This window comes from Oncorhynchus mykiss, chromosome 9, assembly GCF_057628025.1.
Source record: "Oncorhynchus mykiss isolate SJ-2025 chromosome 9, ASM5762802v1, whole genome shotgun sequence".
Lineage (NCBI taxonomy): Eukaryota > Metazoa > Chordata > Actinopteri > Salmoniformes > Salmonidae > Oncorhynchus > Oncorhynchus mykiss.
The window spans coordinates 38,017,256-38,089,344 of record NC_143030.1 but is presented as its reverse complement, the minus strand read 5'-3'; the positions used below and the strand labels follow the sequence as shown (position 1 = coordinate 38,089,344).

General features: G+C 39.4%; 1 protein-coding gene across 1 annotated transcript; it reads left to right on the top strand.

The window, feature by feature from the left end:
- The first annotated feature begins 45,285 nt into the window (after positions 1-45,285).
- On the top strand, positions 45,286-58,959 carry LOC110531941 (uncharacterized). The gene is given in 16 exon segments (XM_021615463.3): positions 45,286-46,119; positions 48,610-48,716; positions 48,857-49,011; positions 49,210-49,321; positions 51,357-51,435; positions 51,630-51,718; positions 52,113-52,195; positions 52,299-52,508; positions 54,394-54,524; positions 54,684-54,780; positions 54,906-55,019; positions 55,336-55,452; positions 55,545-55,623; positions 55,726-55,847; positions 55,985-56,005; positions 56,007-58,959. Coding segments are annotated over 16 exon segments (2,058 nt in total). The 5' UTR covers positions 45,286-45,985; the 3' UTR covers positions 56,415-58,959.
- Positions 58,960-72,089: the final 13,130 nt, after the last annotated feature.

Genomic DNA, 72,089 nt, shown 5'->3' with positions numbered 1-72,089 from the left:
GATGATAGGGACACTGGACAATTTTCAGCAAGTTGCAGCAATTGAACTACAGAAATAACCAATTTTCCATAAACAAAGTCTAAAATCATGTTTGATGCAATCTGGATACAATGTTTTAAACATAACAGTTCAAACTAGATGATAGAGACACTGTGGACAATTTTCAGCAAGTTGCAGCAATTGAACTACAGAAATAACCACTTTTCCATAAACAAGGTCTAAAATCATGTTTGATGCACTCTGGATACAATGTTTTAAACATAACTGTTCAAACTAGATGATAGGGACACTATGGCCAATTTTCAGCAAGTTGCAGCAATTGAACTAAATAAATAACCACTTTTCCATAAACAAGGTCTAAAATCATGTTTGATGCACTCTGGATACAATGTTTTAAACATAACTGTTCAAACTAGATGATAGGGACACTGTGGACAATTTTCAGCAAGTTGCAGCAATTGAACTACAGAAATAACCACTTTTCCATAAACAAGGTCTAAAATCATGTTTGATGCACTCTGGATACAATGTTTTAAACATAACTGTTCAAACTAGATGATAGGGACACTGGACAATTTTCAGCAAGTTGCAGCAATTGAACTACAGAAATAACCACTTTTCCATAAACAAGGTCTAAATCATGTTTGGTTGCACTTTGGAAGTAATTTTTTTACAGAACTGTTCAAACTAGATGATAGGGACACTGGACAATTTTCAGCAAGTTGCAGCAATTGAACTACAGAAATAACCAATTTTCCATAAACAAAGTCTAAAATCATGTTTGATGCAATCTGGATACAATGTTTTAAACATAACAGTTCAAACTAGATGATAGAGACACTGTGGACAATTTTCAGCAAGTTGCAGCAATTGAACTACAGAAATAACCACTTTTCCATAAACAAGGTCTAAAATCATGTTTGATGCACTCTGGATACAATGTTTTAAACATAACTGTTCAAACTAGATGATAGGGACACTATGGCCAATTTTCAGCAAGTTGCAGCAATTGAACTACATAAATAACCACTTTTCCATAAACAAGGTCTAAAATCATGTTTGATGCACTCTGGATACAATGTTTTAAACATAACTGTTCAAACTAGATGATAGGGACACTATGGACAATTTTCAGCAAGTTGCAGCAATTGAACTACAGAAATAACCACTTTTCCATAAACAAGGTCTAAATCATGTTTGGTTGCACTTTGGAAGTACATTTTTTACAGAACTGTTCAAACTAGATGATAGGGACACTATGGACAATTTTCAGCAAGTTGCAGCAATTGAACTACAGAAATAACTACTTTCCATAAACAAGCTCTAAAATCATGTTTGATGAACTCTGGATACAATGTTTAAAACATAACTGGATACAATGTTTAAAACATAACTGTTCAAACTAGATGATAGGGACAATTTTCAGCAAGTTGCAGCAATTGAACTACAGAAATAACCACTTTTACATAAACAAGGTCTAAATCATGTTTGGTTGCACTTTGGAAGTACATTTTTTACAGAACTGTTCAAACTAGATGATAGGGACACTGGACAATTTTCAGCAAGTTGCAGCAATTGAACTACAGAAATAACCACTTTTCCATAAACAAGGTCTAAATCATGTTTGGTTGCACTTTGGAAGTACATTTTTTACAGAACTGTTCAAACTAGATGATAGGGACACTGTGGACAATTTTCAGCAAGTTGCAGCAATTGAATTACAGATATAACCACTTTTCCATAAACAAGGTCTACAATCATGTTTGATGCACTCTGGATACAAAGTTTTAAACATAACTGTTCAAACTAGATGATTGGGACACTGTGGACAATTTTCAGCAAGTTGCAGCAATTGAACTACAGAAATAACCACTTCTCCATAAACAAGGTCTAAAATCATGTTTGATGCACTCTGGATACAATGTTTTAAACATAACTGTTCAAACTAGATGATAGGGAAACTATGGCCAATTTTCAGCAAGTTGCAGCAATTGAACTACAGAAATAACCACTTTTCCATAAACAAGGTCTAAATCATGTTTGGTTGCACTTTGGAAGTACATTTTTTACAGAACTGTTCAAACTAGATGATAGGGACACTGGACAATTTTCAGCAAGTTGCAGCAATTGAACTACAGAAATAACCAATTTTCAATAAACAAAGTCTAAAATCATGTTTGATGCAATCTGGATACAATGTCTTAAACATAACAGTTCAAACTAGATGATAGAGACACTGTGGACAATTTTCAGCAAGTTGCAGCAATTGAACTACAGAAATAACCACTTCTCCATAAACAAGGTCTAAAATCATGTTTGATGCACTCTGGATACAATGTTTTAAACATAACTGTTCAAACTAGATGATAGGGAAACTATGGCCAATTTTCAGCAAGTTGCAGCAATTGAACTACAGAAATAACCACTTTTCCATAAACAAGGTCTAAAATCATGTTTGATGCACTCTGGATACAATGTTTTAAACATAACTGTTCAAACTAGATGATAGGGACATTGGACCATTTTCAGCAAGTTGCAGCAATTGAACTACAGAAATAACCACTTTTCAATAAACAAGCTCTAACATCATGTTTGATGAACTCTGGATACAATGTTTTAAACATAACTGTTCAAACTAGATGATAGGGACAATTTTCAGCAAGTAGCAGCAATTGAACTACAGAAATAACCACTTTCCATAAATAAGGTCTAAATCATGTTTGGTTGCACTTTGGAAGTACATTTTTTACAGAACTGTTCAAACTAGATGATAGGGACACTGTGGACAATTTTCAGCAAGTTGCAGCAATTGAACTACAGAAATAACCACTTTTCCATAAACAAGGTCTAAAATCATGTTTGATGCACTCTGGATACAATGTTTTAAACATAACTGTTCAAACTAGATGATAGGGACACTATGGACAATTTTCAGCAAGTTGCAGCAATTGAACTACAGAAATAACCACTTTTCCATAAACAAGGTCTAAATCATGTTTGGTTGCACTTTGGAAGTACATTTTTTACAGAACTGTTCAAACTAGATGATAGGGACACTATGGACAATTTTCAGCAAGTTGCAGCAATTGAACTACAGAAATAACTACTTTCCATAAACAAGCTCTAAAATCATGTTTGATGAACTCTGGATACAATGTTTAAAACATAACTGGATACAATGTTTAAAACATAACTGTTCAAACTAGATGATAGGGACAATTTTCAGCAAGTTGCAGCAATTGAACTACAGAAATAACCACTTTTCCATAAACAAGGTCTAAAATCATGTTTGATGCACTCTGGATACAATGTTTTAAACATAACTGTTCAAACTAGATGATAGGGACATTGGACCATTTTCAGCAAGTTGCAGCAATTGAACTACAGAAATAACCACTTTTCAATAAACAAGCTCTAACATCATGTTTGATGAACTCTGGATACAATGTTTTAAACATAACTGTTCAAACTAGATGATAGGGACAATTTTCAGCAAGTAGCAGCAATTGAACTACAGAAATAACCACTTTCCATAAATAAGGTCTAAATCATGTTTGGTTGCACTTTGGAAGTACATTTTTTACAGAACTGTTCAAACTAGATGATAGGGACACTGTGGACAATTTTCAGCAAGTTGCAGCAATTGAACTACAGAAATAACCACTTTTCCATAAACAAAGTCTAAAATCATGTTTGATGCACTCTGGATACAAAGTTTTAAACATAACTGTTCAAACTAGATGATAGGGACACTGTGGACAATTTTCAGCAAGTTGCAGCAATTGAACTACAGAAATAACCACTTTTCCATAAACAAGGTCTAAAATCATGTTTGATGCACTCTGGATACAATGTTTTAAACATAACTGTTCAAACTAGATGATAGGGACACTGGACAATTTTCAGCAAGTTGCAGCAATTGAACTACAGAAATAACCACTTTTCCATAAACAAGGTCTAAATCATGTTTGGTTGCACTTTGGAAGTAAATTTTTTACAGAACTGTTCAAACTAGATGATAGGGACACTGGACAATTTTCAGCAAGTTGCAGCAATTGAACTACAGAAATAACCAATTTTCCATAAACAAAGTCTAAAATCATGTTTGATGCACTCTGGATACAATGTTTTAAACATAACTGTTCAATCTAGATGATAGGGACACTATGGCCAATTTTCAGCAAGTTGCAGCAATTGAACTACATAAATAACCACTTTTCCATAAACAAGGTCTAAAATCATGTTTGATGCACTCTGGATACAATGTTTTAAACATAACTGTTCAAACTAGATGATAGGGACACTATGGACAATTTTCAGCAAGTTGCAGCAATTGAACTACAGAAATAACCACTTTTCCATAAACAAGGTCTAAATCATGTTTGGTTGCACTTTGGAAGTACATTTTTCACAGAACTGTTCAAACTAGATGATAGGGACACTATGGACAATTTTCAGCAAGTTGCAGCAATTGAACTACAGAAATAACTACTTTCCATAAACAAGCTCTAAAATCATGTTTGATGAACTCTGGATACAATGTTTAAAACATAACTGGATACAATGTTTAAAACATAACTGTTCAAACTAGATGATAGGGACAATTTTCAGCAAGTTGCAGCAATTGAACTACAGAAATAACCACTTTTACATAAACAAGGTCTAAATCATGTTTGGTTGCACTTTGGAAGTACATTTTTTACAGAACTGTTCAAACTAGATGATAGGGACACAGGACAATTTTCAGCAAGTTGCAGCAATTGAACTACAGAAATAACCACTTTTCCATAAACAAGGTCTAAATCATGTTTGGTTGCACTTTGGAAGTACATTTTTTACAGAACTGTTCAAACTAGATGATAGGGACACTGTGGACAATTTTCAGCAAGTTGCAGCAATTGAATTACAGATATAACCACTTTTCCATAAACAAGGTCTACAATCATGTTTGATGCAATCTGGATACAATGTCTTAAACATAACAGTTCAAACTAGATGATAGAGACACTGTGGACAATTTTCAGCAAGTTGCAGCAATTGAACTACAGAAATAACCACTTCTCCATAAACAAGGTCTAAAATCATGTTTGATGCACTCTGGATACAATGTTTTAAACATAACTGTTCAAACTAGATGATAGGGACATTGGACCATTTTCAGCAAGTTGCAGCAATTGAACTACAGAAATAACCACTTTTCAATAAACAAGCTCTAACATCATGTTTGATGAACTCTGGATACAATGTTTTAAACATAACTGTTCAAACTAGATGATAGGGACACTTTTCAGCAAGTAGCAGCAATTGAACTACAGAAATAACCACTTTCCATAAATAAGGTCTAAATCATGTTTGGTTGCACTTTGGAAGTACATTTTTTACAGAACTGTTCAAACTAGATGATAGGGACACTGTGGACAATTTTCAGCAAGTTGCAGCAATTGAACTACAGAAATAACCACTTTTCCATAAACAAAGTCTAAAATCATGTTTGATGCACTCTGGATACAAAGTTTTAAACATAACTGTTCAAACTAGATGATAGGGACACTGTGGACAATTTTCAGCAAGTTGCAGCAATTGAACTACAGAAATAACCACTTTTCCATAAACAAGGTCTAAAATCATGTTTGATGCACTCTGGATACAATGTTTTAAACATAACTGTTCAAACTAGATGATAGGGACACTATGGACAATTTTCAGCAAGTTGCAGCAATTGAACTACAGAAATAACCACTTTTCCATAAACAAGGTCTAAATCATGTTTGGTTGCACTTTGGAAGTACATTTTTTACAGAACTGTTCAAACTAGATGATAGGGACACTATGGACAATTTTCAGCAAGTTGCAGCAATTGAACTACAGAAATAACTACTTTCCATAAACAAGCTCTAAAATCATTTTTGATGAACTCTGGATACAATGTTTAAAACATAACTGGATACAATGTTTAAAACATAACTGTTCAAACTAGATGATAGGGACAATTTTCAGCAAGTTGCAGCAATTGAACTACAGAAATAACCACTTTTCCATAAACAAGGTCTAAAATCATGTTTGATGCACTCTGGATACAATGTTTTAAACATAACTGTTCAAACTAGATGATAGGGACATTGGACCATTTTCAGCAAGTTGCAGCAATTGAACTACAGAAATAACCACTTTTCAATAAACAAGCTCTAACATCATGTTTGATGAACTCTGGATACAATGTTTTAAACATAACTGTTCAAACTAGATGATAGGGACAATTTTCAGCAAGTAGCAGCAATTGAACTACAGAAATAACCACTTTCCATAAATAAGGTCTAAATCATGTTTGGTTGCACTTTGGAAGTACATTTTTTACAGAACTGTTCAAACTAGATGATAGGGACACTGGACAATTTTCAGCAAGTAGCAGCAATTGAACTACAGAAATAACTACTTTCCATAAACAAGCTCTAAAATCATGTTTGATGAACTCTGGATACAATGTTTAAAACATAACTGGATACAATGTTTAAAACATAACTGTTCAAACTAGATGATAGGGACAATTTTCAGCAAGTTGCAGCAATTGAACTACAGAAATAACCACTTTTACATAAACAAGGTCTAAATCATGTTTGGTTGCACTTTGGAAGTACATTTTTTACAGAACTGTTCAAACTAGATGATAGGGACACTGGACAATTTTCAGCAAGTTGCAGCAATTGAACTACAGAAATAACCACTTTTCCATAAACAAGGTCTAAATCATGTTTGGTTGCACTTTGGAAGTACATTTTTTACAGAACTGTTCAAACTAGATGATAGGGACACTGTGGACAATTTTCAGCAAGTTGCAGCAATTGAATTACAGATATAACCACTTTTCCATAAACAAGGTCTACAATCATGTTTGATGCACTCTGGATACAAAGTTTTAAACATAACTGTTCAAACTAGATGATTGGGACACTGTGGACAATTTTCAGCAATTTGCAGCAATTGAACTACAGAAATAACCACTTTTCCATAAACAAGGTCTAAATCATGTTTGGTTGCACTTTGGAAGTACATTTTTTACAGAACTGTTCAAACTAGATGATAGGGACACTGGACAATTTTCAGCAAGTTGCAGCAATTGAACTACAGAAATAACCAATTTTCAATAAACAAAGTCTAAAATCATGTTTGATGCAATCTGGATACAATGTCTTAAACATAACAGTTCAAACTAGATGATAGAGACACTGTGGACAATTTTCAGCAAGTTGCAGCAATTGAACTACAGAAATAACCACTTCTCCATAAACAAGGTCTAAAATCATGTTTGATGCACTCTGGATACAATGTTTTAAACATAACTGTTCAAACTAGATGATAGGGAAACTATGGCCAATTTTCAGCAAGTTGCAGCAATTGAACTACAGAAATAACCACTTTTCCATAAACAAGGTCTAAAATCATGTTTGATGCACTCTGGATACAATGTTTTAAACATAACTGTTCAAACTAGATGATAGGGACATTGGACCATTTTCAGCAAGTTGCAGCAATTGAACTACAGAAATAACCACTTTTCAATAAACAAGCTCTAACATCATGTTTGATGAACTCTGGATACAATGTTTTAAACATAACTGTTCAAACTAGATGATAGGGACAATTTTCAGCAAGTAGCAGCAATTGAACTACAGAAATAACCACTTTCCATAAATAAGGTCTAAATCATGTTTGGTTGCACTTTGGAAGTACATTTTTTACAGAACTGTTCAAACTAGATGATAGGGACACTGTGGACAATTTTCAGCAAGTTGCAGCAATTGAACTACAGAAATAACCACTTTTCCATAAACAAAGTCTAAAATCATGTTTGATGCACTCTGGATACAAAGTTTTAAACATAACTGTTCAAACTAGATGATAGGGACACTGTGGACAATTTTCAGCAAGTTGCAGCAATTGAACTACAGAAATAACCACTTTTCCATAAACAAGGTCTAAAATCATGTTTGATGCACTCTGGATACAATGTTTTAAACATAACTGTTCAAACTAGATGATAGGGACACTGGACAATTTTCAGCAAGTTGCAGCAATTGAACTACAGAAATAACCACTTTTCCATAAACAAGGTCTAAATCATGTTTGGTTGCACTTTGGAAGTAAATTTTTTACAGAACTGTTCAAACTAGATGATAGGGACACTGGACAATTTTCAGCAAGTTGCAGCAATTGAACTACAGAAATAACCAATTTTCCATAAACAAAGTCTAAAATCATGTTTGATGCAATCTGGATACAATGTTTTAAACATAACAGTTCAAACTAGATGATAGAGACACTGTGGACAATTTTCAGCAAGTTGCAGCAATTGAACTACAGAAATAACAACTTTTCCATAAACAAGGTCTAAAATCATGTTTGATGCACTCTGGATACAATGTTTTAAACATAACTGTTCAAACTAGATGATAGGGACACTATGGACAATTTTCAGCAAGTTGCAGCAATTGAACTACATAAATAACCACTTTTCCATAAACAAGGTCTAAAATCATGTTTGATGCACTCTGGATACAATGTTTTAAACATAACTGTTCAAACTAGATGATAGGGACACTATGGACAATTTTCAGCAAGTTGCAGCAATTGAACTACAGAAATAACCACTTTTCCATAAACAAGGTCTAAATCATGTTTGGTTGCACTTTGGAAGTACATTTTTTACAGAACTGTTCAAACTAGATGATAGGGACACTATGTACAATTTTCAGCAAGTTGCAGCAATTGAACTACAGAAATAACTACTTTCCATAAACAAGCTCTAAAATCATGTTTGATGAACTCTGGATACAATGTTTAAAACATAACTGGATACAATGTTTAAAACATAACTGTTCAAACTAGATGATAGGGACAATTTTCAGCAAGTTGCAGCAATTGAACTACAGAAATAACCACTTTTCCATAAACAAGGTCTAAAATCATGTTTGATTCACTCTGGATACAATGTTTTAAACATAACTGTTCAAACTAGATGATAGGGACATTGGACCATTTTCAGCAAGTTGCAGCAATTGAACTACAGAAATAACCACTTTTCAATAAACAAGCTCTAGCATCATGTTTGATGAACTCTGAATACAATGTTTTAAACATAACTGTTCAAACTAGATGATAGGGACAATTTTCAGCAAGTAGCAGCAATTGAACTACAGAAATAACCACTTTCCATAAATAAGGTCTAAATCATGTTTGGTTGCACTTTGGAAGTACATTTTTTACTGAACTGTTCAAACTAGATGATAGGGACACTGTGGACAATTTTCAGCAAGTTGCAGCAATTGAACTACAGAAATAACCACTTTTCCATAAACAAAGTCTAAAATCATGTTTGATGCACTCTGGATACAAAGTTTTAAACATAACTGTTCAAACTAGATGATAGGGACACTGTGGACAATTTTCAGCAAGTTGCAGCAATTGAACTACAGAAATAACCACTTTTCCATAAACAAGGTCTAAAATCATGTTTGATGCACTCTGGATACAATGTTTTAAACATAACTGTTCAAACTAGATGATAGGGACACTGGACAATTTTCAGCAAGTTGCAGCAATTGAACTACAGAAATAACCACTTTTCCATAAACAAGGTCTAAATCATGTTTGGTTGCACTTTGGAAGTACATTTTTAACAGAACTGTTCAAACTAGATGATAGGGACACTGGACAATTTTCAGCAAGTTGCAGCAATTGAACTACAGAAATAACCAATTTTCCATAAACAAGGTCTAAAATCATGTTTGATGCACTCTGGATACAATGTTTTAAACATAACTGTTCAAACTAGATGATAGGGACATTGGACCATTTTCAGCAAGTTGCAGCAATTGAACTACAGAAATAACCACTTTTCAATAAACAAGCTCTAACATCATGTTTGATGAACTCTGGATACAATGTTTTAAACATAACTGTTCAAACTAGATGATAGGGACAATTTTCAGCAAGTAGCAGCAATTGAACTACAGAAATAACCACTTTCCATAAATAAGGTCTAAATCATGTTTGGTTGCACTTTGGAAGTACATTTTTTACAGAACTGTTCAAACTAGATGATAGGGACACTGTGGACAATTTTCAGCAAGTTGCAGCAATTGAACTACAGAAATAACCACTTTTCCATAAACAAAGTCTAAAATCATGTTTGATGCACTCTGGATACAAAGTTTTAAACATAACTGTTCAAACTAGATGATAGGGACACTGTGGACAATTTTCAGCAAGTTGCAGCAATTGAACTACAGAAATAACCACTTTTCCATGAACAAGGTCTAAAATCATGTTTGATGCACTCTGGATACAATGTTTTAAACATAACTGTTCAAACTAGATGATAGGGACACTGGACAATTTTCAGCAAGTTGCAGCAATTGAACTACAGAAATAACCACTTTTCCATAAACAAGGTCTAAATCATGTTTGGTTGCACTTTGGAAGTAAATTTTTTACAGAACTGTTCAAACTAGATGATAGGGACACTGGACAATTTTCAGCAAGTTGCAGCAATTGAACTACAGAAATAACCAATTTTCCATAAACAAAGTCTAAAATCATGTTTGATGCAATCTGGATACAATGTTTTAAACATAACAGTTCAAACTAGATGATAGAGACACTGTGGACAATTTTCAGCAAGTTGCAGCAATTGAACTACAGAAATAACCACTTTTCCATAAACAAGGTCTAAAATCATGTTTGATGCACTCTGGATACAATGTTTTAAACATAACTGTTCAAACTAGATGATAGGGACACTATGGACAATTTTCAGCAAGTTGCAGCAATTGAACTACATAAATAACCACTTTTCCATAAACAAGGTCTAAAATCATGTTTGATGCACTCTGGATACAATGTTTTAAACATAACTGTTCAAACTAGATGATAGGGACACTATGGACAATTTTCAGCAAGTTGCAGCAATTGAACTACAGAAATAACCACTTTTCCATAAACAAGGTCTAAATCATGTTTGGTTGCACTTTGGAAGTACATTTTTTACAGAACTGTTCAAACTAGATGATAGGGACACTATGGACAATTTTCAGCAAGTTGCAGCAATTGAACTACAGAAATAACTACTTTCCATAAACAAGCTCTAAAATCATGTTTGATGAACTCTGGATACAATGTTTAAAACATAACTGGATACAATGTTTAAAACATAACTGTTCAAACTAGATGATAGGGACAATTTTCAGCAAGTTGCAGCAATTGAACTACAGAAATAACCACTTTTCCATAAACAAGGTCTAAAATCATGTTTGATGCACTCTGGATACAATGTTTTAAACATAACTGTTCAAACTAGATGATAGGGACATTGGACCATTTTCAGCAAGTTGCAGCAATTGAACTACAGAAATAACCACTTTTCAATAAACAAGCTCTAACATCATGTTTGATGAACTCTGGATACAATGTTTTAAACATAACTGTTCAAACTAGATGATAGGGACAATTTTCAGCAAGTAGCAGCAATTGAACTACAGAAATAACCACTTTCCATAAATAAGGTCTAAATCATGTTTGGTTGCACTTTGGAAGTACATTTTTTACAGAACTGTTCAAACTAGATGATAGGGACACTGTGGACAATTTTCAGCAAGTTGCAGCAATTGAACTACAGAAATAACCACTTTTCCATAAACAAAGTCTAAAATCATGTTTGATGCACTCTGGATACAAAGTTTTAAACATAACTGTTCAAACTAGATGATAGGGACACTGTGGACAATTTTCAGCAAGTTGCAGCAATTGAACTACAGAAATAACCACTTTTCAATAAACAAGCTCTAACATCATGTTTGATGAACTCTGGATACAATGTTTTAAACATAACTGTTCAAACTAGATGATAGGGACAATTTTCAGCAAGTAGCAGCAATTGAACTACAGAAATAACCACTTTTCCATAAACAAGGTCTAAATCATGTTTGGTTGCACTTTGGAAGTAAATTTTTTACAGAACTGTTCAAACTAGATGATAGGGACACTGGACAATATTCAACAAGTTGCAGCAATTGAACTACAGAAATAACCACTTTTCCATAAACAAGGTCTAAAATCATGTTTGATGCACTCTGGATACAATGTTTTAAACATAACTGTTCAAACTAGATGATAGGGACACTGGACAATTTTCAGCAAGTTGCAGCAATTGAACTACAGAAATAACCACTTTTCCATAAACAAGGTCTAAATCATGTTTGGTTGCACTTGGGAAGTACATTTTTAACAGAACTGTTCAAACTAGATGATAGGGACACTGGACAATTTTCAGCAAGTTGCAGCAATTGAACTACAGAAATAACCAATTTTCCATAAACAAGGTCTAAAATCATGTTTGATGCACTCTGGATACAATGTTTTAAACATAACTGTTCAAACTAGATGATAGGGACATTGGACCATTTTCAGCAAGTTGCAGCAATTGAACTACAGAAATAACCACTTTTCAATAAACAAGCTCTAACATCATGTTTGATGAACTCTGGATACAATGTTTTAAACATAACTGTTCAAACTAGATGATAGGGACAATTTTCAGCAAGTAGCAGCAATTGAACTACAGAAATAACCACTTTCCATAAATAAGGTCTAAATCATGTTTGGTTGCACTTTGGAAGTACATTTTTTACAGAACTGTTCAAACTAGATGATAGGGACACTGTGGACAATTTTCAGCAAGTTGCAGCAATTGAACTACAGAAATAACCACTTTTCCATAAACAAAGTCTAAAATCATGTTTGATGCACTCTGGATACAAAGTTTTAAACATAACTGTTCAAACTAGATGATAGGGACACTGTGGACAATTTTCAGCAAGTTGCAGCAATTGAACTACAGAAATAACCACTTTTCAATAAACAAGCTCTAACATCATGTTTGATGAACTCTGGATACAATGTTTTAAACATAACTGTTCAAACTAGATGATAGGGACAATTTTCAGCAAGTAGCAGCAATTGAACTACAGAAATAACCACTTTTCCATAAACAAGGTCTAAATCATGTTTGGTTGCACTTTGGAAGTACATTTTTTACAGAACTGTTCAAACTAGATGATAGGGACACTGGACAATATTCAACAAGTTGCAGCAATTGAACTACAGAAATAACCACTTTTCCATAAACAAGGTCTAAAATCATGTTTGATGCACTCTGGATACAATGTTTTAAACATAACTGTTCAAACTAGATGATAGGGACACTGGACAATTTTCAGCAAGTTGCAGCAATTGAACTACAGAAATAACCACTTTTCCATAAACAAGGTCTAAATCATGTTTGGTTGCACTTGGGAAGTACATTTTTAACAGAACTGTTCAAACTAGATGATAGGGACACTGGACAATTTTCAGCAAGTTGCAGCAATTGAACTACAGAAATAACCAATTTTCCATAAACAAGGTCTAAAATCATGTTTGATGCACTCTGGATACAATGTTTTAAACATAACTGTTCAAACTAGATGATAGGGACATTGGACCATTTTCAGCAAGTTGCAGCAATTGAACTACAGAAATAACCACTTTTCAATAAACAAGCTCTAACATCATGTTTGATGAACTCTGGATACAATGTTTTAAACATAACTGTTCAAACTAGATGATAGGGACAATTTTCAGCAAGTAGCAGCAATTGAACTACAGAAATAACCACTTTCCATAAATAAGGTCTAAATCATGTTTGGTTGCACTTTGGAAGTACATTTTTTACAGAACTGTTCAAACTAGATGATAGGGACACTGTGGACAATTTTCAGCAAGTTGCAGCAATTGAACTACAGAAATAACCACTTTTCCATAAACAAAGTCTAAAATCATGTTTGATGCACTCTGGATACAAAGTTTTAAACATAACTGTTCAAACTAGATGATAGGGACACTGTGGACAATTTTCAGCAAGTTGCAGCAATTGAACTACAGAAATAACCACTTTTCCATAAACAAGGTCTAAAATCATGTTTGATGCACTCTGGATACAATGTTTTAAACATAACTGTTCAAACTAGATGATAGGGACACTGGACAATTTTCAGCAAGTTGCAGCAATTGAACTACAGAAATAACCACTTTTCCATAAACAAGGTCTAAATCATGTTTGGTTGCACTTTGGAAGTAAATTTTTTACAGAACTGTTCAAACTAGATGATAGGGACACTGGACAATTTTCAGCAAGTTGCAGCAATTGAACTACAGAAATAACCAATTTTCCATAAACAAAGTCTAAAATCATGTTTGATGCAATCTGGATACAATGTTTTAAACATAACAGTTCAAACTAGATGATAGAGACACTGTGGACAATTTTCAGCAAGTTGCAACAATTGAACTACAGAAATAACCACTTTTCCATAAACAAGGTCTAAAATCATGTTTGATGCACTCTGGATACAATGTTTTAAACATAACTGTTCAAACTAGATGATAGGGACACTATGGACAATTTTCAGCAAGTTGCAGCAATTGAACTACATAAATAACCACTTTTCCATAAACAAGGTCTAAAATCATGTTTGATGCACTCTGGATACAATGTTTTAAACATAACTGTTCAAACTAGATGATAGGGACACTGGACAATTTTCAGCAAGTTGCAGCAATTGAACTACAGAAATAACCACTTTTCCATAAACAAGGTCTAAATCATGTTTGGTTGCACTTTGGAAGTACATTTTTTACAGAACTGTTCAAACTAGATGATAGGGACACTATGGACAATTTTCAGCAAGTTGCAGCAATTGAACTACAGAAATAACTACTTTCCATAAACAAGCTCTAAAATCATGTTTGATGAACTCTGGATACAATGTTTAAAACATAACTGGATACAATGTTTAAAACATAACTGTTCAAACTAGATGATAGGGACAATTTTCAGCAAGTTGCAGCAATTGAACTACAGAAATAACCACTTTTCCATAAACAAGGTCTAAAATCATGTTTGATGCACTCTGGATACAATGTTTTAAACATAACTGTTCAAACTAGATGATAGGGACATTGGACCATTTTCAGCAAGTTGCAGCAATTGAACTACAGAAATAACCACTTTTCAATAAACAAGCTCTAACATCATGTTTGATGAACTCTGGATACAATGTTTTAAACATAACTGTTCAAACTAGATGATAGGGACAATTTTCAGCAAGTAGCAGCAATTGAACTACAGAAATAACCACTTTCCATAAATAAGGTCTAAATCATGTTTGGTTGCACTTTGGAAGTACATTTTTTACAGAACTGTTCAAACTAGATGATAGGGACACTGTGGACAATTTTCAGCAAGTTGCAGCAATTGAACTACAGAAATAACCACTTTTCCATAAACAAAGTCTAAAATCATGTTTGATGCACTCTGGATACAAAGTTTTAAACATAACTGTTCAAACTAGATGATAGGGACACTGTGGACAATTTTCAGCAAGTTGCAGCAATTGAACTACAGAAATAACCACTTTTCCATAAACAAGGTCTAAAATCATGTTTGATGCACTCTGGATACAATGTTTTAAACATAACTGTTCAAACTAGATGATAGGGACACTGGACAATTTTCAGCAAGTTGCAGCAATTGAACTACAGAAATAACCACTTTTCCATAAACAAGGTCTAAATCATGTTTGGTTGCACTTTGGAAGTACATTTTTTACAGAACTGTTCAAACTAGATGATAGGGACACTGGACAATTTTCAGCAAGTTGCAGCAATTGAACTACAGAAATAACCAATTTTCCATAAACATAGTCTAAAATCATGTTTGATGCAATCTGGATACAATGTTTTAAACATAACAGTTCAAACTAGATGATAGAGACACTGTGGACAATTTTCAGCAAGTTGCAGCAATTGAACTACAGAAATAACCACTTTTCCATAAACAAGGTCGAAAATCATGTTTGATGCACTCTGGATACAATGTTTTAAACATAACTGTTCAAACTAGATGATAGGGACACTATGGCCAATTTTCAGCAAGTTGCAGCAATTGAACTACAGAAATAACCACTTTTCCATAAACAAGGTCTAAAATCATGTTTGATGCACTCTGGATACAATGTTTTAAACATAACTGTTCAAACTAGATGATAGGGACACTATGGACAATTTTCAGCAAGTTGCAGCAATTGAACTACAGAAATAACCACTTTTCCATAAACAAGGTCTAAATCATGTTTGGTTGCACTTTGGAAGTACATTTTTTACAGAACTGTTCAAACTAGATGATAGGGACACTATGGACAATTTTCAGCAAGTTGCAGCAATTGAACTACAGAAATAACTACTTTCCATAAACAAGCTCTAAAATCATGTTTGATGAACTCTGGATACAATGTTTAAAACATAACTGGATACAATGTTTAAAACATAACTGTTCAAACTAGATGATAGGGACAATTTTCAGCAAGTTGCAGCAATTGAACTACAGAAATAACCACTTTTACATAAACAAGGTCTAAATCATGTTTGGTTGCACTTTGGAAGTACATTTTTTACAGAACTGTTCAAACTAGATGATAGGGACACTGTGGACAATTTTCAGCAAGTTGCAGCAATTGAACTACAGAAATAACCACTTTTCCATGAACAAGGTCTACAATCATGTTTGATGCACTCTGGATACAAAGTTTTAAACATAACTGTTCAAACTAGATGATAGGGACACTGTGGACAATTTTCAGCAATTTGCAGCAATTGAACTACAGAAATAACCACTTTTCCATAAACAAGATCTAAAATCATGTTTGAAGCACTCTGGATACAATGTTTTAAACATAACTGTTCAAACTAGATGATAGGGACACTGGACAATTTTCAGCAAGTTGCAGCAATTGAACTACAGAAATAACCACTTTTCCATAAACAAGGTCTAAATCATGTTTGGTTGCACTTTGGAAGTACATTTTTTAGAGAACTGTTCAAACTAGATGATAGGGACACTGGACAATTTTCAGCAAGTTGCAGCAATTGAACTACAGAAATAACCAATTTTCCATAAACAAAGTCTAAAATCATGTTTGATGCAATCTGGATACAATGTTTTAAACATAACTGTTCAAACTAGATGATAGGGAAACTATGGCCAATTTTCAGCAAGTTGCAGCAATTGAACTACAGAAATAACCACTTTTCCATAAACAAGGTCTAAAATCATGTTTGATGAACTCTGGATACAATGTTTTAAACATAACTGTTCAAACTAGATGATAGGGACAATTTTCAGCAAGTAGCAGCAATTGAACTACAGAAATAACCACTTTCCATAAATAAGGTCTAAATCATGTTTGGTTGCACTTTGGAAGTACATTTTTTACAGAACTGTTCAAACTAGATGATAGGGACACTATGGACAATTTTCAGCAAGTTAAAGCAATTGAACTACAGATATAACCACTTTTACATAAACAAGCTCTAAAATCATGTTTGATGAACTCTGGATACAATGTTTTAAACATAACTGTTCAAACTAGATGATAGGGACAATTTTCAGCAAGTTGCAGCAATTGAACTACAGAAATAACCACTTTTCCATAAACAAGGTCTAAATCATGTTTGGTTGCACTTTGGAATTACATTTTTTACAGAACTGTTCAAACTAGATGATAGGGACACTGGACAATTTTCAGCAAGTTGCAGCAATTGAACTACAGAAATAACCACTTTTCCATAAACAAGGTCTAAATCATGTTTGGTTGCACTTTGGAATTACATTTTTTACAGAACTGTTCAAACTAGATGATAGGGACACTGTGGACAATTTTCAGCAAGTTGCAGCAATTGAACTACAGAAATAACCACTTTTCCATAAACAAGGTCTACAATCATGTTTGATGCACTCTGGATACAAAGTTTTAAACATAACTGTTCAAACTAGATGATAGGGACACTGTGGACAATTTTCAGCAAGTTAAAGCAATTGAACTACAGATATAACCACTTTTACATAAACAAGCTCTAAAATCATGTTTGATGAACTCTGGATACAATGTTTTAAACATAACTGTTCAAACTAGATGATAGGGACAATTTTCAGCAAGTTGCAGCAATTGAACTACAGAAATAACCACTTTTCCATAAACAAGGTCTAAATCATGTTTGGTTGCACTTTGGAATTACATTTTTTACAGAACTGTTCAAACTAGATGATAGGGACACTGGACAATTTTCAGCAAGTTGCAGCAATTGAACTACAGAAATAACCACTTTTCCATAAACAAGGTCTAAATCATGTTTGGTTGCACTTTGGAATTACATTTTTTACAGAACTGTTCAAACTAGATGATAGGGACACTGTGGACAATTTTCAGCAAGTTGCAGCAATTGAACTACAGAAATAACCACTTTTCCATAAACAAGGTCTACAATCATGTTTGATGCACTCTGGATACAAAGTTTTAAACATAACTGTTCAAACTAGATGATAGGGACACTGTGGACAATTTTCAGCAATTTGCAGCAATTGAACTACAGAAATAACCACTTTTCCATAAACAAGGTCTAAAATCATGTTTGAAGCACTCTGGATACAATGTTTTAAACATAACTGTTCAAACTAGATGATAGGGACACTGGACAATTTTCAGCAAGTTGCAGCAATTGAACTACAGAAATAACCACTTTTCCATAAACAAGGTCTAAATCATGTTTGGTTGCACTTTGGAAGTAAATTTTTTACAGAACTGTTCAAACTAGATGATAGGGACACTATGGACAATTTTCAGCAAGTTAAAGCAATTGAACTACAGATATAACCACTTTTACATAAACAAGCTCTAAAATCATGTTTGATGAACTCTGGATACAATGTTTTAAACATAACTGTTCAAACTAGATGATAGGGACAATTTTCAGCAAGTTGCAGCAATTGAACTACAGAAATAACCACTTTTCCATAAACAAGGTCTAAATCATGTTTGGTTGCACTTTGGAATTACATTTTTTACAGAACTGTTCAAACTAGATGATAGGGACACTGGACAATTTTCAGCAAGTTGCAGCAATTGAACTACAGAAATAACCACTTTTCCATAAACAAGGTCTAAATCATGTTTGGTTGCACTTTGGAAGTACATTTTTTACAGAACTGTTCAAACTAGATGATAGGGACACTGTGGACAATTTTCAGCAAGTTGCAGCAATTGAACTACAGAAATAACCACTTTTCCATAAACAAGGTCTACAATCATGTTTGATGCACTCTGGATACAAAGTTTTAAACATAACTGTTCAAACTAGATGATAGGGACACTGTGGACAATTTTCAGCAATTTGCAGCAATTGAACTACAGAAATAACCACTTTTCCATAAACAAGGTCTAAAATCATGTTTGAAGCACTCTGGATACAATGTTTTAAACATAACTGTTCAAACTAGATGATAGGGACACTGGACAATTTTCAGCAAGTTGCAGCAATTGAACTACAGAAATAACCACTTTTCCATAAACAAGGTCTAAATCATGTTTGGTTGCACTTTGGAAGTAAATTTTTTACAGAACTGTTCAAACTAGATGATAGGGACACTGGACAATTTTCAGCAAGTTGCAGCAATTGAACTACAGAAATAACCAATTTTCCATAAACAAAGTCTAAAATCATGTTTGATGCAATCTGGAAACAATGTCTTAAACATAACAGTTCAAACTAGATGATAGAGACACTGTGGACAATTTTCAGCAAGTTGCAGCAATTGAACTACAGAAATAACCACTTCTCCATAAACAAGGTCTAAAATCATGTTTGATGCACTCTGGATACAATGTTTTAAACATAACTGTTCAAACTAGATGATAGGGAAACTATGGCCAATTTTCAGCAAGTTGCAGCAATTGAACTACAGAAATAACCACTTTTCAATAAACAAGCTCTAACATCATGTTTGATGAACTCTGGATACAATGTTTTAAACATAACTGTTCAAACTAGATGATAGGGACAATTTTCAGCAAGTAGCAGCAATTGAACTACAGAAATAACCACTTTCCATAAATAAGGTCTAAATCATGTTTGGTTGCACTTTGGAAGTACATTTTTTACAGAACTGTTCAAACTAGATGATAGGGACACTATGGACAATTTTCAGCAAGTTAAAGCAATTGAACTACAGAAATAACCACTTTTCCATAAACAAGCTCTAAAATCATGTTTGATGCAACTCTGGATACAATGTTTAAAACATAACTGTTCAAACTAGATGATAGGGACAATTTTCAGCAAGTTGCAGCAATTGAACTACAGAAATAACCACTTTTACATAAACAAGGTCTAAATCATGTTTGGTTGCACTTTGGAAGTACATTTTTTACAGAACTGTTCAAACTAGATGATAGGGACACTGGACAATTTTCAGCAAGTTGCAGCAATTGAACTACAGAAATAACCACTTTTCCATAAACAAGGTCTAAATCATGTTTGGTTGCACTTTGGAAGTACATTTTTTACAGAACTGTTCAAACTAGATGATAGGGACACTGTGGACAATTTTCAGCAAGTTGCAGCAATTGAACTACAGAAATAACCACTTTTCCATAAACAAGGTCTACAATAATTTTTGATGCACTCTGGATACAAAGTTTTAAACATAACTGTTCAAACTAGATGATAGGGACACTGTGGACAATTTTCAGCAATTTGCAGCAATTGAACTACAGAAATAACCACTTTTCCATAAACAAGGTCTAAAATCATGTTTGAAGCACTCTGGATACAATGTTTTAAACATAACTGTTCAAACTAGATGAAAGGGACACTGGACAATTTTCAGCAAGTTGCAGCAATTGAACTACAGAAATAACCACTTTTCCATAAACAAGGTCTAAATCATGTTTGGTTGCACTTTGGAAGTACATTTTTTACAGAACTGTTCAAACTAGATGATAGGGACACTGGACAATTTTCAGCAAGTTGCAGCAATTGAACTACAGAAATAACCAATTTTCCATAAACAAAGTCTAAAATCATGTTTGATGCAATCTGGATACAATGTCTTAAACATAACAGTTCAAACTAGATGATAGAGACACTGTGGACAATTTTCAGCAAGTTGCAGCAATTGAACTACAGAAATAACCACTTCTCCATAAACAAGGTCTACAATCATGTTTGATGCACTCTGGATACAAAGTTTTAAACATAACTGTTCAAACTAGATGATAGGGACACTGTGGACAATTTTCAGCAATTTGCAGCAATTGAACTACAGAAATAACCACTTTTCCATAAACAAGGTCTAAAATCATGTTTGAAGCACTCTGGATACAATGTTTTAAACATAACTGTTCAAACTAGATGATAGGGACACTGGACAATTTTCAGCAAGTTGCAGCAATTGAACTACAGAAATAACCACTTTTCCATAAACAAGGTCTAAATCATGTTTGGTTGCACTTTGGAAGTAAATTTTTTACAGAACTGTTCAAACTAGATGATAGGGACACTGTGGACAATTTTCAGCAAGTTGCAGCAATTGAACTACAGAAATAACCACTTTTCCATAAACAAGGTCTACAATAATTTTTGATGCACTCTGGATACAAAGTTTTAAACATAACTGTTCAAACTAGATGATAGGGACACTGTGGACAATTTTCAGCAATTTGCAGCAATTGAACTACAGAAATAACCACTTTTCCATAAACAAGGTCTAAAATCATGTTTGAAGCACTCTGGATACAATGTTTTAAACATAACTGTTCAAACTAGATGAAAGGGACACTGGACAATTTTCAGCAAGTTGCAGCAATTGAACTACAGAAATAACCACTTTTCCATAAACAAGGTCTAAATCATGTTTGGTTGCACTTTGGAAGTACATTTTTTACAGAACTGTTCAAACTAGATGATAGGGACACTGGACAATTTTCAGCAAGTTGCAGCAATTGAACTACAGAAATAACCAATTTTCCATAAACAAAGTCTAAAATCATGTTTGATGCAATCTGGATACAATGTCTTAAACATAACAGTTCAAACTAGATGATAGAGACACTGTGGACAATTTTCAGCAAGTTGCAGCAATTGAACTACAGAAATAACCACTTCTCCATAAACAAGGTCTAAAATCATGTTTGATGCACTCTGGATACAATGTTTTAAACATAACTGTTCAAACTAGATGATAGGGAAACTATGGCCAATTTTCAGCAAGTTGCAGCAATTGAACTACAGAAATAACCACTTTTCCATAAACAAGGTCTAAAATCATGTTTGATGCACTCTGGATACAATGTTTTAAACATAACTGTTCAAACTAGATGATAGGGACATTGGACCATTTTCAGCAAGTTGCAGCAATTGAACTACAGAAATAACCACTTTTCAATAAACAAGCTCTAACATCATGTTTGATGAACTCTGGATACAATGTTTTAAACATAACTGTTCAAACTAGATGATAGGGACAATTTTCAGCAAGTTGCAGCAATTGAACTACAGAAATAACCACTTTTCCATAAACAAGGTCTAAATCATGTTTGGTTGCACTTTGGAATTACATTTTTTACAGAACTGTTCAAACTAGATGATAGGGACACTATGGACAATTTTCAGCAAGTTGCAGCAATTGAACTACAGAAATAACCACTTTTCCATAAACAAGCTCAGAAATCATGTTTGATGCAACTCTGGATACAATGTTTAAAACATAACTGTTCAAACTAGATGATAGGGACAATTTTCAGCAAGTTGCAGCAATTGAACTACAGAAGTAACCACTTTTCCATAAACAAGGTCTAAAATCATGTTTGAAGCACTCTGGATACAATGTTTTAAACATAACTGTTCAAACTAGATGATAGGGACACTGGACAATTTTCAGCAAGTTGCAGCAATTGAACTACAGAAATAACCACTTTTCCATAAACAAGGTCTAAATTATGTTTGGTTGCACTTTGGAAGTAAATTTTTTACAGAACTGTTCAAACTAGATGATAGGGACACTGGACAATTTTCAGCAAGTTGCAGCAATTGAACTACAGAAATAACCAATTTCCCATAAACAAAGTCTAAAATCATGTTTGATGCAATCTGGATACAATGTCTTAAACATAACAGTTCAAACTAGATGATAGAGACACTGTGGACAATTTTCAGCAAGTTGCAGCAATTGAACTACAGAAATAACCACTTCTCCATAAACAAGGTCAAAAATCATGTTTGATGCACTCTGGATACAATGTTTTAAACATAACTGTTCAAACTAGATGATAGGGAAACTATGGCCAATTGTCAGCAAGTTGCAGCAATTGAACTACAGAAATAACCACTTTTCCATAAACAAGGTCTAAAATCATGTTTGATGCACTCTGGATACAATGTTTTAAACATAACTGTTCAAACTAGATGATAGGGACATTGGACCATTTTCAGCAAGTTGCAGCAATTGAACTACAGAAATAACCACTTTTCAATAAACAAGCTCTAACATCATGTTTGATGAACTCTGGATACAATGTTTTAAACATAACTGTTCAAACTAGATGATAGGGACAATTTTCAGCAAGTAGCAGCAATTGAACTACAGAAATAACCACTTTCCATAAATAAGGTCTAAATCATGTTTGGTTGCACTTTGGAAGTACATTTTTTAAGGAACTGTTCAAACTAGATGATAGGGACACTATGGACAATTTTCAGCAAGTTAAAGCAATTGAACTACAGATACAACCACTTTTACATAAACAAGCTCTAAAATCATGTTTGATGAACTCTGGATACAATGTTTTAAACATAACTGTTCAAACTAGATGATAGGGACAATTTTCAGCAAGTTGCAGCAATTGAACTACAGAAATAACCACTTTTCCATAAACAAGGTCTAAATCATGTTTGGTTGCACTTTGGAATTACATTTTTTACAGAACTGTTCAAACTAGATGATAGGGACACTATGGACAATTTTCAGCAAGTTGCAGCAATTGAACTACAGAAATAACCACTTTTCCATAAACAAGCTCTAAAATCATGTTTGATGCAACTCTGGATACAATGTTTAAAACATAACTGTTCAAACTAGATGATAGGGACAATTTTCAGCAAGTTGCAGCAATTGAACTACAGAAGTAACCACTTTTCCATAAACAAGGTCTAAATCATGTTTGGTTGCACTTTGGAAGTACATTTTTTACAGAACTGTTCAAACTAGATGATAGGGACACTATGGACAATTTTCAGCAAGTTAAAGCAATTGAACTACAGATATAACCACTTTTACATAAACAAGCTCTAAAATCATGTTTGATGAACTCTGGATACAATGTTTTAAACATAACTGTTCAAACTAGATGATAGGGACAATTTTCAACAAGTTGCAGCAATTGAACTACAGAAATAACCACTTTTCCATAAACAAGGTCTAAATCATGTTTGGTTGCACTTTGGAATTACATTTTTTACAGAACTGTTCAAACTAGATGATAGGGACACTATGGACAATTTTCAGCAAGTTGCAGCAATTGAACTACAGAAATAACCACTTTTCCATAAACAAGCTCTAAAATCATGTTTGATGCAACTCTGGATACAATGTTTAAAACATAACTGTTCAAACTAGATGATAGGGACAATTTTCAGCAAGTTGCAGCAATTGAACTACAGAAGTAACCACTTTTCCATAAACAAGGTCTAAATCATGTTTGGTTGCACTTTGGAAGTACATTTTTTACAGCACTGTTCAAACTAGATGATAGGAACACTGGACAATTTTCAGCAAGTTGCAGCAATTGAACTACAGAAATAATCACTTTTCCATAAACAAGTTCTAAAATCATGTTTGATGCACTCTGGATACAATGTTTTAAACATAACTGTTCAAACTAGATGATAGGGACACTGGACAATTTTCAGCAAGTTGCAGCAATTGAACTACAGAAATAACCACTTTTCCATACCTTAAGGGAACATTTTGACATTTCGTGTATGGTTAGTGAGAAAGTCCATAGGGCCGGACCTACCGGGAAGTCATCGAATGAACTTTGTCGGACATTCGGTTTCCGTTTCATAAAATAAACAAGTTTAGGACCATTTTTCCGCTATCCCGGAAATTCCCACAAGAGGGCATAAGGAATCATATGGCAATTTGACTAAACATCACGAATCACGACGGGGCCTTATCTCGAAAACTGAAAATATTTCGAAGCCGAAACTTGGTGAGCGTAGGTTTGGCATAATGGGCAGTTGGCCCCGAACAAGATGGCGTCTAGGCCTCAACGGTTTTTGAGTTATGGCCATTTTTCTGGGATTAAAGGTCCAAAATGGAAATAGAGAAATTATTTTTCCACTTCAGGTCAAAGTCAAGGAGCCTCCGGTGTCAATAGAAAAAGAACCAGAAATGTATCTATCGTCATTTAAGAGAAACGGAACAATGACAAATTGGTGATGTTCACAAATAGGCAGGTTTTTTTTCAACAGTTACAGATCCAGTTGCAGGGTGTTCACACAAATCTTTTTAAAGTGTGCTGCGGAGCTCTGCGAGATTTCTGTGATTTTCTATGATTTTCTGAAATAACACACACATACTAAACCCTCCGTAAATAACTCAGTTCTTAACGTAAAGATTTAAAACTCAGGATTATGTAAAGGCATACCCCAATCAGGATATGAGTTTATTTATAGCTTCCTGTGCCAACCGCAAGTGCCTTAAATGGTGTCATAGTGGCTGTTTCTAAGGGTTAAAAAGGTCAGATCTTTTCAAAACTTCATATGTGTGATTAGGCAACCCCCATAAACTGTAAGTCAGTCATTTCTCCCAACAGATGTCAAAGAAAAGCTCTCACACACACACACACACACACAGCAAGGATGGAGTGACAAAGTGCGGTGCTTAAAGACACAGAGAGCAGGCAATGGCATTACCATAATCCCTAACGAGATATCCCGCTTGACCGTAGCTCGCTCGGTCTAGGCGCAGCGACCATTAGAAGAGTAGGCCCAAAATGAAGCCTGCCCCACAACGTCATTTGATTTTAGGTGACAGTGAGAGAACCGTTAGGGTGAGAAGAAAAATTCCACCACAGGAATGTTCCTAAGGTCCTCCCGATCTGTGCAAACCTTGACCGTGTGGCATTAACCCTTAACAGTAAAACAGTGTTTTTTGATCTCACAGATTACAATGACATCTCTCCCCGTAGGAATACATTGCCTGCTCCCCTAAATTCAACCTGAAGCCTATGTGGGTTATGAATGCCGTATGAACCTGTCTTCGGTGACAGTCCATCAGACCACGATGAGGTCTACCTGTGTCAATTCTAAGCTTCCTGAAGCAACTGGAAGTGGTTAAAATCACCCTAAAAGTTTATACCCATACCCTGCCTGCAGTTTGATAGACATAGTGCATTCAACCCTGTGTAGATCAGTCAATTCTTAACTTAAAGACTTAAAACTCAGGATTCTGTAAGAGGCTACCTCAGTCAAGACATGTGTTTACCTATAGCTTCCTGTGCCAACCGGAAGTGCCTTTAATTGGGTCTGTTTCGAAGGGTTAAAAAAGTCACATCTCTCCAAAACTTCATATGTGTGACTAGGTAACCCTTCTGAACTGTAAATCAGTAATTTCTCCCAACAGATGTCAAAGAAAAGCTCCCTCACACACACACACACAGGAAGGATGGAGTGACAAAGTGCGGTGCTTAAAGACACAGAGAGCAGGCAATGGCATTACCATAATCCCTAGGCCGTGCCGAGTTCAACGAGATATCCCGCTTGACCGTAGCTCGCTCGGTCTAAACGCAGCGACCGTTAGAATAGTAGGCCCAAAATGAAGCCTGCCCCACAACGTCATTTGATTTTGGGTGAACGTGAGAGAACCGTTAGGGTGAGAAGCACAATTCAACCACAGGAATGTTCCTAAGGTCCTCCCGATCAGTGCAAGCCTAACCTTGACCGTGTGGCATTAACCCTTAATAGTTAAAAGAAGGTGTTTACATCAAACAGTTTGCATTGACTTCTCTCCCCATAGGAATACATTGTCTGCACTCCTAAATTCAACCTGAAGCCTATATGGGTTATGAATGCCGTATGAACCTGTCTTCGGTACCAGTCCATCAGGCCACTATGAGGTCTACCTGTGTTGATTCTAAGCTTCCTGGACCAACCGGAAGTGGTTAAAATCACCCTAAAAGTGTATATCCATACCCTGCCTGCAGTTTGATAGACATAGTGCATTCAACCCTGTCTAAATCAGTCAATTCTTAACGTAAAGACTTAAAACTCAGGATTCTGTAAAAGCATACCCCAATGAGGATATGTGTTGACTTATAGCTTCCTGTGCCAACCGGAAGTGCCATAATTGGTGTCTAGACCTCCGGTCGATAGTGCGTGGTGAGTTAGGTGGCTCTAGATGGTTCTCGGACTGAGAAACAGCCTCCTACATTTGCAATGACTTCAATTAATTTTGACCATTACGAAAATGACGACATTTAGAAAAGTCTCAGAGACGCAACGCTAGGTGCATTGAAACCGGCTCGGCCCATAGAGACGGACCCCAACGTTTCTGTCCGATAGCTCATTCAAGGACCCCGTAGCAAGGCATGGAAAAATGTGGATTTTCAGCACCAATTAGGGTTTTGCTCGGGCACCGAAGGACCTATCGAGCCGAAACTCGGGATTCGGGGTCGCCTCACATAGGCCTGGACCCGCAGCTAGAACGTAACTATGTGTTTTACATTTTTATTATGTTTTAAACTGAAGGCGCTGTGAATTATGGGCCTGCTCTGACATATGTGATAGTTGGCTTCTAAATGAGTAGGAAAAAGTGGGTTTGATGGACACTGACTTGCTAGTTGACTTTTGTACATTTGCAATGTGTTTAAACGGAGAGGGACCATCACCAAAATGGCATTCTGAAATCAACACAAAAAATGGCATCACCATAGTCTCCAGACTGTGCCGAGTTCAACGAGATATCCCGCTTGACCGTAGCTCGCTCGGTCTAAGCGCAGCGACCATTAGAAAAGTAGGCCCAAAATGAAGCCTGCCCCACAACGTCATTTGATTTTGGGTGACAGTGAGAGAACCGTTAGGGTGAGAAGAAAAATTCCACCACAGGAATGTTCCTAAGGTCCTCCCGATCTGTGCAAACCTTGACCGTGTGGCATTAACCCTTAACCATTTTCTGATCTCCCCATCCCGGATCCGGGATCGTGAATACAGACTCAAGCTCATTACCATAACGCAACGTTAACTATTCATGAAAATCCCAAATGAAATTAAATAAATATGCCATCTCTCAAGCTTAGCCTTTTGTAAACAACACTGTCATCTCAGATTTTCAAAATATGCTTCTCAACCATAGGAAAACAATCATTTGTGTAAAAGTAGCTAGCTAGCGTAGCATTTAGCGTTAGCATCCAGCAAGCAACATTTCAACAAAAACATAAAAGCCTTCAAATAAAATCATTTACCTTTGAAGAACTTCGGATGTTTTCAATGAGGAGACTCTCAGTTAGATAGCAAATGCTCAGTTTTTCCAAAAAGATTCTTTGTGTATTAGAAATAGCTCCGTTTTGTACATCACATTTGGCTAACAAAAAAAACAGAAAATTCAGTCCTCAAAACGCGAACTTTTTTCCAAATTAACTCCATAATATCGACTGAAAACATGGCAAACGTTGTTTAGAATCAATCCTCAAGGTGTTTTCAAATCAAATCAAATCAAATCCAATTTTATTTGTCACATACACATGGTTAGCAGATGTTAATGCGAGTGTAGCGAAATGCTTGTGCTTCTAGTTCCGACAATGCAGTAATAACCAACAAGTAATCTAGTAACTAACAATTCCAAAACTACTGTCTTGTACACAGTGTAAGGGGATAAAGAATATGTACATAAGGATATATGAATGAGTGATGGTACAGAGCAGCATAGGCAAGATACAGTAGATGGTATCGAGTACAGTATGTACAAATGAGATGAGTATGTAAACAAAGTGGCATAGTTTAAAGTGGCTAGTGATACATGTATTACATAAGGATACAGTCGATGATATAGAGTACAGTATATACGTATGCATATGAGATGAATAATGTAGGGTAAGTAACATTATATAAGGTAGCATTGTTTAAAGTGGCTAGTGATATATTTACATCATTTCCCATCAATTCCCATTATTAAAGTGGCTGGAGTTGAGTCAGTGTCGGTGTGTTGGCAGCAGCCACTCAGTGTTAGTGGTGGCTGTTTAACAGTCTGATGGCCTTGAGATAGAAGCTGTTTTTCAGTCTCTCGGTCCCAGCTTTGATGCACCTGTACTGACCTCGCCTTCTGGATGATAGCGGGGTGAACAGGCAGTGGCTCGGGTGGTTGATGTCCTTGATGATCTTTATGGCCTTCCTGTGACATCGGGTGGTGTAGATGTCCTGGAGGGCAGGTAGTTTGCCCCCGGTGATGCGTTGTGCAGACCTCACTACCCTCTGGGGAGCCTTACGGTTGAGGGCGGTACAGTTGCCATACCAGGCGGTGATTACAGCCCGCCAGGATGCTCTCGATTGTGCATCTGTAGAAGTTTGTGAGTGCTTTTGGTGACAAGCCAAATTTCTTCAGCCTCCTGAGGTTGAAGAGGCGCTGCTGCGCCTTCTTCACGATGCTGTCTGTGTGAGTGGACCAATTCAGTTTGTCTGTGATGTGTATGCCGAGGAACTTAAAACTTGCTACCCTCTCCACTACTGTTCCATCGATGTGGATAGGGGGGTGTTCCCTCTGCTGTTTCCTGAAGTCCACAATCATCTCCTTAGTTTTGTTGACGTTGAGTGTGAGGTTATTTTCCTGACACCACACTCCGAGGGCCCTCACCTCCTCCCTGTAGGCCGTCTCGTCGTTGTTGGTAATCAAGCCTACCACTGTTGTGTCGTCCGCAAACTTGATGATTGAGTTGGAGGCGTGCGTGGCCACGCAGTCGTGGGTGAACAGGGAGTACAGGAGAGGGCTCAGAACGCACCCTTGTGGGGCCCCAGTGTTGAGGATCAGCGGGGAGGAGATGTTGTTGCCTACCCTCACCACCTGGGGGCGGCCCGTCAGGAAGTCCAGTACCCAGTTGCACAGGGCGGGGTCGAGACCCAGGGTCTCGAGCTTGATGACGAGCTTGGAGGGTACTATGGTGTTGAATGCCGAGCTGTAGTCGATGAACAGCATTCTCACATAGGTATTCCTCTTGTCCAGATGGGTTAGGGCAGTGTGCAGTGTGGTTGAGATTGCATCGTCTGTGGACCTATTTGGGCGGTAAGCAAATTGGAGTGGGTCTAGGGTGTCAGGTAGGGTGGAGGTGATATGGTCCTTGACTAGTCTCTCAAAGCACTTCATGATGACGGATGTGAGTGCTACGGGGCGGTAGTCGTTTAGCTCAGTTACCTTAGCTTTCTTGGGAACAGGAACAATGGTGGCCCCCTTAAAGCATGTGGGAACAGCAGACTGGTATAGGGATTGATTGAATATGTCCGTAAACACACCGGCCAGCTGGTCTGCGCATGCTCTGAGGGCGCGGCTTGTATCCAGAGTGCATCAAACATGATTTTAGACCTTGTTTATGGAAAAGTGGTTATTTCTGTAGATCAATTGCTGCAACTTGCTGAAAATTGTCCCTATCATCTAGTTTGAACAGTTATGTTTAAAACATTGTATCCAGAGTGCATCAAACATGATGTTAGACCTTGTTTATGGAAAGGTGGTTATATCTGTAGTTTAATTGCTGCAACTTGCTGAAAATTGTCCATAGTATCCCTTTCATCTAGTTTGAACAGTTCTGTAAAAAATGTACTTCCAAAGTGCAACCAAACATGATTTAGACCTTGTTTATGTAAAAGTGGTTATTTCTGTAGTTCAATTGCTGCAACTTGCTGAAAATTGTCCAGTGTCCCTATCATCTAGTTTGAACAGTTATGTTTAAAACATTGTATCCAGAGTGCATCAAACATGATTTAGACCTTGTTTATGGAAAAGTGGTTATTTCTGTAGTTCAATTGCTGCATCTTGTTGAAAATTGTCCCTATCATCTAGTTTGAACAGTTATGTTTAAAACATTGTATCCAGAGTTCATCAAACATGATTTTAGAACTTGTTTATGGAAAAGTGGTTATTTCTGTAGTTCAATTGCTGCAACTTGCTGAACATTGTCCACATTGTCCCTATCATCTAGTTTGAACAGTTCTGTAAAAAATGTACTTCCAAAGTGCAACCAAACATGATTTAGACCTTGTTTATGTAAAAAGTGGTTGTTTCTGTAGTTCAATTGCTGCAACTTGCTGAAAATTGTCCTTAACATCTAGTTTGAACAGTTATGTTTAAAACATTGTATCCAGAGTGCATCAAACATGATTTTAGACCTTGTTTATGGAAAAGTGGTTATTTCTGTAGTTCAATTGCTGCATCTTGCTGAAAATTGTCCCTATCATCTAGTTTGAACAGTTATGTTTAAAACATTGTATCCAGAGTTCATCAAACATGATTTTAGACCTTGTTTATGGAAAAGTGGTTATTTCTGTAGTTCAATTGCTGCAACTTGCTGAAAATTGTCCACAGTGTCCCTATCATCTAGTTTGAACAGTTCTGTAAAAAATGTACTTCCAAAGTGCAACCAAACATGATTTAGACCTTGTTTATGTAAAAGTGGTTATTTCTGTAGTTCAATTGCTGCAACTTGCTGAAAATTGTCCAGTGTCCCTATCATCTAGTTTGAACAGTTATGTTTAAAACATTGTATCCAGAGTGCATCAAACATGATTTTAGACCTTGTTTATGGAAAAGTGGTTATTTCTGTAGTTCAATTGCTGAGACTTGCTGAAAAATGTCCCTATCATCTAGTTTGAACAGTTATGTTTAAATCAAATCAAATCAAATCAAATTTTATTTGTCACATACACATGGTTAGCAGATGTTAATGCGAGTGTAGCGAAATGCTTGTGCTTCTAGTTCCGACAATGCAGTAATAACAAGTAATCTAACTAACAATTCCAAAACTACTGTCTTGTACACAGTGTAAGGGGATAAAGAATATGTACATAAGGATATATGAATGAGTGATGGTACAGAGCAGCATAGGCAAGATACAGTAGATGGTATCGAGTACAGTATGTACAAATGAGATGAGTATGTAAACAAAGTGGCATAGTTTAAAGTGGCTAGTGATACATGTATTACATAAGGATACAGTCGATGATATAGAGTACAGTATATACGTATGCATATGAGATGAATAATGTAGGGTAAGTAACATTATATAAGGTAGCATTGTTTAAAGTGGCTAGTGATATATTTACATCATTTCCCATCAATTCCCATTATTAAAGTGGCTGGAGTTGAGTCAGTGTCAGTGTGTTGGCAGCAGCCACTTTTTCACATATCTCTTCGATGATATATCGTTCGTGGTTTCTCCTCTCAATCAAATGGAAAAATACTTGCACCTGGCTTTGAGCACCAGTTTCGACGCAGGACACCAGGCGGACACTTGGAAAATGTAGTCTCTTATGGTCAATCTTCCAATGATATGCCTACAAATACGTCACAATGCTGCCGACATCTTGGGGAAACGGCAGAAGGTCTAAGCTTATTCCTGTCGCATTCACAGCCATATAAGGAGACATTAGAAAACAGAGCTTCAGAAATTCTGCTCATTTCCTGTTTGACGTATCATCTTGGCTTCGCCTGTAGAATGAGTTCTGGGGCACTTACAGACAAAATCTTTGCAGATTCTGAAACTTAAGAGTGTTTTCTTTCCAAAACTCGGCCGTGCCGAGTTCAACGAGATATCCCGCTTGACCATAGCTCGCTCGGTCTAAACGCAGCGACCGTTAGAATAGTAGGCCCAAAATGAAGCCTGCCCCACAACCTCATTTGATTTTGGGTGACAGTGAGAGAACCGTTAGGGTGAGAAGCACAATTCAACCAATCCGTGCAAGCCTAACCTTGACCGTGTGGCATTAACCCTTAATAGTTAAAAGAAGGTGTTTACATCAAACAGTTTCAAATCAAATCAAATTTATTTATATAGCCCTTCGTACATCAGCTGATATCTCAAAGTGCTGTACAGAAACCCAGCCTAAAACCCCAAACAGCAAGCAATGCAGGTGTAGAAGCACGGTGGCTAGGAAAAACTCCCTAGAAAGGACAAAACCTAGGAAGAAACCTAGAGAGGAACCAGGCTATGTGGGGTGGCCAGTCCTCTTCTGGCTGTGCCGGGTGGAGATTATAACAAAACATGGTCAAGATGTTCAAATGTTCATAAATGACCAGAATGGTCGAATAATAATAAGGCAGAACAGTTGAAACTGGAGCAGCAGCACAGCCAGGTGGACTGGGGACAGCAAGGAGTCATCATGTCAGGTAGTCCTGGGGCATGGTCCTAGGGCTCAGGTCCTCCGAGAGAGAGAAAGCGGGAAGGAGAGAATTAGAGAACGCACACTTAGATTCACACAGGACACCGAATAGGACAGGAGAAGTACTCCAGATATAACAAACTGACCCTAGCCCCCCGACACATAAACTACTGCAGCATAAATACTGGAGGCTGAGACAGGAGGGGTCAGGAGACACTGTGGCCCACTCCGAGGACACCCCCGGACAGGGCCAAACAGGAAGGATATAACCCCACCCACTTTGCCAAAGCACAGCCCCCACACCACTAGAGGGATATCTTCAACCACCAACTTACCATCCTGAGACAAGGCTGAGTATAGCCCACAAAGACCTCCGCCACGGCACAACCCAAGGGGGGGGCGCCAACCCAGACAGAATGACCACATCAGTGACCAACCCACTCAGGTGACGCACCCCCTCCAGGGACGGCATGAGAGGGCCCCTGTAAAGCCAGTGACTCAGCCCCTGTAATAGGGTTAGAGGCAGAGAATCCCAGTGGAAAGAGGAGAACCGGCCAGGCAGAGACAGCAAGGGCGGTTCGTTGCTCCAGAGCCTTTCCGTTCACCCTCTCACTCCTGGGCCAGACTACACTCAATCATATGACCCACTGAAGAGATGAGTCTTCAGTAGAGACTTAAAGGTTGAGACCGAGTTTGCGTCTCTGACATGGTTAGGCAGACCGTTCCATAAAAATGGAGCTCTATAGGAGAAAGCCTAAAGTTTGCTTAAAAATTCTAGGGACAATTAGGAGGCCTGCGTCTTGTGACCGTAGCGTACGTGTAGGTATGTACGGCAGGACCAAATCAGAGAGATAGGTAGGAGCAAGCCCATGTAATGCTTTGTAGGTTAGCAGTAAAACCTTGAAATCAGCCCTTGCTTTGACAGGAAGCCAGTGTAGAGAGGCTAGCACTGGAGTAATATGATCAAATTTTTTGGTTCTAGTCAGGATTCTAGCAGCCGTATTTAGCACTAACTGAAGTTTATTTAGTGCTTTATCCGGGTAGCCGGAAAGTAGAGCATTGCAGTAGTCTAACCTAGAAGTGACAAAAGCATGGATTAATTTTTCTGCATCATTTTTGGACAGAAAGTTTCTGATTTTTGCAATGTTACGTAGATGGAAAAAAGCTGTCCTTGAAATGGTCTTGATATGTTCTTCAAAAGAGAGATCAGGGTCCAGAGTAACGCCGAGGTCCTTCACAGTTTTATTTGAGACGACTGTACAACCATTAAGATTAATTGTCAGATTCAACAGAAGATCTCTTTGTTTCTTGGGACCTAGAACAAGCATCTCTGTTTTGTCCGAGTTTAAAAGTAGAAAGTTTGCAGCCATCCACTTCCTTATGTCTGAAACACATTCTTCTAGCAAGGGCAATTTTGGGGCTTCACCATGTTTAATTGAAATGTACAGCTGTGTGTCATCCGCATAGCAGTGAAAGTTAACATTATGTTTTCGAATAACATCCCCAAGAGGTAAAATATATAGTGAAAACAATAGTGGTCCTAAAACGGAACCTTGAGGAACACCGAAATTTACAGTTGATTTGTCAGAGGACAAACCATTCACAGAGACAAACTGATATCTTTCCGACAGATAAGATCTAAACCAGGCCAGAACTTGTCCGTGTAGACCAATTTGGGTTTCCAATCTCTCCAAAAGAATGTGGTGATCGATGGTATCAAAAGCAGCACTAAGGTCTAGGAGCACGAGGACAGATGCAGAGCCTCGGTCCGATGCCATTAAAATGTAATTTACCACCTTCACAAGTGCCGTCTCAGTGCTATGATGGGGTCTAAAACCAGACTGAAGCATTTCGTATACATTGTTTGTCTTCAGGAAGGCAGTGAGTTGTTGCGCAACAGCCTTTTCTAAAATTTTTGAGAGGAATGGAAGATTCGATATAGGCCGATAGTTTTTTATATTTTCTGGGTCAAGGTTTGGCTTTTTCAAGAGAGGCTTTATTACTGCCACTTTTAGTGAGTTTGGTACACATCCGGTGGATAGAGAGCCGTTTATTATGTTCAACATAGGAGGGCCAAGCACAGGAAGCAGCTCTTTCAGTAGTTTAGTTCAAATAGGGTCCAGTATGCAGCTTGAAGGTTTAGAGGCCATGATTATTTTCATCATTGTGTCAAGAGATATAGTACTAAAACACTTGAGCGTCTCTAAGTCCGTAATTTGCTTTCTAATAATCATAATCTTTTCCTCAAAGAAGTTCATGAATTTATCACTGCTAAAGTGAAAGTCATCCTCTCTTGGGGAATGCTGCTTTTTAGTTAGCTTTGCGACAGTATCAAAAAGGAATTTCGGATTGTTCTTATTTTCCTCAATTAAGTTAGAAAAATAGGATGATCGAGCAGCAGTAAGGGCTCTTCGGTACTGCACAGTACTGTCTTTCCAAGCTAGTCGGAAGACTTCCAGTTTGGTGTGGCGCCATTTCCGTTCCAATTTTCTGGAAGCTTGCTTCAGAGCTCGGGTATTTTCTGTGTACCAGGGAGCTAGTTTCTTATGAGAAATGTTTTTAGTTTTTAGGGGTGCAACTGCATCTAGGGTATTGCGCAAGGTTAAGTTGAGTTCCTCAGTTAGGTGGTTAACTGATTTTTGTCCTCTGGCGTCCTTGGGTAGACAGAGGGAATCTGGAAGGACATCAAGGAATCTTTGTGTTGTCTGTGAATTTATAGCACGACTTTTGATGATCCTTGGTTGGGGTCTGAGCAGATTATTTGTTGCAATTGCAAACGTAATAAAATGGTGGTCCGATAGTCCAGGATTATGAGGAAAAACATTAAGATCCACAACATTTATTCCATGGGACAAAACTAGGTCCAGCGTATGACTGTGACAGTGAGTGGGTCCAGAGACATGTTGGACAAAACCCACTGAGTCGATGATGGCTCCGAAAGCCTTTTGGAGTGGGTCTGTGGACTTTTCCATGTGAATATTAAAGTCACCAAAGATTAGAATATTATCCGCTATGACTACAAGGTCCGTTTGGAATTCAGGGAACTCAGTGAGGAACGCTGTATATGGCCCAGGAGGCCTGTAAACAGTAGCTATAAAAAGTAATTGAGTAGGCTGCATAGATTTCATGACTAGAAGCTCAAAAGACGAAAACGTCATTTTTTTTTTGTAAATTTAAATTTGCTATCGTAAATGTTAGCAACACCTCCGCCTTTGCGGGATGCACGGGGGATATGGTCACTAGTGTAGCCAGGAGGTGAGGCCTCATTTAACACAGTAAATTCATCAGGCTTAAGCCATGTTTCAGTCAGGCCAATCACATCAAGATTATGATCAGTGATTAGTTCATTGACTATAATTGCCTTTGAAGTAAGGGATCTAACATTAAGTAGCCCTATTTTGAGATGTGAGGTATCATGATCTCTTTCAATAATGACAGGAATGGAGGTGGTCTTTATCCTAGTGAGATTGCTAAGGCGAACACCGCCATGTTTAGTTTAGTCCATCAGGCCACTATGAGGTCTACTTGTGTTGATTCTAAGCTTCCTGGACCAACCGGAAGTGGTTAAAATCACCCTAAAAGTGTATATCCATACCCTGCCTGCAGTTTGATAGACATACTGCATTCAACCCTGTCTAAATCAGTCAATTCTTAACGTAAAGACTTAAAACTCAGGATTCTGTAAAAGCATACCCCTTATAGCTTCCTGTGCCAACCGGAAGTGCCATAATTGGTGTCTCAGGGGCTGTTTCGAGGGTTAAAAAAGTCAGATCTGTCCAAAACTTCATATATGTGATTAGGCAACCCCCATGAACTGTAAATCAGTCATTTTTCCCATAAAATTTCAAAGGAAAACTAAATCACACTAAAACACAACTTGGAAGGAGGGACGTATTGGGGTGCGTAGAGACAGACAGTGGCTGCAATAGTTAGCTTTGTTCGAGCTAAAAAAGAACCGTCAGACCTAGAGTTCCGAAACTTTAGAAACCTGTTCTAGACCTCCGGTCGATAGTGCGTGGTGAGTTAGGTGGCTCTAGAAGGTTCTCGGACCGAGAAACAGCCTCGTACATTTGCAATGACTTCAATTCATTTTGACCATGACGAAAATGAAGACATTTAGAAAAGTCTCAGAGACGCAAGGCTAGGTGCATTGAAACCGGCTCGGCCCATAGAGACGGACCCCAACGTTTCTGTCCGATAGCTCATTCAAGGACCCCGTAGCAAGGCATGGAAAAAAGTGGATTTTCAGCACCAATTAGGTTTTTTCTCTGACACCAAATGACCTATCGAGCCGAAACTTGGGATTCGGGGTCGCCTCAGCTAGGCCAACACATAACATAAGAAATGAACCCGCAGCTATAACGTAACTATGTGTTTTATGTTTTTTTTATGGTTTGAACCGAAGGCGTGAATTTTGGGCCAGCTCTGAAGTATGTAATAGTTGGCTACTAAACGAGTTGGAAAAAGTGGGTTTGGTGTCAGTTTGTATCAGTTTGGTGTCAGAATGATATCTAATTGACTGATGGACTCTTGTCCACTTGACTCTTGTCCATTTGCAATATGTTTAAACAGTGAGGTACCATCACCAAAGTGACATTCTGAAATCTACCCTAACGAGCAATTGAGATGAACCAGAATCACTGCAAAGCCATCCCGAGTTCATCGGGCCAGTCAATTTCACATTCCTGCAGGATTTTTATAGCATGACAAATTCGTGATGGTACCTGCCCATTGAACCATATTGCAAATGCACAGTGACTTTGCAAAAGTAAGAAAACATAAACAAATGGACATAATGAAATCACCGATATTTTTATTTTTGGGTTACCAGTTGCACAACAATGCACGTGCATTTGCAATATGATTCTATAGTGAAAAAACATCACCAAATGGACATTCTGAAATCAACCCTAACGAGCGATTGAGATGAACCAGAATCACTGCCCAGCCATCCCGAGTTCATCGGGCCAGTCAATTTCACATTCCTGCAGGATTTTTATAGCATGACAAATTCGTGATGGTACCTGCCCATTGAACCATATTGCAAATGCACAGTGACTTTGCAAAAGTAAGAAAACAAACAAATGGACATAATGAAATCACCATATTTTTATTTTTGGGTTACCAGTTGCACAACAATGCACGTGCATTTGCAATATGATTCTATAGTGAAAAAACATCACCAAATGGACATTCTAAAATCAACCCTAACAAGCGATTGAGATTAACCAGAATCACTGCCCAGCCATCCCGAGTTCATCGGGCCAGTCAATTTCACATTCCTGCAGGATTTTTATAGCATGACAAATTCGTGATGGTAAATGCCCATTGAAACATATTGCAAATGCACGTGCATTTGCAATATGATTCAATAGTGAAAAAAACATAACCAAATGGACATGATGAAATCAACACAACGAGTGATGGAAAGGAACAACTATCACTGCCCGGCCATCCCGAGTTACAAAAGTATATTCATACAGTTCTTACACATGATTAATTGACTTAAAATCAAAACTTTTTCGAAAAACGGTCCAGAAAGCACTTTTTTTACGAGGGTGATAAGTTTTTTTTTTTAAGTTCACATTTTCGACTTTTGACTTCCTATTAAATCATATTGCAAATGGACAAAACATGTGCCTTATGCACAAGTAAAAAAAAATAATAATAATAATGATAATAAAATACGACTAAAGTATGTTGATACAGTTCTTATACGTGTGTAATTGACACAAAATTCGAAAGAATTTTGAAAAACGGTCCAGGAAGCACTTTTTTAAGGGTGTGTAAAGTTTTTTATAAAATGTTGACATTTTTTTACTTTTGACTATTGACTTCCTATGAAATCATATTACAAATGGAGAAAACATTTGCCTTATGCACAAGTAAAAAAAAAAATAATGATAATAAAATATGACTAAAGTATGTTGATACAGTTCTCATACATGTGTAATTGACACAAAAATCGAAAGAATTTTGAAAAACGGTCCAGAAAGCACTTTTTTAAGAATGTATGAAGTTTTTTACAAAATTTTGACATTTTTGACTTTTGACTTCCTATAAAATCATATTGCAAATGGACAAAACATATGCCTTATGCGCATGTAATTTAAAAAAAAAATATGATAATAAAATTGGACAAAAGTATATTCATACAGTTCTTACACATGTGTAATTGACAAAAAAATCATTTTTTCAAAATGTTGCTTTTGGATGTTGACTTGGGTTGCATTTCCAATATGAAAAACCCCGGTAGAGCGCACTTGGATTTTTGAAGTGTTACAACTGGCACTTGCCATATGGCATTTGCAATCAACTTTGCACGAATCAACGCCACATTGGGTGGTATTGGACATCGTGTATATGGTTTGTCCAATGCCAATGTTTTGCCATTCATTTTTGTCCATTTCAGGGGGTCCCTTACAGAGAAATCCTTACTTACAGACTCTAACCAATAGTGCAAAAAAAAGGTATGTGTGTAGGTAAGTAAAGAAATAAAACAACAGTAAAAATACATTTGAAAATAAGAGTAGCGAGGCTATATACAGACACTGGTTAGTCAGGCTTATTGAGGTAGTATGTACATGTAGGTATGGTTAAAGTGACTCTGCATATACAGTGCCTTGCGAAAGTATTCGGCCCCCTTGAACTTTGCAACCTTTTGCCACATTTTAGGCTTCAAACATAAAGATATAAAACTGTATTTTTTTGTGAAGAATCAACAACAAGTGGGACACAATCATGAAGTGGAACGACATTTATTGGATATTTCAAACTTTTTTAACAAAACAAAAACTGAAAAATTGGGCGTGCAAAATTATTCAGCCCCTTTACTTTCAGTGCAGCAAACTCTCTCCAGAAGTTCAGTGAGGATCTCTGAATGATCCAATGTTGACCTAAATGACTAATGATGATAAATACAATCCACCTGTGTGTAATCAAGTCTCCGTATAAATGCACCTGCACTGTGATAGTCTCAGAGGTCCGTTAAAAGCGCAGAGAGCATAATGAAGAACAAGGAACACACCAGGCAGGTCCGAGATACTGTTGTGAAGAAGTTTAAAGCTGGATTTGGATACAAAAAGATTTCCCAAGCTTTAAACATCCCAAGGAGCACTGTGCAAGCGATAATATTGAACTGGAAGGAGTATCAGACCACTGCAAATCTACCAAGACCTGGCCGTCCCTCTAAACTTTCAGCTCATACAAGGAGAAGACTGATCAGAGATGCAGCCAAGAGGCCCATGGTCACTCTGGATGAACTGCAGAGATCTACAGCTGAGGTGGGAGACTCTGTCCATAGGACAACAATCAGTCATATATTTCACAAATCTGGCCTTTATGGAAGAGTGGCAAGAAGAAAGCCATTTCTTAAAGATATCCATAAAAAGTGTTGTTTAAAGTTTGCCACAAGCCACCTGGGAGACACACCAAACATGTGGAAGAAGGTGCTCTGGTCAGATGAAACCAAAATTGAACTTTTTGGCAACAATGCAAAACGTTATGTTTGGCGTAAAAGCAACACAGCTGAACACACCATCCCCACTGTCAAACATGGTGTTGGCAGCATCATGGTCGGGCCTGCTTTTCTTCAGCAGGGACAGGAAAGATGGTTAAAATTGATGGGAAGATGGATGGAGCCAAATACAGGACCATTCTGGAAGACCTGATGGAGTCTGCAAAAGACCTGAGACTGGGACGGAGATTTGTCTTCCAACAAGACAATGATCCAAAACATAAAGCAAAATCTACAATGGAATGGTTCAAAAATAAACATATCCAGGTGTTAGAATGGCCAAGTCAAAGTCCAGACCTGAATCCAATCGAGAATCTGTGGAAAGAACTGAAAACTGCTGTTCACAAATGCTCTTCATCCAACCTCACTGAGCTCGAGCTGTTTTGCAAGGAGGAATGGGAAAAAAATTCAGTCTCTCGATGTGCAAAACTGATAGAGACATACCCCAAGCGACTTACAGCTGTAATCGCAGCAAAAGGTGGCGCAACAAAGTATTAACTTAAGGGGGCTGAATAATTTTGCACGCCCAATTTTTCAGTTTTTGATTTGTTAAAAAAGTTTGAAATATCCAATAAATGTCGTTCCACTTCATGATTGTGTCCCACTTGTTGTTGATTCTTCACAAAAAAAATTACGTTTTATATCTTTATGTTTGAAGCCTGAAATGTGGCAAAAGGTCGCAAAGTTCAAGGGGGTCGAATACTTTCGCAAGGCACTGTATGATGAACAGAGAGTAGCGGTAGCATAAAAGGAGGGGTTGGCGGGATGTGGGACACAATGCAAATAGCCCAGTTAGCCAATGTGCGGGAGCACTGGTTGGTCGGGCCATATGTATATGGGATGTATGGTTAAAGTGACTATGCATATAAGATAAACAGAGAGTATCAGCAGAGTAAAAGAGGGGTTGGGTGGGGGCACACAATGCAAATAGTCCCGGTAACCATTGGTTACCTGTTCAGAAGTCTCATGGCTTGGGGGTAAAAACTGTTGAGAAGCCTTTTTGTCCTAGACTTGGCACTCCGGTACCGCTTGCCATGAGGTAGTAGAGAGAACAGTATATGACTGGGTGGCTGGGGTCTTTGACAATTTCTAGGGCCTTCCTCTGACACCGCCTGGTGTAGAGGTCCTGGATGGCAGGCAGCTTTGCCCCAGTGATGTGTTGGGTCGTATGCACTACCCTCTGAAGTGCCTTGCGGTCAGAGGCCGAGCTATTGCCGTACCAGGCAGTGATGGAACCGGTCAGGATGCTCTCGATGTTGCAGCTGTAGAACCTTTTGAGGATCTCAGGACCCATGCCAAATCGTTTTAGTTTCCTGAGGGGGAATAGGCTTTGTCGTGTCCTCTTCATGACTGTCTTGGTGTGTTTGGACCATTCTAGTTTGTTGGTGATGTGGACACCAAGGAATTTGAAGCTCTCAACCTGCTCCACTACAGCCCCGTCAATGAGAATGGGGACGGGCTCTGTGCTCCTTTTCCTGTAGTCTACAATCAACTCCTTAGTCTTGGTTACGTTGAGGGATAGGTTGTTATTCTGGCACCACCCGGCCAGGTCTTTCACCTCTTCCCTATAGGCTGTCTCGTCGTTGTCGGTGATCAGGCCTACCACTGTTGTGTCGTCTGCAAACTTAATGATGGTGATGGAGTGATGGAGCCTGGCCATGCAGTCGTGGGTGAACAGGGAGTACAGGAGGGGACTGGGCACGCACCCCTGGGGAGCTCCCGTGTTGAGGATCAGTGTGGCAGATATGTTGCTACCTACCCTCACCACCTGGGGGCGACCCATCAGGAAGTCCAGGATCCAGTTGCAGAGGGAGGTGTTTAGTCCCAGGTTCCTTAGCTTAGTGATGAGCTTTGAGGGTACTATGGTGTTGAATGCTGAGCTGTGTGAATAGCATTCTCACATAGGTGTTCCTTTTGTCCAGGTGGGAAAGGGCAGTGTGGAGTGCAATAGAGATTGCATCATCTGTGGATCTGTTTGGGCGCTATGCAAAATGGAGTGGGTCTAGGGTTTCTGGGATAATGGTGTTGATGTGAGCCATTACCATCCTTTCAATGCACTTCATTGCTACAGACGTGAGTCTGTAGTCATTTAGGCAGGTAGCCTTTGTATTCTTGGGCACAGGGACTATGGTGGTCTTCTTGAAGCATGTTGGTATTACAGACTCAATCAGGGACATGTTGAAAATGTCAGTGAAGACACCTGCCAGTTGGTCAGCACATGCCTGGAGCACACGTCCTGGTAATCCGTCTGGCCCCGCAGCCTTGTGTATTGGTCCTGTTTAAACGTCTTACTCACGTCGGCTATGGAGAGCGTGATCCCACAGTTGTCCGGAACAGCTGATGCTCTCATGCATGCCTCAGTGTTGCTTGCCACGAAGCGAGCATAGAAGTGATTTAGCTCGTCTGCTAGGCTCCTATCACTGGGCAGCTCGTGGCTGTGCTTCCCTTTGTAGTCTGTAATAGTTTGCAAGCCCTGCCACATCTGACGAGCTTCGGAGCCGGTGATGTATGATTCAATCTTAGCCCTGTATCGACGCTTTGCCTGTTTGATGGTTCGTCGCAGGGCGTAGTGGGATTTCTTTTAAGCTTCCGGGTTATAGTCCCACTCCTTGAAAGCGGCAGTTCTACCCTTTTGCTCAGTGTGAATGTTGCCTGTAATGCATGGCTTCTGGTTGGGGTATGTACGTACAGTCACTGTAGTGACGACATCCTCAATGCACTTATTGATAAAGCCAGTGACTGGTGTGGTGTATTCCTCAATGTCATCGGAAGAATCCCAGAACATGTTCCAGTCTGTGATAGCAAAACAGCAGTTTAGCATCTGCTTCATCTGACCATTTTTTATAGACTGAGTCACTGGTGCTGCCTGCTTTAATTTTTGCTTGTAAGCAGGAATCAGGAGGATGGAGTTGTGGTTGGATTTACCAAATGGAGGGCGAGGGAGAGCTTTGTACGCGTCTCTGTGTGTGGAGTAAAGGTGGTCAAGAGTTTATTTCCCTCTGGTTACACATGTCAGCACATGCCCGGAGCACATGTCCTGGTAATCCGTCTGGCTCCGCAGCCTTGTGTATGTTGACGCTTGCTGATAGAAATTACATAACACTGATTTAAGTTTCCCTGCATTAAAGTTCCTGGCCACTAGGAGCGCCACCTCTGGATGAGTGTTTTCCTGTTTGCTTATGGCGGTATACAGCTCATTGAGTGTGGTCTTAGTGCCAGCATCGTTCTGTGGTGGTATGTAAGACAGCTACAACAACTACAGATATAAACTTTCTAGGTAGATAGAGTATCTCATGATAAGCTGTAGACCACACTATCTCAGGCAAGCAAAACCTCAACAGCTGTGCTGGAACGCAAACAATATGGGTGCTACTTTGAATACAGTTGGTGAGAATGAGGGGACGACGGTGAAGAAATGAACAGTAGTTTATGGTTCGAGTGCCATTCACGAGCAAGGATGTTTTTTTTTGTGATCTGTTTGCAGTCTCGAAGACGGTGAAGGATGAATGGGGTAAAGTGGAATCAGTCAGAGTGACCAGGAGCGGTGATGCTGATTTTGTGTGTGCCAAAAGTGCAGAATGCTCTGTGGCTCAACAAGATGTCGACGTATGATATGGAAAGCTATGACAGAAAGAGGGAGCAAAGCCTATTGTTTGATGAGGTTTTACAAAACTTGGGCATGTGAGATATGTGGTGAGATCGTATGTGCAGTGTTATAATTGTAAAACGTTTGGACATGTGGCAAGTGTTTTTCGAAGGAATAAATATGTAGTAATTGAAGAGTCCGGTGAAGCATATTGTTGTAAATGTGATGGGAATCATGTTCCCAAGTTCCCGGAATGCCCTGTACAAATGAAGGAGGCCGCAGTAGCTAGGATCAGGGCCATCCAGCAGGTCTATAGGACAGTTTATTATTTTTTTTATAGAAAAAAACCTTCAGGGTAGTAGCGTGAATTTGGTTAGTGTTTCTGGTAATTAGTATTAGTATTTAGTACTCCATGCAGTAGGTGGCAGCAATACACCTTATGAGTATACCCTGCCAATTAACATCAAAGAAGAACACTGCTCTAGCAAAGATTTGTATCACGAAACGAAGATAGATCACAGCTTGTCGTTTCCAATGGGAACACGAAACATAGTGGGCAGAACAAGCAAGGAGGAGGGTAGAGCCAAGCACGCGCTAGCGATAACTTATTGGCGCGTTCTAGTAAATATATACATATTTCCGTTTGAGAACGCCTACTCAGTGAAGTTCACGTATGCAATAACTCAATTGGCATTTGCACTCCTAAACAGACATATATATATTTTTACTTTTGCAAAGAGTAATGTCTACTAAACGTAGTCCACTCTGTTCATAACAGAATATTTTTTGCAGAAATTCGACCCAAATCCATCCCGTTCCATCTTCTCCCACTACGTGTTAGTGGGCTTTCTCTCAGTCGAAACGCCAACCGTTTCTCTAGTTTCTGTCACCTTTCACCAAAGATCTTCTCCTGTGCTTTCACCGCAGATGCGGAAGTGCGACACTGGAGGAGGTAGTAATTGAGGCGCATTCAATGCAAAACACAAATTGACGAATTTTGATGGGGATTTTTTGTTATTTAATTTAGATTTGATGCACCAGTGTATCAATCGACTCTAGGGGATTCTTACATGCGGGACTTTTAATTTGAACATTTCCGACGTTCCCCTGACACGGAAGTACTTTTTTTTAGTGTTGCTGACGAGACGCTGATATAGTATAGTATTTCTGAACTGGAGCTAGTGTGCATAGCCAGCAAAGAAGTTTTGAAAGTGATAACAGTAGCTACTGTTTTTGAAACCATCTAAATATATGTGCCACGGAAGTAGGTATTGTAAATGCACAACTACAGCGCATTTCTTGATAACTTCATACTTTCAGCTAGCTAACGTAGTTATGCGTCATAGTACAGGTAAACTGGCTAGCTAACTAATCTGTCTAGCTTGGTAAAGTTAGTCTAGATAACGTTAGCTATCTAAATTAGTATGTCAGCTGTACCGTTAATTAGACAAGCACATATGTAGCCAACCATATTTGATGTTAACTGGCTACTTCGTAAAGGTTAGTAGCTAGTTATGTAACGTTATTTAGTTAGCAATATGTTCGGTCATCAACAACGCCTCCAACAGCAGCAACGTATTTGGCAGCTTCCACAACATCTCCAACAACGCCAGCAGCGACAAACAACCCAACTCATGCCATCCCAACTTCCACACCAGCACCAAATGAACCGGTAAGATATTCCTGCATGGGTGCTCTCTATCAAAACCCACTGAACCTAGATAATCTGGACACATTACATTTTTAACGTTTTTATTTTTGATAAAAATGTGTTAATTACATCCTCCACGGAGCCCCGTTTCCTAATATTTGCTATATGTCCCAACTGCTTGCTCTAGTTTTGAAGTAAATATCAAAAACATGAAAAAAACACCTTATTTCAGGGCATTTTTCACCCTGCCAGCTCCTATTAGTTCTATTGAGCATCATGGCACCGACTCACCTTCTGAAAGTTCTATTCCCAGTCCATTGTTCTGCGTCACAATGCCAGCTTTGCTGGTAGCAATGCATTATTTAAGTGATAATGCCAGAGAAGCCAGTGTTTGGAGGATATATTGGCACAGGTGTTGTTAGGCCTGCGATGGAGGGGGAGAGAGACTAACGGGAGGGAGACTAACAGATGGGAGAGGGTGAGAGAGAGACTAACAGGAGGCAGGCAGAGAGATACTAACTTAACTGATTTTAGAATGAAGACTCCATAGAACGGCAAATTTCAGGTCCAGTGCCATCTTTGGGACGCAGGGGTGAAAGATTCAGCAGACTGCTGGCATTACACATCTGGCTAAAAGACTACTGTATCTCTGCTGGAGTCACTTTTATTGATGACTTTGACACCTTCTGGAAACAGAAGTTGGTGTCTATATTCAGAACGACATTCCTGTAAAGCTTAGAGACGATCTAATGTTAAATACTGTTGAAGTAATATGGCTACAGGTTCATCTGCCTCACCTAAAGCCCATTCTTGTGGGAAGCTGCTATAGACCACCAAGTGCTAACAGTCAGTATCTGAATAATGTGTGAAATGCTTGATAATGTATGTGATCAACAGAGACGTACAGTTGAAGTCGGAAGTTTACATACACTTAGGTTGGAGTCATTAAAACTCGTTTTCCACTTCAGTTTGCATACCGCCCCAGAAGGTCCACAGACGATGCAATTGCCATCACACTGCCCTATCCCATCTGGACCATAGGAATACCTATGTAAGAATGCTGTTCATTTGACAACAGCTCAGCATTCAACACCATAGTACCATCCAAGCTCATCATTAAGCTGGAGGCCCTGGGTCTCGACCCAGCTCTGTGTAATTGGGTCCTGGACTTTCTGACGGGCTGCCCCCAGGTGGTGAAGGTAGGAAACATCTCACCTTTGCTGACCTTCAACACTGGGGACCCACAAGGGTGTGTGCTCAGCCCCCTCCTGTACTCCCTGTTCACCCATGACTGTGGCCATGCACGTCTCCAACTCAATCAAGTTTGCAGATGACACAACAGCAGTGGGCTGAAGAAATTTGGCTTGTCACCTAAAACCCTCACCAACTTTTACAGATGCATAATTGAGAGCATCCTTTCGGGCTGTATCACCACCTGGTTCTGCACAATGCATCACCGGGGGCAAACTATCTGCCTCCATGACACCTACAGCACCAGATGTCACAGGAAGGTCAAAAAGATAATCAAGGACAACAACCACCCGAGCCACTGCCTGTTCACCCCTCTACCATCCAGAAGGCGAGGTCAGTACAGGTGCATCAAAGCTGGGACCGAGAGACAGCTTCTATCTCAAGGCCATCAGACTGCCAAACAGCAATCACTAATTCAGAGAGGCTGCTGCCTACATAGACTCAAATCATTGGCCTCTTTTTAATAAATTGATCACTTTTTAATAATGTTTACATATCTTACATTATTAATCTCCTATGTAAATACTGTATCTTATACCATCTCATCTATCTTGCCTATGCCGCTCGGCCATCGCTCATCCATATATTTATATGTACGTATTCTTATTCCATCCCTTTCGATTTGTGTGTATTGGGTAGTTATTGGGGAATTGTTAGATTACTTGATAGATATTACTGCACTTTCGGAACTAGAAGCACAAGCATTTAACATCTGCTAACCATGTGTATGTGACCAATGCAATTTGATTTGACTACCTGTGCTAATTAAATGACTGTCGCCCCTATCTGCGTCTCCAGACACTTGTGTGTAAACAGAAGACCGACGCACAAACATGTCACTGAAAAATAGTGTCGGCTGCAACTGTGTGGTAAAACGGTGTACAGTAACTGTGTATTTTGCATTTGTGACATTATCTGAAAGTAGAGGGATTTATGCTTCTATACCGCAATTGACAACCAATTCACGTTTAGATGGAGTATATGGCTGTTTTGGCATCCAGAGCCAATTCGCCCTTTAAACAGAACATGTAAGGTCCTTGTACTAAGGATTAACGTTAGGCTCCTTGATTCCAATATTAGGCTCTGACTGTTGGTGACTCAATGTTGTCACACGATTTGCTAGTAACCGGTTATCGATAGTCAACTCCTTTTGATATAAGAGAACGGAGATGAGCATTCCTCAGCTACACTGAACCTAGTAATAAAGTCAAACACCTTATCCAGATTTTTGTCTAATTTTCTAATTTTGATGTCAATCAGACCACCACCACCTAGTATGATCTACCTCTGCCCAGTTCCCCGGGCCTCTCTCCTTGTCACCAACCCCATGCTGCAAGGGGCACTGCTCATGCAACAACCGATGCGAGGTAAGTCTCTGTCTTATTTTCTCACACAGGAAGGTGGTTGATGTTTTAGTAGCATATAGAAGAGTCAAAATGCTGTGGATGTTATAGGGAAAAGGAATTATCCTCCAAGTACATACAATGTCTTCCTCCTCTATCTATAGGTAACATGCGAGGCTTGGCCATGGGTAGTGGGCTACCCTTTACTTCATTTTTGTCTGAGGGGACAAGGCAATCTCTCCTTGGACCGGCTCCTATTCCCCAAGTGGGATTGTTCGCATCAGGACCCAATCATTCCCTTACACACTTTTTAAACAAGGTTCATCTTCTTTTTTTCTACCACTCTGAATCGGAGAACCTTTCTGGGCAGGACCGCTTCAGTATAGGCTATATCTACAGTACTATTATCTTCTTTACTTAAATTAACATGGCGCAACTGCACATCCAAAAATGATCTGTGAGTGTGAACTATTGATTTAATGATGTGTGGTGTTTTGTTTTGTTTGTGTCCAAACAGGACATTCGTGTTAGGAAGAGGAAGAAGGAACAGACAGGAAGTGCTGGGGGCCAGCTGAGCTCCAGCAGTGCAGAGGGGCTAGGGGAGAGGGATGATAGGACTCCCAATACAGGTCCCATGGTCTTATCTCACTTATACACCCTACTCTAGAAACCCTCTTAGTTAACCTGGCAACTTATTTCTGTTGACCCCCAGCCACACAGCCACAATAAAAATCCATGTTTGACAGTCAATCTTCTGTGTGTGAACAAAGAAAATGGTGGTCTGGGTCGTCAAAAGTAAAGTACCACATGAAATACTGTTAACTTCTTATGGCTGGGGGACAGTATTGAGTAGCTTGGATAATAAGGTGCCCAGAGTAAACTGCTTGCTACTCAGGCCCAAAAGCTAGAATATGCATATAATTAGTAGATTTGGATAGAAAACACTCTGAAGTTTCTAAAACTGTTTGAATGATGTCTGTGAGTATAACAGAAGCCATATGGCAGGCAAAAACCTGAGAAAAAATCCAAACCGGAAGTGGGAAATCTGAGGTTTGTAGTTTTTCCAAGTCATTGCCTATCGAATATACAGTGTCTATGGGGTCATATTGCACTGCCCAAGGCTTCCACTAGATGTCAACAGTCTTTAGAACCTTGTTCCAGGCTTCTACTGTGAAGGGGGAGAGAATGAGAACTGTTTGAGTCAGGTGTCTGGCAGAGTGCCATGAGCTAAATCATGCGCGCGGCCGTGAGAGGTAGCTGCGTTCCTTTTCATTTCTAAAGACAAAAGAATTGTCCAGTTGAAACATTGAAGAGTTATGATTAAAAACATCCTAAAGATTGATTCTATACATCGTTTAACATGTTTCTATGAACTGTAATATAACTTTTGGGACTTTTCGTCTGAACTTTCTCCCTGGATTTGTGAACTAAACGTGCGAAAAAAAGGAGGTATTTGGACATAAATGATGGACTTTATCAAACAAAACAAACATTTATTGTGGAACTGGGATTCCTGGGAGTGCATTCCGATCAAGATCATCAAAGGTAAGTGAATATTTATAACGCTATTTCTGAGTTTTGTGACACATCTCCTTGGTTGGAAAATGGCTGTATGTTTTTCTGTGGCTAGGTGCTGACCTAACATAATCGCAAGGTGTGCTTTTGCCGTAAAGCCTTTGTTTGAAATCTGACACAGCGGTTGCATTAAGGAGAAGTTTATCTATCTTTCCATGCATAACACTTGTATCTTTTATCAACGTTTATTATGAGTATTTCTGTAATTTGATGTGGCTCTCTGCACTTTCACCGGATGTTTGTTTTGAGACAATGCATTTCTGAACAAAACACACCAATTTCAAATGAGGTTTTTGGACATAAAGATTAACTTTATTGAAGAAAACACACATTTATTGTGTAACATGAAGTCCTTTGAGTGCCATCTGATGAAGATCGTCAAAGGTTAGTGATTAATCTAATCGCTATTTCTGACTTTTGTGAGCCCTCTCCTTGGCTGGAAAATGGCTGTATGGTTTTCTGTGACTAGGTGCTGACCTAACATAATCATTTGGTGTGCTTTCGCCGTAAAGCCAATTTGAAATCGGACACTGTGACTGGATTTATACGAAATGTATCTTTAAAATGGTGTAAAATACTTGTATGTTTGAGGAATTTTAATTATGGGATTTCTGTTGTTTTGAATTGGGCGCCCTGCAATTTCATTGGCTGTTGGCGAGGTGGGACGCTAGCCTGACCTGACCCACGCTTGAGTGACCTGACCTTAATCTGACCTGACCTTGGCCCCCATTCCTCACTAATCCACAGCTCTCCACCCTTATCAATGACCGCAACCATGTGATTGCCTTTTCCCTTACTTAGTAACATTCCAAGCCCCTGGCTCATATTCAACCATAATTGATTCCACCATATTCATTAATTTTACATATAATCATTCACTTCTGGTGTAGCAAGTATTTCAATTTACAACAACTGAAGCCAGACTGTGGCCCTTCTCCTTATCATAAGATACCTGATGTATAACAATAACATGTTCTGCTATAATGTAAATGTTCAAGTTTATAAGTCAGAACCCATCAATTTTAAGTGTCTTGATATGCCTATTTCAATTTTGTGCTGATCTGGGTATGTGTTATCCTTGTTTTACAGAGATGCAGGAAGCGGAATCAGTTGGACAATTCTTTGCAAAGCAACAGGAGCCTGAGATGAAGAAGCAGAAGATGAATGGGTAAGTATCTAACTGGAGTTGTTCAGTAGGGCTCACCGCACAAAATGTTGCCATGGAAAACAAAAGTCTGTCACTGTTGTCTACTTACTGAACACAGACCAGTTATTCTGCCTACCACCACAGCTACGTTAAATTTAAACCTGGTTGTTTTTTGTTTTTGTTAATCTTTTTATTTGGACTGGTCTTATTCACAGGTCAGAAGAGCCTGTGAATATAAAAATTGGACCAGAGGCAGTCCAGAAGTCTGATAATGAAATGTCAACAGATGTACCTCAGCCTGTAGGTGTGTTTTTAAAGATTTTATGGCAGTTTTGATTCTGACACTTTGCTGTTGTAATGAAATAGGAATCAAATCAATGGTATCGATATTTGCAACTGACATACCAGGAGACATGAAATAGGTAATCAGGGGTGTATTTATTAGTGCACACACACTGTAGCCAAACTCTTTGCAACTGAAAAAATTTGCAATGAAAACAAGTGTTTGTAATTGGACAAGTTCAGCATAGTCCCTTCGGCTGTTTGCTTCCATTTGATTTGTAGAGAATATAGCTCTGCTTACAGCTAAACCATTACCCTTATACATTGTTTATTTTTATATGTATGCTGCAGGTCCAGCTTTTGTTTTAATTCATCCGTTGTTGTTTTAGCACACAATATATTTTGCTTTTCCATAGATATCTCTGCTCTCGAGTACAGAGGAGGAAGCACTTCCATTAAAGTGGCGGAAGAATGTTGCAAAGAAAGTATAACAGCTGAAGTAGGTGGGCACTAAAGGAATTTAATCCTGATTTTCAAAAATGCTCCATCTGTGAGTGTTATCTGTGCTGACACTGGATGCTGTCCTGTGTGTTGGGCTAAAGCATGTTCTGGGGGTAGGCACATCCCTGAAAGTCACCATCCAGCAGAGCAGCGAGAGCCGGGCGTTCAGCACAGGCATAGAGGAGTTGGCTGCAGCAACAGCCACGGGGAACCCCTGTGGTGTAGGGGGACAGGGTGAGGACAGTGACAGAGGAGCTGCGACTGACAGCCACTACTGCTACATCTGCAGCAACCCCTACCACAACCAGCAGGTGAGGACAAAGCCACACACGTAAAGCTAGCACAAGTACTATTGTAGATTTACCCTGTTATTTAGAACCTGACGGACAACCATGAAAAGCTTAAACCAGGTTTTAGTTACGCAATGAGTCAGACAGCTGAACAGACAAAGACGTGTTCCCACCAGCACAAGTCTCCTCCTTCCCTCTAAACATGTCATCTTTATTGATAGGCAGGAAGTTAAGTGATGTGGGTAATAAACTGTTCCTTCTCCCTTAATGTGACCTGACCTTGGCCCCCAGTCCTCACTAATCCACAGCTCTCCACCCTTATCAGTGGCCGCAACCATGTGATTGCCTTTCCCTTACTCAGTAACATTCCAAGCCCTTGGCTCATATTTCAAGTTTAGAAGTCAGAACCCATCACTATAAAAACCAAATAGCTGCTTGGGGAATGGACTGTCAATGTCATGCTTGTTAGAGCAATTCAATACATTTTAGAATAAGGCTGTGAAATGTAGAGAAAGTCAAGGGGACTGAATACTCTCCGTAATGTACTGTAGATCTACATTTTTTAAAACATTTTATCACCTTTACATAAGTATTCAGATCCTTTACTCAGTACTTTGTTGAAGCACAGTTGGCAGCGATTATAGCTTCCAGTCTTCTTGTGTACAAGCTTGGCACACCTATATTTTGGGAGTTTCTCCCATTATTCTCTGCAGATCCTCTCAAGCTCTGTCAGGTTGGGTATCTTTTGGGTATGACGCGACAAACTACAAAATGAGGAGAAAGTCAAGGGGTCTGAGTACTTTCCGAATGCACTGTACAGTATAATGAAGCCAAAGGTGCTTTAACAAAGTACTGAGTAAAGGGTCTGAATAATTATATAAATGTGATATTTCAGTTTTTCTAAAATCCTTTTTTGCTTTGTCATTGTGGGTTAGGGTTAGGGTTTTTATCCATTTTAGAATAAGGCTGTAACATAACAATGAGGGGAAGGGGTCTGAATACCAAATGTGAGCAGTGTTAATTTTGGCAGCTATTTTAGATTTAGTCTTAGTTTTAGTCTTGAAATACCCTTTAGTCTTAGTCACATTTTAGTAATTTCATCCTTCATTAGTTTTTAGTTATCATTCGACTAAAACTCTGGATAATTATATCCTAGTTTGTCACAGCCATTTTAGTCACATAATAGTCAGTACATTGTGCACATTCAGATATCCTTATCCAACTAGGTCTACTATCCCCTCGTATACCTCAGCAGGCAACCTTGAGCTTTACAAAAATGACAGAAGTATCACTATACTCCTAATATTCAACAAATTCTCATAGGAAAAAAGCTACCGCAACACCGATTTTAATGAATAACAGATGCACAAAGGGAAAATATAGCTTCAGATGGGATCAAATCAAAAATGGCCTACATGAAAGTAAGAGAGCAAACATTGTTTCTAGTTGAGGTTATTTACAAGTCAAGTGTCCAGTCTTTGCATCAGTTTTAAAAAAAATGACGAGTGACTGAAGTGACCATCTGGGAGTGTGTGGGAGAGCCAAGCATATCAGCTCAATCAAACCGTGCAACTACAAGATGTAAATTCTGCCAATGAGAGGATAGCGTATAAATAAATAGTCTGCATGTATGCTTAGGATTGGACAAAACGGATGAAAGGAGCTTCATTTCATTACATTTCTATTAGTCTCACGTGTAATTCTTGTCTCTTCATATTTTTGTCAACTAAAATTTGTTAGTTTTTTTCCAGGGATTCTCGTTATAGTTTTAGTCAGGGAAAATAGGTTGTTAAATAGTATTTTTTGTCATAGTTATTAATACTGTATGTAAGTATTGATGCTCATCCTGTGAAATTAATGGTATTTTACAACAACTTTTGTCTGTCTGCCCCTCACCTGCCTGCAGAATTTCCAGAACCATATGAACGGATTGGAACATCAACAGCGTATGATGGAGATTCAGCAAGTGAGCAATGCCTGTCTGGTCAATCTATTACCACGGGTTGGCGACTCTCTACAGGGTACACACAAAGTCGGGTAAGGGGCAAACTCTATTACCATATTACTCACTACACTTCTCTATCATCACAATCCGCTGTCAGTGTTGGTGAGACTGAGACACGGGGACTGGCAGTAGTCAGGCAGCCTGGCAAATGCAATAGAGTGGATTTCAAATTCTGTTTGGCTACATTCCAGGGGCAAAAAGCCAGCAGGGGTGCAGCGCTGGTGTGCAACCTGCCAAACACACTTTACCGGCGACCTCCTCGAGCACCGGAGGACCAAGGAGCACAAGGTAAAGGTGACGTCAGAGAGAAGCACTAAGGTTGGGAAGAGTAAAAAGGTGAAATGGGCTTTGTGGAGAATGGAAGCGGGTAGAGCCATAACATTGTAAACATTTTCTTCTCTCTGGTTTCTAAGCTATCAAAGCAGTCCTCACGTCCCTTCTGCACCGTCTGCACTCGCCAGTTCAGGACGCCACGGAAGTTTGTGGAGCACATGAAGTCCCGAGAACACAAGCGGAATGTGGAGGAGGTGTGTGCATGTGAATAAACAACAGTAGTGCATAATAATGTGTGTTTATGAAATATGGACCTTTAATTATTGGTTTGGGGCATTTGTCCTTGTTTATCATCTATGACTATTGACTAGTCTTGCTTGGCTACTAGCCACTTCAGGGGCAAATCCTAACTGCCACTTTAGTCAAAATGTCAATGCATTACTAAGTGAAAATTAGACAGTTGGGATTTGTCCCTCACTGAGCAATGCACTGTTCATGAAGCACAATATCCAACAGGGGGCATTGTTTAGCTTAATGTTGATTCACCTCATGTCCTCCTTTTGACCCCAGCTCCAGGAGGAAGGAGAGTCAGAGGTCATTGAAGAACTCATCACTGTGGATGCAGTGGGATGTTTCGAGGGAGAAGATGACTTTGAGGAGGAGACCCACGAGGATGAGGATAGCAGGGTATTAATGGACTAAATTTCCCAAGGAACATAACTGCCATGCGTGATGTACATTTCTTTCCAAGTGTTTAATTTCTCACTCTGTTTTTGCAGGGTTCGCAGCCCGATCAAAGAGCAGTCCCGCAAGAGCATGTGGGGGACTACGAAGCGTTTGATTCTGAAACACAATACGGTGATTATGCTGTTGCTTTGATGACACACCCAGTCACTCAGAAAGGATTGAAAAAAACGAATCTGTAGGACAGAAAGTGAGACGAAGCATTATTTTCTCCAGGTTCAAGCTTTGTTGTCCCAGTGGCTGGTTTCCTCTGCAGACTGTGCCATAAGTTCTTCTATTTCGAGTCCACGGCCAGGCACTTTCACTGCAAGTCCCTCATACACTTCCAGAACTTACAGGTATGCGCCATAGACCCAATGGCATTCATACTTAGTGTCTTGTTGTCAAACGGCAGCAATTACTGACACACATCGCCTCCACAAAGTGCTTGCTCTCTTTTCATTCCTCACATCTGCCTCTTATGTCTCTGTATTAGAAGTACAAAGCCTTGAAGAATCAAGAGCTCCGCTGCGGAGGACATGAGGATATGCAGCCGAACAGTGGGGGACTCCCCTGACTTGAGAGAATACAAAGTGGTTATCCAAGTGAAAAATGACTGTACAAATGACTGCAACATGGCTAGGGACAACACACATCCCTGTGGTACCTCCTTTACCACAATCAAGATGCATCCTGTTGTCTCTACTCAGGACAAGGCAGAGCAGGACAATATCTCCACTGCCACTCAGCAGGTCTCAGAACAGCTGAACTCAGACTCCGTATTGCCAAATACCTCCGTCGCTGTCCATAGGCCTCAATCCACAGCCTCCTTCTGGCTCAAGCTGTGGATTGAAGAACACGGTGAAGCCGTCTCCATGCCAAAGCTGCCAAAGGTCCCAACCGAGCCTCCAGGAGTATGGGCATGATGTGACTGGAGAAAAATGCTCCTGCAGAGGTGGATGTGCTCTTGCTTTGCATGCAGGGCAACAGGAAACAAACATGAGCATACCTCAAACTGCAAGCGAGCCACTACGAGGCAGCCTCTTGGAAAGAGAGCATTTGGAGCAGGGGAGCTCCGCGCTGTTGATGCCACATATACTCGAACATTTGGTGTGTGTGCGAGTTTGAAGTCGCCCAAGATAAGATTTCACAGACAAATCCTGTTTGGTTACAGTAAAGTAGGCCTAGTTTAGTTTGAATGGAATCAACAGTTTGTGTTACTATTTTATTAAGTGATAGCATTCATAGTATTGCAAGGGATCTCCTATCACAGTGAGTGAGGCCATATTATGTTGTTTTTTTTAAAGAAAGTGCCTCAGGTCTTTGACAATTTCTAGGGCCTTCCTCTGACACCGCCTGGTGTAGAGGTCCTGGATGGCAGGCAGCTTAGCCCCAGTGATGTACTGGGCCGTACGCACTACCCTCTGTAGTGCCTTGCGGTCGGACGCCGAGCAATTGCTGTACCAAGCAGCGATGCAACCAGGATGCTCTCGATGTTGCAGCTGTAGAACCTTTTGAGGATCTGAGGACCCAAGCCAAATCTTTTTAGTCTACTGAGAGGAAATAGGCTTTGTCATGCCCTCTTCACGACTGTCTTGGTGTGTTTGGACCATTCTAGTTTCAATTCCGACTTCAACTGTATGGGCCACACCTGTTTCCATCTATTCTTATTCTAGGATTTGCAGTTCGCTGTAGCTTATGCTTTGAGGTGATCAACATTATTGATGCTGGTTTGAGAGAGGGTGGATTAAGTTATTTTAAGCTAGGTAATTAACTAAATATATCATCTGATGCATGCATTTCATCTTGTGACTTGCATTACCATGCTAGAGGACACACTTCGGCAAATCAGTATAGAACCTTTCTGTGTTTGCAAACATTTATACACAAGGGCGATCGGTGCAAGTTGGTGGCAGAACAAGGAGATATTTGGATTTTAAGACTCGTATGAATCAATGTCCTACTTAATATAATGCGTCATCATCGCAAATCATCTGCATTATACTTAAACACTTTACAATCTTTTTTTGTGTGTTATTTCTTACATTATTAGCCCAGATAGTTTTTTGATATCAGAGCAGCAGTAACTCACCAGCATTACGACCACAAATACGACTTTCCCGAGTTGGATCCTTCTCCACCGGCAGAGAAGAGGTATTCGGGGTGGACTTCTAGTCAGACTCAGGAGGCGTGCACACCATCCACTACTTCCGAGTATATTACTCGCTAATGTTCAGTCTCTGAACAATAAACTAGAACCGTTTAGGGTGAGGATTGTTTTCCAGAGTGACATCAGGGACTGTAACATACTGTTTCACAGAATCATGGCTCTCTTGGGATATACTGTCCCCGTCCATACATCATCATACATCATGCAGACAGTAATGAAGAACTCTCTGGGAAGAAGGGCGGTTGTGTATGTTTCATGATTAACTACTCATGGTGTGATTGTGATGACATACAGACACTCAAGTAATTTTGTTCACCTCACCTAGAATACATCACAATCAAATGCCGACTGAATTATCTCCCCAAGAGAATAATCTTCGGTTATAGTCACAGCCATATATATTCCCCTTCAAGCCGATACCACGACGGCCCTCAAGGAACTACACTGGACTTAATGCAAACTGGAAACAACATATCCTGAGGCCGCATTTATTGTAGCTGGGGATTTTAACAAACCAAAGTTGAGGAAAATGCTACCGAAGTTCTATCACCACATTGTAGTATTTGCTGTTCATTGACGTTTGCTCAGCCTTCAACACCATAGTACCCTCCAAGCTCATCATTACGCTCGGGGCCCTGGGTCTGAACCGCCCCCAGGTGGTAAAGGTAGGAAACAACATTTCCACTTTGCTGATCCTCATCACATGGGCCCCACAAGGGAGAGGGGGCTGACTGTGTGGCCACGCACGACACCAACTCAATCATCAAGTTTGCAGACGACTCAACAGTAGTAGGCCTGATTTCCAACAGTGACGAGACAGCCTACAGGGAGGTGAGGGCCCTGGCGGTTGTGGTGCCAGGAAAATAACCTCTCTCCTTAACGTCAATAAAACTAGGAAGCTGATTGTGGACTTCGATGTGGATGCACGCCACTATCGACGGGACCGCAGTGGAGAAGGTGGAACGCTTCAAAATCCTGGGCGTACACATTATCTGAAATTAAATGGTCCACACAGACGATTTCAAGAAAGTGTTTTACTCAATTGTTTCGATCAATGTTGAGCTCATCCGCAATGTGATGAATTATAAATAGTAATTTCTATTAGCTAATTCATATTGTGGTTTCTGTCAGCTGAGGGTTAGCTAAATATGACTGCTTGTGCTACTTCAATCTTTCCTTAGTTAGCGCTAGGACTAATGTAGCCTACATTTTCCAGTTTGGATGATTGTGTATGCTGTTGCTACTTTTGTGAATGTCTGAACATTGGATCCAAAAATAAACTGGTCACGTTCACGATATAACTTTTTAGGACTGTTTGTTTTTTCAGAAACATTTTGAACAATGTGGCTAGCTCAAATGCCAACTGTTGCGTCAATCAAAACTGGACGTTCTATAAGTGTTTTAATCACACCAGTTTGAGCATACGCTACAGGGACCACTGTATAATGATCACACCTGTTTGTTGGTATGTGTGAAAAGGTTAAATAGCCATCACTAGCCGGCTACCACCCAGTTACACAACCCTGCACCGTAGAGGCTGCTGCCCTATATACATAGACATTAAATCACTGGCCACTTTAGTAATGTTTACATACTGCTTTACTCATCTCATATGTATGATCTTGTCGGAATCGGTACAGCCCCAGGATGTCTTCATGTGTCTCCCTGGGAAGAAGAAGGGGCGGGGGTGCATGTTTCATGATTAACCACTCATGGTTTTATCATAATATCCAGGATCTCAAGTCCTTTTGTTCACCTGACCTAGAATTCCTTACAATCAATGTCTTCCATATTATCTCCCAAGATAATTATCGTCGGTTATTGTCATAGCCGTGTTTATCCCCTTCAATTTGGACAAAGTTTCGGATATTCTATTCTACTGTATTTTAGTCAATGCCACTCTGACATTGCTCTTCCTAATATTTATATATTTCTTAATTCCCTTTTACTTTTAGCTTTGTGTGGATTGTTAGATACTACTGCATTTTTAGCTAGGAACAAGAATTTTGCTACACCCGTGGTAACATCTGCTAAATATGTGTGTGTGACTAGTACAGTTTAATTTGAACTTCAACCAGTAAAATGGCTCTTTGGCTAGCTTTTGCTACAGCCTATATCAATGAGTTATCATTCTAGCTTACAACTGCTGCAAAGATAACAACCAAATATTATTGACTGTTCAAGCAAAAATCAAAACATCAAATCTAGGCTATGTTGAATGGGCGCAAATGGCGATGGCTTTCTTATTGCCGCCAAGAGTGCATGACGTCAGTGTCTCGTCTACTGGAAAAGGGTCTATACATGTTATGCTATGGCAACTACTGCTTACAGAGTGAGCTGTATAACCCAGCGTTAAGCATTATGGGGCTGAGGTAGCACTTGCACTTCCATACTTGGAGCAGGTGTCTGAACCCAAGGCAACGGTAAAGATATTGGTCAGTTAAAATTTGAGGAGTCTGCACTGGCATCAGCAGTACCAGACTGACATTGGGCAGAATGATCGGATGAGCAGGGACATGGCAGACCAGGTAAGAAGTGCACCGACCTAGGCCCTGATGGGGTCATACAGTGGCTTGCGAAAGTATTTACCCTCCTTGGCATTTTTCCTATTTTGTTGCTTTTCAACCTGGAATTAAAATAGATTTTTTTGGGGGGGGGTTGTATCATTTGATTTTACAACATGCCTACCACTTTGAAGATGCAAAATATTTTTTATTGTGAAACAAACAAGAAATAAGACAAAAAACAGAATTTGAGCGATCACAACTATTCACCCCCCAAAGTCAATACTTTGTAGAGCCACGTTTTGCTGCAAGTCTCTATAAGCGTGGCACATCTAGCCACTGGGATTTTTGCCCATTCTTCAAGGCAAAACTGCTCCAGCTTCTTCAAGTTGGATGGGTTCCGCTGGTGTACAGCAATCTTTAAATCATACCACAGATTCTCAGTTGGATTGAGGTCTTTGACTAGGCCATCCCAAGACATTTAAATGTTTCCCCTTTAAACCACTGGAGTGTTGCTTTAGCAGTATGCTTAGGGTCATTGTCCTGCTGTAAGGTGAACCTCCATTCCAGTCTCAAATATCTGGAAGACTGAAACAGGTTTCCCTCAATAATTTCCCTGTATTTAGCCCCATCCATCATTCATTCAATTCTGACCAGTTTCTCAGTCCCTGCCGTTGAAAAGCATTAATGATTTTCTCGGGGTGATGAGAGGTGTTGGGTTTGCGCCAGACATAGCGTTTTCCTTGATGGACAAAAAGCTACATTTTAGTCTCATCTGAGGACTCAAATAAAAGTTTGTTTTAAAAAGTTACCTGATTTGCAAGAAGAATGATTTAATTAATTATCGTGTACACATCTGAAATCAGGTTACTTCTTCCATATGTTTGGGGAGTCTCCCACATGCCTTTTGGAGTACACCAAACGTGTTTGCTTATTTTGTCTTTAAGCGATGGCTTTTTTTCTGGCCACTCTTCCTTAAATCCCAGCTCTGTGGAGTGTACAGCTTAAGTGGTCCTATGGACAGATACTCCAATCTCCGCTGTGGAGCTTTGCAGCTCCTTCAGGGTTATCTTTGGTCTCTTTGTTGCCTCTGATTAATGCCCTCCTTGCCTGGTCTGTTCGTTTTGGTGGGCGGCCCTCTCTTGGCAGGTTTGTTACAGTGCCATTTTCTTTCCATTTTTTTTATAATGGATTTAATGGTGCTCCGTTGGATGTTCAAAGTTTTGGATATTTTTTTATAACCCAACCCTGATCTGTACTTCTCTACAACTTTGTCCCTGACCTGTTTGGAGAGCTCCTTGGTCTTCATGGCGCCGCGTGCTTGGTAGTGCCCCTTGCTTAGTGGTGTTGAAGACCCTGGGGCCTTTCAGAACAGGTGTACATATATTTACTGAGATCATGTGACTGATCATGTGACACTTAAATAAAGTCCACCTGTGTGCAATCTAACTAATTATGTGACTTCCTGAAGGTAATTGGTTGCACCATATCTTATTTAGGGGCTTCATATCAAAGGGGGTGAAAACATGCACACAGCACTTTTCCTTTTATTATTTTTAGGATTTTTTGAAACAAGTAATTTTTTTTCATTTCAGCAACTTGGACTATTTTGTGTATGTCCATTACATGAAATCCAAATAAAAGTCAATTTTAATTGTAATGCAACAAAATAGGAAAAACGCAAGTAGCTAGCTATCTGGCTAATAGTTTGTAGTGATAGTTCTTAGATACGTGTGGCCATGGCTACACGTAGTGGAGAGGGTAGCAAGTTTTAAGTTCCTCGGCATACACATCACAGACAAACTGAATTGGTCCACTCACACAGACAGCATCGTGAAGAAGGCGCAGCAGCGCCTCTTCAACCTCAGGAGGCTGAAGAAATTTGGCTTGTCACCAAAAGCACTCACAAACTTCTACAGATGCACAATCGAGAGCATCCTGGCGGGCTGTATCACCGCCTGGTACGGCAACTGCTCCGCCCTCAACCGTAAGGCTCTCCAGAGGGTAGTGAGGTCTGCACAACGCATCACCCGGGGCAAACTACCTGCCCTCCAGGACACCTACACCACCCGATGTTACAGGAAGGCCATAAAGATCATCAAGGACATCAACCACCCGAGCCACTGCCTGTTCACCCCGCTATCATCCAGAAGGCGAGGTCAGTACAGGTGCATCAAAGCTGGGACCGAGAGACAGCTTCTATCTCAAGGCCATCAGACTGCCAAACAGCAATCACTAATTCAGAGAGGCTGCTGCCTACATAGACTCAAATCATTGGCCTCTTTTTAATAAATGGATCACTTTTTAATAATGTTTACATATCTTACATTATTAATCTCCTATGTAAATACTGTATCTTATACCATCTCATCTATCTTGCCTATGCCGCTCGGCCATCGCTCATCCATATATTTATATGTACGTATTCTTATTCCATCCCTTTCGATTTGTGTAGAGACTGAAAAACAGCTTCTAACAGTCTGATGGCCTTGAGATAAACAGCCACCACTAACATTGAGTGCCACTTTAATAATGGGAATTGATGGGAAATGATGTAAATATATCACTAGCCACTTTAAACAATGCTACCTTATATAATGTTACTTACCCTACATTATTCATCTCATATGCATACGTATATACTGTACTCTATCAGACTGTATCCTTATGTAATACATGTATCACTAGCCACTTTAACTATGCCACTTTGTTTACATACTCATCTCATATGTATATACTGTACTCGATACCATCTACTGTCTATCTTGCCTATGCTGCTCTGTACCATCACTCATTCATATATCCTTATGTACATATTCTTTATCCCCTTACACTGTGTATAAGACAGTAGTTTTGGAATTGTTAGTTAGATTACTTGTTGGTTATTACTGCATTGTCGGAACTAGAAGCACAAGCATTTCGCTACACTCGCATTAACATCTGCTAACCATGTGTATGTGACAAATAACATTTGATTTGATGATTTGATTTGATTGTATGATGTAACGTTGCTCATTGAGTAAGTGTTGCCCTATGAAAATGGTTAAATGCGCACAAATACGATAGAATCATATAAAAGTTTGTTTTAAAAAGTTACCTGATTTGCAAGAACGATTTAATTAATTATCGTGTACACATCTGAAATCAGGCTACTTGATAATGAGACTTAAATGCATGAAATCGAACAAAATAAACGTTATGCCACAGAGACCGTTATTTTTGCGAAGCCTATTTGATTCTGAGTTCAGACATTCAGTTTATACAGTATATCACAAAAGTGAGTACATCCCTCACATTTTTGTAAATATGAGTATATCTTTTCATGTGACAACACTGAAGAAATGGCACTTTGCCACAACATAAAGTAGTGAGTGTACAGCTTGTATAACAGTGTAAATTTGCTGTCCCCTCAAAATAACTCAACACACAGCCTTTAATGTCTAAACCGCTGGCAACAAAAGTGAGTACACCCCTAAGTGAAAATGTCCAAATTGGGCCCAAAGTGTCAATATTTTGTGTGGCCACCATCATTTTCCAGCACTGCCTTTAACCCTCTTGGGCATGGAGTTCACCAGAGCTTCACAGGTTGCCACTGGAGTCCTCTTCCACTCCTCCATGATGACATCACAGAGCTGGTAGATGTTAGACCTTGCACTCCTCCACCTTCCGTTTGAGGATCCCCCACAGATGCTCAATAGGGTTTAGGTCTGGAGACATGCTTGGCCAGTCCATCACCTTTACCCTCAGCTTCTTTAGCAAGGCAGTGGACATCTTGGAGGTGTGTTTGGGGTCGTTATCATGTTGGAATACTGCCCTGCGGCCCAGTCTCCGAAGGGAGGGGATCATGCTCTGCTTCAGTATGTCACAGTACATGTTGGCATTCATGGTTCCCTCAATGAACTGTAGCTCCCCAGTGCCAGCAGCACTCATGCAGCCCCAGACCATGACACTCCCACCACCATGCTTGACTGTAGGCAAGACACACTTGTCTTTGTACTCCTCACCTGGTTGCCGCCACACACGCTTGACACCATCTGAACCAAATAAGTGTATAGTGGTCTCATCAGACCACAGGACATGGTTCCAGTAATCCATGTCCTTAGTCTGCTTGTCTTCAGCAAACTGTTTGCGGGCTTTCTTGTGCATCATCTTTAGAAGAGGCTTCCTTCTGGGACGACAGCCATGCAGACCAATTTGATGCAGTGTACGGCGTATGGTCTGAGCACGGACAGGCTGACCCCCCACCCCTTCAACCTCTGCAGCAATGCTGGCAGCACTCATACGTCTATTTCCCAAAGACAACCTCTGGATATGATGCTGAGCACGTGCACTCAACTTCTTTGGTCGACCATGGCGAGGCCTGTTCTGAGTGGAACCTGTCCAGTTAAACCGTTGTATGGTCTTGGCCACCGTGCTGCAGCTCAGTTTCAGGGTCTTGGCAATCTTCTTATAGCGCAGGCCATCTTTATGTAGAGCAACAATTATATTTTTCCGATCCTCAGAGAGTCCTTTGCCATGAGGTGCCATGTTGAACTTCCAGTGGCCAGTATGAGGGAGTGTGAGAGTGATGACACCAAATTTAACACACCTGCTCCCCATTCACACCTGAGACCTTGTAACACGAACGAGTCACATGACACCGGGGAGGGAAAATGGCTAATTGGGCCCAATTTGAACATTTTCACTTAGGGGTGTACTCACTTTTGTTGCCAGCGGTTTAGACATTAATGGCTGTGTGTTGAGGTATTTTGAGGGGACAGCAAATTTACACTGTTATACAAGCTGTACACTTTACATTGTAGCAAAGTATCATTTCTTCAGTGTTGTCACATGAAAAGATTATACTAAAATATTTACAAAAATGTGAGGGGTGTACTCACTTTTGTGATATACTGTATGTGTGAACTATTTCTAAGATGCAAAGTGTCAGTTTTTCCCCAACTCATTTCACGCATAAGAGGAAGGCTTGCAGTACCGGTGCTGGCTAATGCACAGATACAAAAGTATGTGGACATCTGCTCTTAACTTCCCAAAATCATGGGCATTAATACAGAAGTTGGTCCCCCCTTTGCTGCTGTAACAGCAACAGAGCAACAGCTCTTCTGGGAAGGCGTTCCACTAGATTTTGGAACATTGCTGCAGGGACCTTCTTTCTTTCAGCCACCAGCTTTGGTGAGGTCTGCACTGATGTTGAGAGTTTAGGCCTGGCTCGCAGTCAGCATTCCAATTCATCAGGGCTCTGTGCAGGTCAGGAAACGGGCCTTTCCCAAACTGCCACAAAGTTGGAAGCACAGAATTGTCTGGTAAAGTTAAGATTTCCCTTCACTGGAACTAAGTAACCCAAACCATGAAAAACAGCACCAAACCATTATTCCTCCTCCACCAAACTGGGTGGAGGAGGAATAATAATACATTGGGGCAGGTAGCGTTCTCCTGGCATCTGCCAAACCCAGATTCGTACGTCGGGCTGCCAGATGGTAAAGCGTGATTCATCATTCCAGAGGACGCGTTTGCACTGCTTCAGAGTCCCAACGGCTACGAGATTTGCACCTCTTCAACCGATGCTTGGCATTGCGCACTGTGATTTTAGGCTTGTGTGTGTCTGCTCGGCCATGGAAACCAATTTCATGAAGCTCCCGACGAACAGTTCTTGTGCTGACGTTGCTTCCAGGCAGTTTAGAAGTGTTGCAACCGAGGACAGATGATTTGTGACTGACGGGCTCAAATCGGTCTCTTGAAGCAACATTTTAAATTGTGCTTTCTACATTGGATAAAAGTAGAGACTCAGAGCTGCAAAATGGTATATCATACACTACAGTTGAGGAACAATGGGAAAGTAATTTTGCTTTGAAAGTTGATAAACTTGTAAATTCACTTTTGAGAAAATGGTCTTTGAAAGTTTTGGTACTACTATTGGAGAACCCTTCTTTGTCTACACCCATTCAGCATTGTTCACAGCCTCTTAAACTTTAGCCCAAACCATCTCTTTAAGGGTTTATCCGAATGTATTAACAGCTGTCAGGCACCCAAACTAACTTCCAGACATCTATGTGAGAGAGAGAACAGCTCACTGAACATTTACTTGCCCTATAGCAGAGCTGGTTAGGCTGCTATGTTATCCAGAGCATTGGTGACTGCAATTGTGCTGTCAGATTGTAAATTCAGAGCGTTTAGTGTTCTGAGCGCACAGCGGACTCTCTGGCCGATGAGTGAGTTTACTGACATGGCCATATTTAACTGGTGTTGAGCGTTTGAAAATCTTCAGTTATTCCGCGCTCTCTGGCACACAGACGAGAGTGCTTTGAAATTGGAGTAGATGGTCAGACTGAATTTACCAATGCACCAGGGAGTGGTTACTTGTATAGTGGAGTATTTTGTTAAGACATGTAGCTAGCTAGACTAGGTAAACAATTAACCATAATCACAACTCATGATGCTACTAACCTGCATGATTCTGCAGGTAGCGAACCAATCAGGTTCAGTGTTAGCTAGCTTACATTAGGCTATAGCTAGCTAAGCAAATAGCTCTGAGATACTAATAATGTCATACACGTAACAAGATTACATTAGCTAGGTAAACAATGAACCATAATCACAACAAGATGCGCCGACAGAGATGGTCGCCGCGCATTCGAGTCCTTAGGAAACTATGCAGTGTTTTGTTTTTTAAAAAGTATTATTTCTTACATTGTTAGCACAGAAAATCTTAAGTCTTGTTACATACAGCCGGGAAGAACTATTGGATATCAGAGCGACGTCAATTCACCAACATTGCGACCAGGAATATCACTTTCCCGATGTGGACCCTTTGTTCGGACCACCTACCAGGACATTGGTATTCCCACATTCCCAGAGGCCGACCCAAAACAACGTCGCCGCAGAAGAGGTAGGCAGACTTCAAAGGGAGGAGGTGAGGGCACTCGTAGTGTGGTGTCAGGAAAACGATCTCTCGCTCAACGTCAACAAAAAAAAAGAGATGATCGTGGACTAGAGGAAACAACAGAGAGAGCACCCCCCTATCCACATTGATCGGACAGCAGTGGAGAAGGTGGAACGTTTAAAAGATCCTTGGCATACACATCACGGACAAACTGAAATGGTCCATCCACACACAGTGTGGTGAAGAAGGTAAAGATATTTGGCTTGTCACCTAAAACCCTCACAAACTTTTACAGATGCACAATTGAAAGCATCCTGTCGGGCTGTATCACCGCCTGGTATGGCAAGTGCTCTCCAGAGGGTGGTGCGGTCTGCACAACGCATCACCCATCACGCATCACCTGCCCTCCAGGACACCTACAGCACCAGATGTCACAGAAAGGCCAAAAAGATCATCAAGGACAACAACCACTCGAGCCACTGCCTGTTCACCCCGCTACCATCCAGAAGGCGAGGTCAGTACAGGTGCATCAAAGCTGGGACTGAGAGACAGCTTCTATCTCAAGGCCATCAGACAGCAATCACTAACACAGAGAGGCTGCTGCCTACATACAGACCAGAATCATTGGCCACTTTAAATAATGCCACTTCAATCATGTTTACATATCTTACATTACTCACCTCATGTATATACTGTATTTTATACCATCTATTGCGTCTTGCCTATGCAGCTCGGTCATCGCTCATCCATAAATGTATATGTACATATATTCATTCCATCCCTTTAGATGTGTGTGTATTAGGTAGTTGTGGAATTGTTAGATTATTTGTTTATTATTACTGCACTGTTGGAACTAGAAGCACAAGCATTTCATTACTCTCACATTAACATCTGCTAACCATGTGTATGTGACCAATAAAATTTAATTTGAACTCATGACATTGCTACCCTGCATGAATCTGCAGATAGCTAACCAACCAGGTTCAATGTTAGCTAGCTAACATACAGTTGAAGTCAGAAGTTGACATACTTAGGTTGGAGACATTAAAACTTGTTTTTCAACCACTTCACAAATTTCTTGTTAACAAACTATAGTTTTGGCAAGTCAGCTAGGACATCTACTTTGTGCATGACACAAGTCATTTTTCCAACAATTGTTTACAGACAGATTATTTCACTGTATCACAATTTCAGTGGCTCAGAAGTTTACAAACACGAAGTTGACTGTGCCTTTAAACAGCTTGGAAAATTCCAGATAACGATGCCATGGCTTTAGAAGCTTCTGATAGGCTAATTGACATAATTTGAGTCAATTGGAGGTGTAGCTGTGGATGTATTTCAAGGCCTACCTTCAAACTCAGTGCCTCTTTGCTTGACATGGGAAAATCCAAATAAATCAGCCAACACCTCAGAAAAACAAACAAACAAAGTTGTAGCAAAATGGCTTAAGGACAACAAAGTCAAGGTATTGGAGTGGCAATCACAAAGCCCTGACCTCAATCCTGTAGAACATTTGCGGGCAGAACTGAAAAAGCGTGTGCGATCAAGGAGGCCTTACAAACCTGACTCAGTTACACCAGCTCTGTCAGGAGGAATGGGACAAAATTCACCCAACTTATTGTGGGAAGCTTGTGGAAGGCTACCCAAAACATTTGAACCAAGTTCAACCATTTAAAGGCACTGCTGCCAAATACTCATTGAGTGTATGTAAACTTCTGACCCAATAGGAATGTGATGAAACAAATAAAAGCTGGAATAAATCACTCTACTATTATTCTGACATTTCACATTCCTAAAATAAAGTGGTGATCCTATCTGACCCAAGACAGGGAATTTTTACTAGGATTAAATGTCATGAATTGTGAAAAACTTGAGTTGAAATGTATTTGGCTAAGGTTTATGTAGACTTCAACTGTATATTTTCTGGGTGTATGTAAACTTCTGACTTCAACTTTATATGGCTCTGTTACTGAAGTTCTTACACAGGACACTCAATGTCAATATTAAATCAATCACTCTTTATTGTCAGCAAGCTGGAGTGGTCACAGTCAAACTTAGATGCTTAAGGACTGGGCTGAAAGTGAGCTTTGAAATGGCGTTACTTACATAGAGCCTTATATACTGCTATCTAAACCTACATAAACATGATTCATTGGATCGGTTCACACATGTGACTGGCTCCATCTCGATCTTAACTTAAAGATCATATTCTGGGCATTCTGACAGATGTTCCTCCGGAGGGGGCCCTCCCCCTCCTCTCTTAACCAGACACAGGCAGGAAGCAAGGATTGTTTATGACACCAAAGATAAGATGCAAAGTTTTTCATTCATTACAGCAAACGTGTAATATCTGATAAGGTATCTAGCCAGACTATCTTACCATCATTCATGGTTGGATGTCTCCTGTCGGATGCCATGATTGCCCTTAGCTTCTGGATTACATCTTTAAACTATCATATTCGAATTCCACTGATTTCAAAACTCAGTCCTCCAGAAAGTGGAGAGCAACACTTATGCAGTTTTAATACACAATACTTTTTTTTAGAGATTACCTAGATTACCTAGATTACCTAGACATACTGACCAGCTCTAATAGACAGAAGCATGCTATATGGCAGACCAAACTCATCTCAGCCAATCATGGCAAGCGGGATGGTTGTAGACTTTTTCTTTGGCTAAAACAACTAGGCCCGTAATTGAGTTTTTTTATTCGTATTTACAGATGGCATACAAGTTTATTATTAAGGCACATGAAACTATAAAACTGTTACAAATGTCTAATAGCTTATTAAAATAGCAAAATAAATGACGACATGACAGTCGATGGAAAAAAAACACGGCGCTCAAAACGTCATGATTGTGGGTTTGATTCTCATGGCCACAAATGGAAAATGAATGCATGCATACTGACTCTGGATAAAAGCGTCTGCTTAATGTCACATTTATTTTTGCACACCTCATATTTGTGAGACAAACATTTTCCTGCATGGAACTTTAAACAGTAGCAATGGGCTGCCTGAGCATTTTGAGAAGACACACTTATTTTCTTCTGTCTAAACTGGGTAAGTTATGAATTGTATCTATTGTATTTCTAGTAGTGTATTGCAGTTGCTAATTTGTTTGTGACTTTCTGGACTGGTCAAGGATGTTTTCAAATTTCTCTGTTAACGTCAGCTAGCTAACAGTTAGCGTCTAGCCTTTGTGATAGTAGGTAATTGAGCTAGCAAGTGTTTTATGGCAGCTAAACACAGAATTATCTAACTAGTTGTCGACCACAAAACAATAAATTGTTTTGCAAAACTATTCATGGTTGACCCGATACATCCAATGGGACAATCAGCTGCGGTCTACTTTAATTGAAAAACAAATCTACAAAATATGATGTAAAAACATTCTATAGGTTGAATGATGAGTGTTTCCAATTGAGCCCATTCCTCACTTGAACCCCATGTAAAGTGATGTACTTTACAATACAATTCTTATTGTTTTGTCTCACTACCAGCAGCCTCTCTGATGGACTGTCTACACCTTCCACCAAGTACTCAAAATGTGAATGTGAAGGCTGGCACCTTCAGCTGTAGTGGCTGGACAGTAAAAGGAGTTGATCACAAATGTGAAAACTGTTCAAGGGAGTGTGGACTTTCCCTAGGCACTTCCCCCACCATGCGCCAAATACTCAAAATGTGAATGTGAAGGCTGGCACCCTGAGCTGGAATGGCTGTTCAAGGGAGTGATACAATGGCGACGGAGTAGATGGCTACCATTTTACGGTCCCCTAACCAATTGTGCTATTGTGTTTGTAACTTATTTTGTACGAAATGTTTCTGCCACCATCTCTTATGACTGAAAATTGCTTTGAGATAACAGGACAGCGATTACTCACCTGATACCGGAATAATATTTTTTTATTTTAAGAGTCGGACGCAAAGGATTTTCTTCAGACACCCGACAAGGCCCTCATCCCAGTCATTCACAGGTGAAATAGACAGGGATATCGGGGACGTAAGTCGGGGTGCCTTGTAAAGATGCGACAGTGAGTGGGTAATCTGCCTTTACCATCGGTCCTATTAGCCAACGTACAATCATTGGATAATAAAATAGCCAAACTACATATATCCTACCAACAGCACATAAAAACGAATATCTTATGTTTCACCGAGTCATGGCTGAACGACGACATGAACAACATACAGCTGGCGGGATTTACGCTGTATCAGCAGGATATAACAGCCACCTCTGGTAATCTATGTATAATCTATGTATAGAAATCTAATGAAGTCTCGATGTTTTGGCCGGGGACTTTAATGCAGGGAAACTTAAATAAATGTTACCTCATTTCTATCAGCATGTTAAATGTGCAACCAGAGGAGAAAAAAAACAACAACTCTAGAACACCTTTACTCCACACACACAGACGTGTACAAAGCTCTCCCTCGCCCTCCATTTCGCAAATCTGACCACAATACTATCCTATCCTCCTTCCTGCTTACAAGCAAAAACAAAAATTAGGAAGCACCAGTGACTCGGCCAATAAAAAAGTGGTCAGATGATGCTGATGCTAAGCAACAGGACTGTTTTGCAAGCACAGACTGGAATATGTTCCGGGATTCTTACGATGGCATTGAGGAGTACCCCACATCAGTCACTGGCTCAATAAGTGCATCGATGACATCGTCCCCACAGTGACTGTACGTACATACCCCAACCAGAAGCCATGGATTACAGGCAATAGGGCTAAAGGGTAGAACTGCCGCTTTCAAGGACAAAACATTTGATTTGATTCTTGAAGAAAATAAGTTATAAATGCTTTTTGAGTATAGTTGAACAGTTCTTCCCCATCAGAACCAAACATAGGCCTGTTTGACTGAAAACAAACACTGTATAGCCTCAACATGGTTTAAACTCTAATTTTTAAATAAAGGATGGTCAGTCCATGCATCCGTAGCTCCTATATGTTTATGGTCAGTGCTATCTGGAATCCTTTGGACGTCCCCACCCTAAACCATAACCCTAACCTTAACCATTTAAAATGTCAACTTCATTGTCA